The 68,786-nt window shown below is 43.6% G+C and overlaps 1 protein-coding gene and 1 long non-coding RNA gene across 3 annotated transcripts; both read left to right on the plus strand.

Moving 5' to 3' along the window:
* Positions 1-31,946: 31,946 nt before the first annotated feature.
* Positions 31,947-36,141, plus strand: LOC116940272 (uncharacterized). Its single transcript, XR_012941276.1, has 4 exons — positions 31,947-31,999; positions 33,417-33,498; positions 34,536-34,580; positions 36,087-36,141. It is a non-coding gene; the product is annotated as an uncharacterized LOC116940272 (long non-coding RNA).
* A 5,868-nt stretch (positions 36,142-42,009) lies between these two features.
* On the plus strand, positions 42,010-56,073 carry LOC116940273 (uncharacterized). Of its 2 annotated transcripts, XM_032949845.2 has the most exons (8): positions 42,010-42,030; positions 49,897-50,023; positions 50,331-50,423; positions 51,583-51,630; positions 52,365-52,385; positions 52,545-52,580; positions 53,278-53,376; positions 55,328-56,073. In XM_032949845.2, exons 1-8 carry the CDS (start codon positions 42,025-42,027, stop codon positions 55,567-55,569), a joined length of 672 nt encoding a protein of 223 aa, XP_032805736.2. In that variant the 5' UTR covers positions 42,010-42,024; the 3' UTR covers positions 55,570-56,073. The 2 variants fall into 2 exon arrangements, with proteins under 2 accessions (XP_032805736.2, XP_032805738.1); XM_032949847.2 differs by lacking the exon at positions 42,010-42,030 and having other exon boundaries at positions 49,853-50,023; positions 50,348-50,423.
* Positions 56,074-68,786: the final 12,713 nt, after the last annotated feature.

Raw genomic sequence — 68,786 nt, forward strand, 5'->3', positions numbered from 1 at the left:
AGCGTCAAAGATGCGAAAGAATATAAACAGACAAGGCAAGCTCAATTAAAATGCGTGAACAGTCAATAAAAGCTAAATATTATTTAAAAGTTAGGGGTAAATTTTATCGTGATAATCATCAAATAGTAAAAATGAATACTGTATCGTATCATGACAAATTATGATTTAAAGCTTTCGTGAGTGCAGTAATTCATATTATATCACGGCAATCCTATCAGCCCTATTCAGTACGTAACATTACACTTTTAAATAATATTAGCTTATGTTTTTACTCAATACTGTGATGCTGTTCCCTTATCCCGGGAGTTCTCAAACGTTTCAGTTTCACATTTATTTTATCGTGATTGAAAAACTCATGACATGATTGTGGGAGAGGGTGGTATAATGGTGTTAGATAATGAAGTATCCGTTAAATTTTGATTTAAAGCTTTCGTGACTGCAGTAATTCATATTCTTAGCTCTTTCGGTAAAGTCACGTTGAAGGAGCTAAGAATATGAAGTATCCGTTGTCATAGATTAACAAATGCATTCACTATAATGTATGACTTACTCACATTGTGACCCCATCTAATGACAATGGGTGGGCCTGCTTTAATCACTCCGTTTCACGATCAAGGCTCAAACTGCATAGCCTCCCTTCATTCTGATACTACGTAAAAAGGTAAAGTTACAGTCCTGCAATATATTGCTCATGTCACTGCTGGCAGAAGGTCCTCCACTAGAGGGAGCTCTAGACAGCCTGGCCAGACATCTTGGAAGAGGTGTAATTACCCACACTTTACCCCACCACATTCTGACCTGGTGATTGAATAACGGTTGTACCCATTTATACTGCTGGGTAGACAGAGGCGAAGAGATTTAAGCAACGTGTCCATTTTTTTTGGGGGGGGGGGATTATGCTGGAAAAAAAGGACAAGTTAACGGTCGTATGATTTAATGGCAACAAGTTTGAAACCCATCTGGAACAGTAGAAGGTTTTTCTTGTTTTATTTATTTAGCAAATGCTGTTTCACGTGACTTCCCACAGTCAAAACACCAGATACATTTACAACATATATTTTCTTTTACCTATAAATGTCATTTTTTTCTGTCTGTCTGTATGTGTGCGCACACTTGCGAGGGATTTGGCTCTCAAACCGTGGGGTTAATGTAAGAATAAAATAGCCAGGTACCACGCCGTAAGCTCCGTGGTGAGCAAGCTCTATTCCTTTTTCCTATCCGTCAACTTTAAAGTACTAAAATGAGCGATTTAGTGCGATTTTTATTTATTTACGAGCGCTCGACCATACCAACTTACACGCCTTCGTTGGGGGGGACGGCCCCTACCAAGTCACACGCGTTCGATGGACAGAGGGGGACATTTTCTTTTACGCATAAAAATAAATAAAAATACACATAACGCTTAAGGTTAATTCTTCACAGCGTGATGTCCTCTTCTCCCCCCCCCCACCCCGATGCGTGCAGTTACTACTATAGAGTCCGTATATATTAATATTATAGCGTTTTCTTGCTTCTTTCGGTAAAGTCATATTATTTCCATTCTACGTGACTTTACCGAAAGAACCAAGAAGATGAATCCCTGCAGTCACGAAAGCTTTAAATCGAGAAATATGATAGCGCTTAGATAGTATTATTGTAGCGCAGGCGGGGGGATGGTGGGGGGTAGCGGCCCAGCCACCAGCCTGCCAAGGTGCTACCTCGGCCAGCTGGGCAATCTAGGCGAGGCCGGGGGCTCTGCACAAGACTAGCCCTCACCATGGCAATGTTAAGTACAATTTTCTTGCTGCTTTTGCTAAACTCACATTGATAGAAACCTTTTTTTTAAAATAATCACCTTCCAAATATTACATGAATAATGTTTGTGTGCAGACAACTAATATTTCTATTCCTTGTTTCTTTCGCTAAGCTTACGTCCTTAGAAACCTATTATTTGAATCATTACCTTTGAAATATTATAATATGTTTGATTGTGTGCTGATAACTAATATTTCTAAATGTACTTGGTCAATATTAATATATTGATTATTGTGCCTAGTTCCTTGTGTGCGTGAGTTCATGTGCGTGTCTACCACCGTGTGTGTGTGTGTACGTCCGTGTGTGTGTGTATCAGTCAATGTGTGTGCGAGTCGATGTGTGTGTGCGTGAGCTGATATGTCTGTGTGTCAGTCGATATGTGTGTGAGTCGATGTGTGTGTGTAAGTCTATGTGTGTGTGTGAGTCGATGTGTGTGTGTGTAACTCCATGTGTGTGTATCTAAAGTCGATGTCTGTGTGTGTGAGTCCATATGTGTATGTGTGTGTAGGGCCATGTGTGTGTGAGTCTATGTATGTGTTGTGTGTCTAACTAACTACACGGGGACGTCTTCTGGAGGCAACACGTTTATTACAACAGACTCAACAGACAGCGACTGTAACACAAAGGGGTACGACCCCTTCAACCCGATAGCCTAAGGGAGGTACAGCCTCCCTTCTATTGTGTCCTACACACCCCCGGCTACGCTACACCCAGGTCCCTGGCCACGGCCGCTAAGGGAGGCTAGACCGACCCAACCCAGCCAGGGTACGGGTCCCACCACCGGTCTGCTACAACCCGGCTCTGACAAGAGCCTTGGTTGAGGGTCCCAGGGTGCTGGTCCAGTCTTCAGGTCTTCGGACGTCTTCAGGCTTGAGTTGGCGAACACTGCCGGACCCGTTCAGAGGGCCGGCTTTTATCCCCAGGTCGGGGGCTTACCCTTCCCCTAATCACACCCTCTCCAGAACTTTCCAGAAATGTCTGGGAGGTTCTGGAAAGGTCTTAAAGGGTCTTAAATCTTAAAGGGTCTTCAAATCGGCCAGTGGCCCCTATCCCCCTAGCCCCCAGCCCTTGGGGGGTCTGGGGTGTCAACCGCCGGTCACGGGCCACCCAGGGGGGGGGGCTACCTTCGGTCAGTCCCTACACACCTCGTTCTCTCTCTCGGCTGCCCCTGTCGGCCCGTGAGCATGGTGGCAGGTAAAGCGACCTACAGCGCCTTGGTATGGCGCAACATCTGTGTGTGTGTAAGTCGATGTGTATCCGTGGGTCCATGTGTGTGTGTCTTAGTCGATATATGTGTGTGTGTAAGTCCATATGTGTGTGTAGGTCGATGTATGTGTGAGTCGATGTGTGTGTGTGAGTCGCTGTATGTGTGTACGTCGATATGTGTGTATAACTCCATGTGTATGTATCTAAAGTCGCTGTGTGTGTGTGTGTGTGAGTCTGTGTGTGTGTGTGCAAGTCGATGTGTGTGTGTGTGTGGGTCGATGTATGTGTGTGTGTAAGTCGATATGTGTGTGTGGCTCTATGTTCGTGTGTGAGTCGATTGTGTTTGTCTATGTGTGTCAGTCGATGTGTGTGTGTGTGTACATCGATGTGTGTGTGTGAGTCCATGTGTGTGTGTTAGTCCATATGTGTGTGTAAGTCCATATATGTGTGTAAGTCGATGTGTGTGTAGGTCTATGGGTGTGTGTGAGTCCATGTGTGTGTGTAACTCCATGTGTGTATCTAAAGTCGATGTCTGTAAGTGTGTGTAAGTCGATGTGTGTGTCTGTCTTTTTCGCCGGGGCAACGCCGGGTACTTCCCGCTAGTAGGTAAATACCGTGTTTTCCCGCATATAGCCCACATACGCATATAACCCGCAGACGCATACACCCTGCAAAAATTGTGTTTTGTTTAAAACAAATCCCACACAGCCCGCACCTCCAGAGACCCCACATGCATTCATATATTTAACGTCGTTACCGCAGCTTAATTCCATAATATTAATATGAAGTTTACATTTGTAATACATTCCACTATCAATTGTTAACATTAAAATCATAACGTCCACAAAGAAAACAAACTAACCGGAAACGAGTGAACTTAAAACAGTTAATAAGTAACAAAAGTAAATATCCAATAAATAAGTAACACATAACTGCTAATTAAGTACCGTAAGTACAGTTTTAGCACTGGTAGATTGCACACTGCGCAGATAATAGCGGCACTACGGTAATGCCGTTGCCTCGCCCCCAACCCCCCAGCTCTCTCTCCCCCCAGGTCTCCCGTCGCCAGTAAACAGTGCGCGCACTTCAAACATTGTCGTTTAATTGTACAAACAATTCATTAAAAACGTGATAACATGTGCAATTTTAGTGTGAGTGGCTTATTCAGCAGTGCTTTAGTCAAAGGATAGTCCTACCATGAAAAAAATCAAACGAGTTATGACATGTCACACGTGTAAAATATTTTTGTGATAGCCCGCACCTCCATATACCCCGCAGGGTCTTGTTTTGTTTGCCAAAAGTGGTATACCCCGCGGGTTATATGCGGGAAAATACGGTAATTATTCTTTGAGTGGACGTCAACCCAGAGAGCCACTCTGCAGCCTCTTCCTCCAGCATGTGCAGGGCAACCAATCCGCCCGGGACTCCCTGACGACGGTGCGCCATGGACTTCTGGCTCCCCGCATTCACACAGTGGGCTGTCACGTATGCCCCATTGATGTTCGGAAGCAGCACACACTCCATGATCACACCAGTAGCGGTTTAACTGTAACATACACATATAGCTCTTAGCTCTGGCTTGTATACCTTGCTTATGTTACAGTTCGTAATGTGATCTACATTTTATTTTTCAGGTACTATTATCGATTTCATCAAGCAATGTGTGGGAATATTTCCTAATAAGGGTAAGTGAAATCTTAATATTACCAATCGCATTCCTAATTTAAGGTGTACACACATATATTGGTGTATATATGAAATTTATATTAATCTATATCAATGCTTGAATGTAATGACACACTGTTAGTGACAATTGTGTTTTTGTGAGTTAATTATTTGACATGCCATTTAGGAAATAAGTATTAACACGAGAAAATAAATGACTACTGTTTATTAGAAAATCATCACAATATCCAATATAATAAAGTTGTTGTAATTTAGGAATGTTTTTTTTCTTCAAAATACAGTTTAGCATTGCGATCTGTTATATTTACATCATGACAAATAAATATAGAGCATTCTACATAAATTACTAATCATTCAATAACATTAACTTGGTGAGGAATGGAATTTGAACAACTATAATAATGTAACAGACAGTAAAGGTCAGAATCACTGTATAGAAAGAAGTGAACTAAATCACAAACGAGTGATGAACCACGCCAGTGGTAGCATACAGAGAAAACAGGAAAATCGCAGAAGTGTAAAGTGTACTTTGAGGCTCTATATTGTCAAGAAGGAAGCCAGTCAGACTTGACATAGAAGAAGAGGAAAAGGTGGGACTCAGAAGCAAAAGTTCCTATTAGTCTCAAAAGTGAAGGTCATCGCATTAATCAAAGGCATGAAGCCAGCGACGGCAGCAGGATTTGATGGAATGCCTTCAGAAATGATCAAGCATTTACGTGAAGAAACAATGTGTGATTTGACTAGATTTTGTGAACTTTTCGTATGAGAGAAGGAAATTACCAACATATTTTAATGAATAAAATTTCCCCAATTCTAAAGAAACCAAATGCAACTAACGTCTTAGAGTTAAAAAAAAATAATGTGATACCAAATGTCAATGGTTCTGCTAAACATTATTTAATCAAGGATGATCAAAGTCAAAGCAGAGGCATACATTGCAAAGGGCCACTTTGTATCGTATTGGGAACAAGAGAAGCAATTGGAGTGATGAGAATGATCGATAAAAGGTGCTTGGAGTTTATCCTAGAAGTTTATGTTTGTTTACTTCAATCAGAATATCTTTTCAATGTACTCAGAAAAAACAGAGTAGACTGGAAAGATAGACGACTAATTGTGGGCTTGTACATGGGTCAAACAGCAACAGTGCAAATAATAGTACGGTACGATGCGTTTTAAATATATGAAGTCGAATTGTACACGTTTGAAATATTGTTTCGGTAATCATATGATTTATATATTTTTTATTGACAATTAGTTATTTTAGTTTTAAAATTGACGAAAATTGACGCGATGCATCTTGTGATATGGAGGTCACTTAATGTCTCTTTTTAAAAAATATCCTTCAGCAAAAGAGTTTACCTGCCAAGTGGGAATGGATGATACGTTGAGTACAGTACGTTGTCTCCCTGAACAAGAATCCTGTGTCACTGCAAACGTAACTGTTGGTAAGGTGAACCTCACTATTGTGCTGCCTTCATACAAAGCAATAATTTTTTTGTCTTCTCTGTATATTGAGAGGTATATCACTTGTTCTGATTTCCTTAATATATTTTATTCTTTCACGTGTCTGTGTTTTTAAACAGGGGTTTACACATTCATTTACAAGAGCTGTGCTTCGGACCTGGATTGTGTCTTTAAAGAACGCATTCGAAAAATGGTACTCAACGATGTAGTAGATGCGTTTGAGGATTCTCGTGGGTGCATCCTAAATAGCTATGACTGCAACAGCGCCCCACATGGTGGTCCACCTCGTTCCCTGGCTCTGCTTATCCCCCCCATTCTATCCCTCCTTGTATTTTCCAGCTAATTTTCTCGCAGGGCTAGGTACGCACAATAACCCTACCGGTGCTGTTAAGTGTGGGACCAATCTATAAAAAGTACATTTGCTCTTAAAATTTTCACAAGGGGTACTCATCTTATGTACCTCATAAAGATAATATAATGCGTCAACCTGCCAACTAGGATATTAACGCAAGATCTCGGAATTGCTCATCTGGATCTCCACCACACCATCTCCCGACTTTCAAATAGGAGTAATACTTTTAAATGGTATCAATTATGCACGAGGCAAAACAATCTGCTATGTGCAATGCAATACATGGTTAAAGCAATAACGTGACAACAATGTGCAATCGGGTTAGAGTATTCAGTTCACAGCTTAAAGCTTGTAATTTCAAATAGCAGTCGGGGGAACGGCATATTCCATTATCCCTCCTGAATTAGTCAAATTCATACTACTCTGTGGGAGGTCAACAATGGTTGTCTTGTGGGTATAACTGTCCCTGCCATGGCAACGCAGAATATATATGTATGCCTTAAGGCAGCAATTGGAAAACTTGGATTCAAAATCGAGCAGACTGGATGGGCTTAAACCACAACGAACCATGAGGCTGGGGACTATTGTGCAGTGCAGGGAGCTACCAATTACATATACTGTGCTGTACACCATTCTGAAACCTCTTTCGTGTTATGGTGCGCTTTATATTTTTTCAAATTAACACATTAATGGATACGGTGCCCCAGCGATCTCGTGGTTAAACCGGCCATGGTTCATGCAGTGATTTTTTGTGATTTGCTTACCTTTCCTATACTTTGCACTGCTATTGTGTTTTCGTATTGTTGTAACTTTATGATCTGCCCCTACTGGACACACGTGAAAAGAGCTATATAGGTAATCGGATTCCTCCAGGTTAAATAAGGATTCTGATTGCAGCCTAAGATATTGGTTGAATTCGCTGGCAAAGAAAAAAAAGTTTAAAACTTATTTTTGTTTGTAATTAACATCCATCAATGAATGTGTACGTTAATGTTACGTTATTGCATTCACAATGAGTACTTTAATCGGTGTTTATACTAATCAAATTTGCTTTTAATAGTAAACCACCCCCCCCCCCCCCCCATGAACTTATGACCATGATAAGCACTGAACAATAGTGCATAGTAAGAATGGATTGGTATAGAATGGTAGTGCAATAGTTCACACACTGCATGATGAACCTAGAGACCTGGGTCTGATTCCCGTCCACGACTGCAAGGCATCTTTAGTGAGCAGTGGATTTATAAAGGAACGTTCAACAATTGAATCATGAAAAAACATGTAAACGATCTATACTTTCATCAATTTGTAATGCACTTGAACAAATGTAGTTTATGCTGGAGTATATTAAATCTAAAATTGCTTCCACTTCCCGAGTGGAAGGATAAAAAAGCCCTCTCCAGTTCGCCCGCTCTGCTCTGCCACGCCCGTGGTTGCTGCCACTCCCATTGTGCAGCTTCCTTGAACCAGCGATAAGCCCATTCATGAACTATGAGACAGCGTTATGTTTTTTTATATTAAAGTGTGTAACAAGGTGTGGGTTTTTTTATATTATCGCATATTTGGAAAACTATGTTAAGAAATTTACGTAATTTAATCGTTGGGGAGAAAAATGTTGGTTATGGACATGTGTTTTTTTTTTAAATGACATGTGATATTGCTGGAAAATATACAATAAATGTTGCCTTTCAAAATTGTGTGTAAACACTGTTCATGTAGCTTGTAAGTCACCTTCAACCTTTAATTTAAAGCAAATATCGAAATACTAAAGAAACATTGGAAGCAGCCGCGGTTCGTACACTGGAGGTGTTAGGGCGCTGCCCCACCAAGAAGCTGGAGATGAGAAATTACATTTATATAAAAACATTTTTGCAAGTAGTTTTGTTATAACTCGATTTGGTGCTTTCGTGACTGCAGGAATTAATCTTTGTTTTTTTCGGTAAAGTCACGTAGAAATAAGAAAAAATAAAATTACATAATATACGACGTTTCGATTGCAACACAAGCAATCATCATCAGGTAGAGGAAACACATAACCTCATATATATACAGACCTTAAGTAGAGGGAATTAACACAGATATACCAGGGGATACAGAGAGACGGAGCATAATACTAAATCAAACAGGGTTTAGCAAAATTTGGAATCTATATAAAGCAACACAGACGGTCGGTTAAAACACAATTAACGCATGGTCTGGTTGAATACGCTATTTAAAAGATTGTTAAATTGTAAGTTGAGTGTGAAATTTAAGATAGTGATAGAATACATACCGTAGAGAGACCTATGGGGGGAGACACGCACACAGTTAAGAGGTAAAGCAGCTCTGTACCGAGGCCTTAAATAGCCAGAGATGGAGGGGCTGGGACTCAGAGACAATGGGACACAAATTAGCATGATACAAGTTGTCAGGCACACAGAGAGGGCGCCGCAGCGCACACTTAGAGACACCCAGGCACACAACTATAGGCAGAGACAGCACAGCGGCGCCCTCTCTGTGTGCCTGACAACTTGTATCATGCTAATTTGTGTCCCATTGCCTCTGAGTCCCAGCCCCTCCATCTCTGGCTATTTAAGGCCTCGGTACAGAGCTGCTTTACCTCTTAACTGTGTGCGTGTCTCCCCCCATAGGTCTCTCTACGGTATGTATTCTATCACTATCTTAAATTTCACACTCAACTTACAATTTAACAATCTTTTAAATAGCGTATTCAACCAGACCATGCGTTAATTGTGTTTTAACCGACCCTCTGTGTTGCTTTATATAGATTCCAAATGTTGCTAAACCCTGTTTGATTTAGTGTGATGCTCCGTCTCTCTGTATCCCCTGGTATATCTGTGTTAATTCCCTCTACTTAAGGTCTGTATATATATCTGCGGTTATGTGTTTCCTCTACCTGATGATTGCTTGTGTTGCAATCGAAACGTATATTATGTAATTTTATTTTTTCTTATTTCTACGTGACTTTACCGAAAAAGACAAAGATTATTTTTGTTATGTTAAAATAAATAACGATTATTTCAATGTGAATTGCCGAATGAAAATCAAATGTTAAGTTCATATTATAAGGCGTCCGAGTGAGAGATTTCCCTTCGTTCGTTGCGACGATCTTCGCATTGTAGCTACGACGTTTGAGACCCATTCAGGGCGGTGAAAAAGGGTGCCCATGGCTGCACTGAGACGATGTCACGACGCGAGGTTGCACCGTGCAAATGTAGCAGCTCACATGGCCTGCGCACTCAAGGAGGAAACAGCAGCCATGGCGATGGCTGCAGTTGCAGTAAACGAAGAATTAGCAACGGACATTGGAGTCACTCCTAAATATTCCATTTGGTCATGGGAACAGCATTCCAGTGCTTTTCTGTTTGATGTCGTATTGTTTATGAATGCCTACCGTTGGTAAATAAGACAGTTATATCACTTCCACTGGAAGGCCAATAAGATGACGATGTTTTTGTTAATTAGAACACCATATTATTTGGGTCTTTTGGTAAAGTCACGTAGATAGGTTCAAAGAAAAAAAAAACATTGATAATTTTTTGTTATTTTCTTTGTACCTATCTATGTGACGTTACCGAAAGACCCAAAGAATATGAATTCCTGCAGCCACGAAAGCTTTAAGTCAAGATTTACGACACCATATTTTCAGAGTTCAATCTAGATTTGAAGTTTTCGTGACTGCAGGGATCCATAGTCTTTGGTTCTTTCGGTAAAGTCACGTTGGTATAAAATAAATTAAATCACGACGTTTCGGGCGCAACACAAGCATCCGTCATCAGGTTTTTCAGTTTCAGTTTCTTTATTTTGGCATAGCCCTGTGAGCCATTCGGCTCTTGAATCGGGTGCAACCACAACAAACAAAAAAACGAACAAGAAAACATCTTAAAGTGACTGTGACTGTGCAAACAAAAAATCCATGAAAAAACAGCAAAAATATTCCTGAAAAAAAAAGCACCGTACACCAACGCTGTGTGCAAAAAATCCCAGTGGGATGCAAGTCAAACAACAACAACAACAACAACCACAAGAAAACTTAGATTAACGCCATCAGTCTCACTCCGTACTACAATAAAACACACATGTCCAAACCAAAATACGTTTTCGAAATAACCAAAAAATAAAGGCATAATTGCAATGAATGTAACAGTGATCATAGGGACTGTGACCGAATTTTTACAATAAACTACATAAATAACATGTAACACCAAATCCTAGTGCCATAGCTGGCTGCATGAGTTACTCCATAACAACAGAAGCATCAATCGGAGTATCACATTTTTCAATGCACCTTTAAGATCAGCACGCTAAATCAAAATACAGATCATACTTTGCAGCGTCATCCGAAGCGAAAACATTTTATTTTATTTTACACCAATGAATAGCAGTGGCAGCTAGGGGTGTGTACAACTCCTCTAGAACAGTTTTGAGAGAAGATCTCATTGGTAACGATTCAAGTTGCAGTTTATTGGCAATAGCATTCCTAACCCTGGGGGCATCAATAGCAAAGGCCCTTCCTCCAGTTGTTGTACGGCAATAAGGAATGTGAAGCTGGTAAATGAGCGAAGACCTGAGGTCAAATTTGTTCTTTGAAACAGAGAGGAGATCCAGCAGGTAGTCTGCGGATTTTTTTGTAAGCACATCGTGAATAAATAAGATCTGGTGCACAAGCCGTCGAACATTAAGAGATGTTAAATTTGACCCAATGTAGAGATCACAGTGGTGAGTCCTAAATGGGCAGTTCAATGCAAATCTTAAGGTCGAGTGATATATGGAATCAAGCCTCTTCAGTACAGTACTTGGGGCTGATTTATACACGATGTCACAGTAATCAAGTAGAGGCAGTATGGTAGCTTTTATCAATTCCAAACGGAACATTGGGGGGAAGCAGTGCTTGTGTCGATACAGATAACCAATTTTTATTTTTGTCTTTTTACCAATATAATCAATGTGATCTTCAAAATTAAGCTTTGAATCCAGGATGACTCCAAGTTACTTATAGATCTTGACTTGCTCTATTTGATAATTATTTAAGGAATATAATTGGGGAAAAATTACTTCCCGCTTTAGTCCTGGTGAGAAGCAAAGCACCTTGGTTTTGGAGGTGTTCAGGACTAGTTTAAGAGCAACTAGCTGATGTTGTAGTTTGTTGAAATCACCCTGGAGCTTAGCAATCACGTCATCCAGAGAGCAGCCAGCAGTAATCAGTATCGTGTCATCTGCAAAAAGATTTATCCTGGAATGATCCAGGTCAATGCCCAAGTCATTGACATAAAGAGAGAACAAGAGGGGGCCGATGATGGAACCCTGTGGAACCCCTTTTGTTATCTTAACACTGTTTGACCTCCAACCATCTGTGAATACAGTTTGGGTGCGAGAAAAGAGATAATTTTTTAACCATTTTACTGTGTTTTCGGAAAACCTGAGGCAACTTAGTTTACTAAGCAGGGTTTTGTGGTCTACTGTATCAAAAGCTTTGGAAAGGTCAAGAAAAAGACAGGCACAGTACTGCTTATTATCAAGGCTACAGTAAATTTTATTCAGAGAGTCTAATTCAGCAGATGTGGTGCTGTATTTTTTTCGGAACCCAGATTGTTTAGATGTAGTAGATTGTTGGTGGACAGGAAACTGCTAATTTGGTAGGTCAATAATTTTTCAAAAAATTTCATCAACGGGGACAAATTTGAGATAGGTCGGTAGTTATTTGGATCATCTTTAGGGCCCCCTTTGTGGAATGTTTCCATTCTAGAGGAACTGATGCTTCTTTGATGGACAGGTTGAAAATATGGGCTATAGGTTTGTATATTAGGTGACCAACAGTTAGTAGAGCAAAGACGGGAATACCATCTGCTCCGGTAGAGGAGGACCCTTTGAGGTAGGACAGTTGTTTCAGAACATTACTTTTGTGGATTGGCTGGAAACTAAATTTGTTTAATGTTTGGACAGGGGTGTAGGCATTTGCATGAGCAGGGGTGACTCCCAATACATTATCAAAAAGATTACCAGCTGCTGAGACTAGTGCACGACCACCTGCTCGGGGGCCATGACGGGGAACGGCGCACTCGGGAAACCCTGCGCCGCCAGTATCTCTGGCCCAAGTTGGCACAAGACGTGGCCGCCTGGGTGCAGGGCTGCCGCGCATGTCAGCAATGCGGGCCGAAACCAGCGCGATACCAGGTACCACTGAGGCCGTTCCACGTCAGCCGGACGAACCAGCTGGTTGGGATCGAGCTGCAGGGACCATTCCCGCGATCCCACCGAGGCAACCAATATATTCTCGTTGCGGTGGAGTACTTCACACGCTATCCCGTAGCGGTAGCAATCCCCGATAAGACAGCCCTTGTAGCGGCCCGAGCATTCGTGGAACACTACATACTTAAGCACGGGATCCCCGAACGAGTCATTTCTGACCAGGGTAGTGAGTTCGAGGCAGAGCTATTCCAGGCGCTGTGCTGGGAGTTCGGGATCCAGAAGGACCGAACTACGGCGTATCACCCCCAGGCAAATGGGATGGTAGAAAGGATGAACCAGACTCTAGCCGGGAAGCTTAAACGCATGGCAGCCGCGAATCAACGGGACTGGGACGAACACCTCCCCTATGTTCTATTCGCCTACGCCACCACAGTACACACATCCACGGGACAGACCCCGTTCCTAATGATGTTTGGTCGCGAGTCTCGCCTACCCACAGATCTGCTGTTCGGTGTCCCTCCGCCGCAACAGGAGGAAGGGAGCCGCCCCGTAGAGCACTTGATGGAGACCCTACAAGAAGCTAGGGTCCGGGCCTACCTCCAAGGTGAGACCACACACCAGCGGCAGGAGCGGGGCGCCCGACTCTGAATGGAGCCCCCCTTCTACTCGGCGGGCTCTAAGGTGTGGCTGCACACCCCTCGCATCGGGGCCGGACAGGTGGGGAAGTTAACCACCTACTGGCGGGGACCCTGGACGGTGGGGCGACAGATCTCCCCCTGGACGGTACTGATTCAGGGGGGAGAGGGGGGCCGGGAGATGGTAGTCAATGTCCGGCGACTGAAGCCATGGAGGGCGGCCCCACCGAGGGAGAACCCCACCGTTCGAGGACCCCGAAACCCCGGGGTCCCCACACCCCCCATACCCGGGGGCCTCACGCCGTATATGGGCCCCACGGAGCCCCGGGCCCCAGGGGGGTTCTGACCCAAGCCAAGGGAGATGGGGATGACGACCCCTGAACCCTACCGCCCCCGAGTTTGTCTCCCAGCCCGCAGGTACCCAGGACCGGAGAGAACCACTGGAGGGGAGGAGGAGGCCACCGCCAGAACCCACGAGAGATGGAGCCGCCACCGCCGAGACCAGCCACGAGAGCCGGACGAGTCCCGCGGACCCCACGGCGCCACCTCGTAGGGGCCACCCAGGCGAGGTGCTCCAGTCAACCCGGGACGGGGACTGGCACCTCGGCGGGCTGTGTGGTGCCACCGCGGCGGAGTAGCTCCATCGGGGACCGTGCCCACCGCCGTGACACCACCACCGGGGGGTGACAACGCCGACGCGGCGCGCCTCGCCGCCCCCCCCCGCCCGCACAAACGCACACACACCCCACGTAGAGCCGGGAAGGGAGGTCACCTGGCCGACAGGTTTTTATCCAGAAGCCCCTAATGGGATCAAGCTTCATGGTTTCCTGCGGCCGGAAAATTGGGCGATCTCCCCCCGTAGCTGACGCGCACCGCAGTGCCGTGACCTGATATTAAAATTACGTGGTTACGGCGGAGGCCGCAGAGCTGCCGCGGATGAAATCACGCACACACGGCACGGGGCGTGGGAACGGCGGTACGCCTTTGTCATAGGTAGAATTAGGGGACCCCAATAACAATGAGACAGGAACATTCCAACATCTGAAGGGACAGGGCAGGCCGGGGTGTGAGAACAGTGGTACGCCTTTATTATAGATGGAATTAGGGACTCAATAACAATGAGACAAGAATAACTCGGCCTCTGAATGGACGGGGCAGGCACGGGTGCGGAAGCATCTGAATGCCTATTCCAGGTAAGGTCAGGGATCTGAATATGAAGGAGCGCGGGTGGGCGGGCGCGAGAGCAACGGAATGCCTTTAGGGTGGATAAAAACGCGGAGGTTTAGGGTAGGAGCAGACTTCTTCTGAAAATGATCGCGGTCCACGGAGTAGCAGTCAGCCCTTCGAGACGTCCGTGGGACGAGCTCCAGCACAGCCAGACTCAACCCTCTACGGAGACGACTCACAGCCTCGTCCTTCTACAGCGTTCAGCGCAGCAGAGTGGAAGTAAGCACAAGTGAGAGAGAAGTGAGTTTGAGAGATTTATTCGAGAGTGGGGAGCAGAGCGATAGGGTGAATTGAGCCTAGGATTCCCGAAGGATAGGCTGGGGGGGCCTGCTGACTCACACTATCACGCGTAGTTAACGGGTTACTCGCGGTAAATAAAATAACTGGTAGAGAGACAAACTGGGTCGTGTGGTCTTTTGGAGGGTGAAGAGGAGGGTGGAGAGTGTTTTGTGTTCGCGTGCATACGCGGTTGTTTACGTGGGTGTTTAGCGCTCGCGTACCCGTACGACCGTTTATGGCAGTGCTTAGCGTGCGCGTGCCTACGTGGCTGTTTACGGTGGTGTTTAGCGCTCGCGTACCCGTGCGGCTGTCTGCGGCGAATACGGGAGTCTAGCGCTTAGCGCTCGCGTGCCTGTGCGACTGTGTTGCGGTCGTGTGTCTGCGCGATTGCCTATAGCGAGGTAACGAGCTAAGTGCCTGACGTGCACGTATTCGCGCGGCTATTTAAACGGCCTTTTAAATCGGAGTGGAGCGACTCCCCCCAATCCGCAGCACGCGCACAGCAAACGCCCTGCCCTCCCACCCCTCGACCCCAACCCCCTCGCGTGCGATTGGTGTATGGGGCTGGGCAGGAGGTGGCGGTGCTTTGGTTATGGCCGGAGCGCGTAGAGCGTGGGTGTGAGGGAAACGCGCGTCGGCACGCCGCCCCTGTTTGTTTTCGTGCGGGACGGGGTGTTTACTTGCGAGCGCGCGCCCCGCGGCACGCCGCCACTGAACAGCGCAGCGCGCCGCAAGCATAAAGCGTACCGTCCCGCTAATTGAGCCATGCCTACGAAATCAGCAACACAGTCAGGGGCACAGGGGGCAAGGGAGTGGGGGCCGGTAGCCCGGACCTGACAGAGCAGCCAGGGGGTAGTGGGACAAATGTAGCGGGGGAGTCGGGGGCCAACGGCCCCGGCAATTCGGTGATGGCGGGGGACGGTAGCCCCCACACAGTGCCGGATTAAGCTGTGGATGGGGCGGAGTGTGTTTTTGGGTGTAGGGAGATGGGAAGGATGTGTGAGTGATTTGTGTGATGATTGTGATGACGGCATGAAGATGGGATGATACAGCAGGGAAAGACAGATAGGATGGGGGAAGCTAAGGGGTAAGGTCATTTGGGGGGTGTGGCAATGGGTGAGGGTGGTTTAAGCACGAGGTGGGCCGTTTTGAGCCCCAATCGCGCTTCATGTGCACGTTACTGCCGTGCGTGAGCGTGTGTTACACAATGGCAGCGTCCGCACACACGGGTACCACAATCCAGCAATGTGCAAGTACCGCTCCACCATGATGCCATGTTGCCAAATCACAAATAGTTTAGAACACACTCAGCCTGTGTTTTAAAGCCAAAGTTGGGGCTGCAGATTATAGTTGCGTGTCAGTGTGATACCAGATTTGTAATATATTATTGACACCGGGCACACATTTAGGGTGTGTCTTATATTCTGGAGCGTTGTAATCCGGAGAATACGGTATTGGCTGTGGAACCGCACCTAGTTGCAGATGTAGATGCCACTGGTTCTTCACGTTCATGCATATGTAGATGCCACTGGTTCTTCACGTTCATGCAGATGTAGATGCCACTGGTTCGTCACGTTCATGCAGACTAGATGCCACTGGTTCTTCACTTCATGCAGATGCCCACGCTGTGCAAGATGGCGCCGATGATGGCAGCCTCGGCCGGTTGGTGCGCCCTGTTTTGTCCAGTTTTGTCTTGTTTTGTCTTGAGAGGGGCTTTCTGTTCAACACACTCGTGCTGGTGAGAGAGGCCTGCTGTTCATCACACCCGTGCTGGTGAGAGAGGCCTGCTGTTTTGGGGCCTGCTGTTCATCACACCCGTGCTGGTGAGAGAGGCCTGCTGTTCAGTACACCCGTGTTGAGGGGCCTGCTGTTCAGCACACCCTTGCTGGTGAGAGAGGCCTGCTGTTCAACACACCCGTGCTGGTGAGAGGGGCCTGCTTTTCAGCACACCCTTGCTGGTGAGAGAGGCCTGCTGTTCAACACACCCGTGCTGGTGAGAGGGGCCTGCTTTTCAGCACACCCGTGCTGGTGAGAGAGGCCTGCTGTTCAACACACCCGTGCTGGTGAGAGGGGCCTGCTTTTCAGCACACCCGTGCTGGTGAGAGGGGCCTGCTGTTCAGCACACCCGTGCTGGTGAGAGAGGCCTGCTGTTCAGCTCACACGTGTTGAGGGGCCTGCTGTTCAGCACACCCGTGCTGGTGAGAGGGGCCTGCTGTTCATCACATCCGTGTTGGTGAGAGGGGCCTGCTGTTCAGCACACCGGTGCTGGTGAGAGAGGCCTGCTGTTCAGCACACCCGTGTTGAGGGTCCTGCTGTTCAGCACACCCGTGCGGGTGAGAGGGGCCTGCTGTTGAGGGGCCTACTGTTCAGCACACCCGTGTTGGTGAGAGAGGCCTGCTGTTCAGCACACCCGTGTTGAGGGGCCTACTGTTCAGCACACCCGTGCTGGTGAGAGGGGCCTGCTGTTCAACAGACCCGTGCTGGTGAGAGGGGCCTACTGTTCAGCACACCCGTGCTGGTGAGAGGGGCCTGCTGTTCAACACACCCGTGCTGGTGAGAGGGGCCTGCTGTTCAACACACCCGTGCTGGTGAGAGGGGCCTGCTGTTCAACACACCCATGCTGGTGAGAGGGGCCTGCTGTTCATCACACCCGTGCTGGTGAGAGAGGCCTACTATTCATCACACCCGTGCTGGTGTGAGGGGCGTGCTGTTCATCACCCCCGTGTTGGTGAGAGGGGCCTGCTGTTCACTTCCATGCTGGTGAGAGAGGCCTACTGTTCATCACACCCGTGTTGGTGAGAGGGGCCTGCTGTTCACCACTCCCATGCTGGTGAGAGGGGCCTACTGTTCAACACACCAGTGCTGGTGAGGGAGTCCTGCTGTTCAGCACACCCGTGCTGGTGCGAAGATGGCGCTGATGATGGTAGCCTCAGCCGGTCGGTGCGCCCTGTTTTGTCTTGTTTTGTCTGTCAATTCAGTGTTTTGCCAAGATTTTCGGAGTTCTCTAACAAGAGACGAACTTTTAAATATCAGGGAAACAACTCCTGTGGATTTAATTCCTACTTTTCTGCTTCCAGCGGCAGAATTAGTAGGCATTCTAGGCATTCTAGTCAATGCCGCGCTAGGCTTTGCTCAAGCAACGAAACGCCGCCCAAGGGGTAAACGGTCGGGGGCTCTAGTACGGCTACGAAGACGCGGGATCCGAACAGTGCTTCCGAGCTTTTTCCTCTCCAACGTACGTTCACTGTACAACAAAATGGATGAACTTCAGCTACTGATGGTAAAAAACAAAGACTTTCTTTCAGCTTCTGCATTGTGCTTCACGGAAACATGGCTGTGTGATTTGATTCCGGACACTTCGCTACAACTAGCAGGATTCCATCTTGTAAGATCGGATCGTGACATAGCACTCTCCGGCAAGACGAAAGGCGGTGGTATTTGTTTTTACATTAACAGTGGCTGGTGTGTAGATGTCACAGTGATTCTGCAACATTGTTCTCCACTCCTTGAATCAATTTTTATAACCTGTAAACCGTTTTACTCGCCTCGCGAGTTCGCGTCGCTCATTTTGGTCGGAGTTTATTTGCCGCCTTGTCCTCAGGTTAAAGAGGCCCAACGCATGCTCGCCGATCAGATTCTGAGTGTGGAGCGAGCAAATCCAGATTCGTTGGTTATCGTACTTGGCGACTTTAACAAAGGTAATCTCAGCCACGAACTCCCCAAATACATACAATTCATTAAATGCCCAACCAGAGAAGGGAACACTCTGGATCACTGTTACACTACAGTCAGTAGAGCCTACCACGCCGTCCCCCGAGCAGCACTAGGACACTCTGACCATGCCATGGTCCACCTGATTCCTGCATACAGGCAGAAACTAAAACTCTGTAAACCTGCTGTGAGGACATCTAAACAGTGGACCAGTGAGGCTGTGGAAGATTTGCGGGCGTGCTTAGACTGTACTGACTGGGATATGTTCACGACTGCTACCAATAGTCTAGATGAACTCACAGAGGCTGTGACGTCCTACATCAGCTTCTGTGAGGACTGCTGTATCCCAACACGTACCAGGGTGAACTTTAACAACAATAAGCCCTGGTTCTCAGCAAAGCTCAGAAGGTTGAGGTTGGAGAAGGAGGAAGCGTTTAGGAGTGGAGATAGAGACAGATTCAAGGAGTCGAAGAACAGGTTTAGCAAAGCGGTGAGAGAGGCTAAACGACTGTACTCAGAGAGACTAAAACACCAGTTCTCTACAAACGACGCTGCTTCTGTCTGGAGAGGGCTCAGGCAGATCACCAACTACAAACCCAGAGCCCCCCACACCACTAACGACTCCCGCCTAGCCAACGACCTGAACGAGTTCTACTGTAGATTTGAAAGACAATTGGACTGTCCTGAACCACCCCTTCCAACCCAAGAGGCCCCATCCCCCACCAATACTACAGAGACGACTATCTCCTTTCAGGAGGGAGAAGTTAATAGACTTTTCAAGAGGCAGAATCCACGCAAAGCAGCCGGGCCGGACTCTGTCTCTCCAGCCACCCTCAGGCACTGCGCTGACCAGCTGTCTCCGGTGTTCACCAACATCTTTAACACCTCCCTGGAGACATGCCATGTACCAGCCTGTCTCAAGTCCTCCACCATCATCCCTGTGCCCAAAAAGCTAAGGCCAACAGGACTAAATGATTACAGACCGGTCGCCCTTACATCTGTGGTAATGAAGTCTTTTGAGCGCCTGGTCCTGGCACACCTCAAAGCCATCACAGACCCTCTCCTGGACCCCCTTCAATTTGCCTACAGAGCCAACAGGTCTGTGGACGATGCAGTTAACATGGCCCTCCACTTCACCCTACAGCATCTGGACGCCCCAGCATCCTACGCCAGGATCCTGTTTGTGGACTTCAGCTCTGCCTTCAACACCATCATCCCTGCCCTGCTTCAGGACAAGCTCTTCCAGCTGAACGTGCCATACACCACCTGTAAATGGATCACAGACTTCCTGTCTGACAGGAAGCAGTGCGTTAAGCTGGGAACACAAGTCTCTGGCTCCAGGTCCATCAGCACCGGAACTCCTCAGGGCTGCGTCCTTTCCCCTCTGCTCTTCTCCCTGTATACCAACAGCTGCACCTCCAATCATCTGTCCGTCAAACTATTGAAGTTTGCGGATGACACCACCCTCATTGGGCTGATCTCTGGTGGGGATGAGTCTGACTATAGGTGGGAAGCTGACAATCTGGTGACCTGGTGTAGCCAGAACAACTTAGAGCTAAATGCTCTAAAGACAGTTGAGATGGTTGTGGACTTCAGGAAGAATACAGCACCACTCACCCCCATCACCCTGTTAGACTCCCCAGTAAAAATTGTAGAGTCCTTCCGCTTCCTGGGCACTATTCTCTCCCGGGACCTCAAGTGGGAATTGAACATCAGCTCCCTCACCAAGAAAGCTCAACAGAGGATGTACTTTCTACGGCAGCTGAAGAAATTCAACCTGCCAAAGACAATGATGGTGCAATTCTATACAGCGATCATTGAATCCATCCTCACCTCCTCCATAACCGTCTGGTACGCTGCTGCCACTGCCAAGGACAAGAGCAGACTGCAGCGTATCATCCACACTGCTGAGAAGGTAATTGCCTGCAATCTACCGACCCTCGAGGACCTGCACACGACAAGGTCTATGAGGCGAGCGAGGAAGATTATGGCCGATTTCTCCCACCCTGGACACTCTCTGTTTCAGCTACTCCCCTCCGGCAGAAGGCTTCGGTCCATCAGGACCAAAACCTCACGCCATAAAAACAGTTTCTTCCCATCTGCTGCTGGCCTGTTAAACAAGGCCAAGGGCTAACACTGTTTTTAACATTTGATCTACATAACGACACGTTGCTGATATTAACTATGTTTCCCTATTTGTATTTTTAAATTATATCTTAAAGCTATTTTATATTCGATATTTATTTAATTTTATATACTTCAGCCCTTTAGTGTTAGACTTTTAACCCTTATTATAGTAAGACTTGTTTAAAACTTATTTAAGATTTTAGATTCCTATATGTTGAATGTATGCACCATCCTGCCAAAGTAAATTCCGTGTCGGTGTGAACTTACATGGCGAATAAAACCCTTTCTGATTCTCTAAAACCCTTTCTGAGTTGTTCTTCTGGTGGTTTATTGAGACTATTGTTTTGGGAACCTGAATGAAGTAGAGCACAACAACCAGTCTAACACTCGGGGTTTTAGTCACCATTGTTTAAATGTTTGTCTTTCCAGGTTCGAAAAGGGTACTTGGCTTTTCGACCATAACACAAACGGTCGTCATCAGGTGTGTCGGTTTGCATTAATTTATTTATTTGTAAACGGTGTATTTATTTATTTAAAAAAACGTCAGCGCCATGCGCAGCGATTTGGCAGTTTATTTAGAAGGACTAGTCCATCTATGTTCTGAAAAGAGGAGGGGGGAGACGAAAAATTAATGTATGCTGTCTGAAAGCCACTGTAAGCGTGAACAATCAATTAAGACCTGAAATGGTTAATCAAATCTTTCCAATGATTGCTAAGCCAGAATCCATCTTCTCGGTTGAAATTGTCTCTGTGCTTGTATATGTGGATAGCCTCATCAACGAATCTCTCATGGTAGCCAGATGGCTTACAAAGAACCTCTGTCTTGGAAAAGTCAATGTCATGTGAGCCTACTGAATTATAACAATGATCTGCCACGGCCGAGGTGTTGGTCCTACCGTGTTTCAGGTCTGCTTTGTGTTCACGAATGCGGTCCGAGACATGGCGTTTGGTTTCTCCAATGTAACTACTACCACAGAGGCAACTTAGTTTGTAGACACCAGGCTACTGTATGTCCGGAATCACATCTTTTACAGATGGAACCAGATCACGGATTTTATGTAATGTGTTTAAACGGACCTGGATCTTGTGTTTATTCAAGATTTTGGAGATCTTTTTTGTGATCCCCGCAATGTAGGGTAAAGTGATGGTTTTGAAAGGCTCCTCAAGAGGGTCCTTCTTCATGGTTTGAGTGATAGCTTTGTGGATTGTATAGTCGGAGTAACCATTAGCCTTAAGAGCTTGGTGTACGTGCTTGAGTTCACTGCCTATATGTTCCTGGTCGGATATGCATTGGGCTCTATGTTACAGAGTCTTGGTGAGAGAATTCTTCTGTGATGGATGGTGGTGGGAATCCGGTTTCAGATAAGCATCCGTATGGGTAGCTTTCCTGTAGACAGAGTGGCTCATTGAACCATCAGATCTCTTTTTTATTAGGACATCCAAAAAAGGTAGCTTGTCATCTTTTTCGACTTCCATGGTAAATCTGATGGCTGGGTGTATGGAATTGATGTGGTCGAAGAATTGGTCTAGAGCAGACCGGCCATGTGGCCAGATGACAAAAGTGTCATCCACGTACATCTTCCATAAGGTTGGGCGCAGAGTGGCAGTCTGGATGGCGTCAGTCTCAAATTTCTCCATGAAAATGTTAGCTATAACCGGAGATAGGGGGGGAGCCCATTGGGGTGCCCTCAGTTTGTTTGTAGAAAGTTCCATTCCAAGTGAAGTATGTATTGGTTAAACAGTGCCTCACCAGGGGGGGTACCTCAGTGTTTAGTCCTTGATGAACCAAGTCTTCAATGATTGCGATGGTGTCAGGTACAGGAACCTTGGTGAATAAGGAAACTACATCAAAACTGACAAGCAGGTCGTCTGGGGACAGGGAAATACCCTTGATTGTCGATACCAGGTGAGTAGAATTTTGTACCGCAGAGGTGGTTTTTCCAGTGAAAGGACGCAGGATTTCAGACAAAAAACGTGCCAGTTTATAGGTGGGGGAGTTGATAGTAGAGACGATGGGACAAAGGGGTGTATCTACTTTATGTATTTTTGGTAAGCCGTATAATGTTGGTGGCCTGGCAGCAGAAGGTTTCAACGAAAACTGTTTATATTGATCAATTAATGCGGTTGAATCAGAAATTATTTTGTTGGTTTGTGTGACAAGGCTGTTGGTGGGATCTCTTTTTATTTTTGTATAACTACCATCGTCGAGTAATTCTTTAATTTTGTTGTTGTATTCTATTTTATCCATGATGACAGTAGCATTGCCCTTGTCAGCTGAGAGGACTACAATGTCATCCCTCTTTTTTAATTTTATAATTCAAAACGCTCATCTTTGCTGAGGTTGCTAGCGGGTATCTTAGCGTTTTTGAGGGTTGCAGCGATTTCAGATCTTGCTACGTCTGCAGCGATGTGACCCAGACCCCTGAGAGCAACGTCTACTTGGGCAATTATATCTTTAACTGGTATGTGTTTAGGTATGACTGCAAAGTTTAGACCTTTAGCTAAAACGGATTTCAGACCATCGGAAATAGAACTGTTACTGCGATTAATTACGACTTTGTTAACGTCTAACTTTTTGGTGTGTGGGTCCAGTCTTTTGTTGAAGAGGAGGTTAAATTTGGAAATCAGGTTGTCCTTACATTTGGTCGACATAGTAGCAGCTGAAGAGGCAGTCATATTGTCTACACATTCCCAATCCGATGTGGACATTGTTGCCATCAATGATGAAATCTGCACCTATCACTGGAGGAGTGCGATCGCCTTTGGGCACTTTTGAACAAATACGGCGGCGTTTTTAGTTAGGGAAAATTTGATATAGGCCGCACTTCCCTCTTATCTCATCACATCAACACGGGAAATTCGCCCCCCATTCGGTTAAACTCTCACCGGCTAAGTCCTAGAGAGAAAGATCATGTCCGTGTGGCTGTCGATGAGATGTTGGCGCCGGACATCATATCTCCCTCTAATAGCCCGTGGGGGCCCCATTGTTTTGGTTAAAAAGCGGGATCGGGGTCTCCAGTTTTGCGTTGACTTTCGCAAACTTAGTAAAATTTCAGTGGCAGATGCCTACCTGCTTCCCCGCATGGATGACTTTCTGGATGCCCTCTCGGGTGCGCGGTACTTTTCGACCCTGGATTTGTTATCGGGATTTCGGCAGTTACCGTTGGACGATGAATCAAAGCCCAAATTCCTCGTTCCGCACACCCCAGGGTTTGTTCCAATTTAATCAGCTCCTGATGGGCCTCCACTCAGCCGTGGCCACTTTTCAGTGCCTCATGGAGTTAGTCTTAGCGGGCCTACAGTGGCACTCGTGTCTCATATATTTAGATGACATCATCGTTTTCAGCCGCACATTTAGTGAACATTTGCGGCGTCTGGAGTCGGTTTTCATCAAAGTACGTGCTGGCAATGTCAAATTTAAACCTGAAAAGTGCCACTTGCTGCAGTCGTCTGTGAGGTATTTGGGTCATGTGGTGAGCGCATCGGGGGTTGCCACTGACCCTGACAAAACCGCGTGTGTTCGTGCTTGGCCAACCCCCACTTATGTTGCTGAGGTTCGTGGGGTTTGCCTCGTACTACCGCCATTTTGTCTGGGATTTCGCCAAGCCACTCCATGCGCTGTATACTAAGGGCCAGAAATTTCATTGGTGCAAGGCAGAGGAGGCAGCATTTGTCGTGCTTCGAAATTCTCTCGCTGACACGCCTCTCCTGGGTTACCCCGACTTCTCGCTGCCCGTTGTCCTGGATACCGATGCCAGCGACACAGGCATAGGTGCCGTACTTTCCCAGATGGTCGACGGCACTGAACGGGTTGTGGCCTATGACAACTGTGTGTTGTCCTATGCTGAGAAGTGGTATTGTGTAACGCGTAGTGAGCTGCTAGCCACTGTGCACTTCGTACAGTTGTACAGGCCCTACTTGTATGGTCGGCGGCTTATTGTCCGTATGGATAATGCCGCTTAACAATATTCCCTGCGCATAGATCAACCTTCCGGTCAGCTTTCCCGCTGGCTCGAGGTGTTGCAGGAGTATTTCTTTGAGGTCATTCACAGGAAGGGAACCCAGCACGGAAACGGGACGCCTTGTCTCAGTTGGCACCGGACGGGGGTTGTCAATGTACAACGGGCGCCAGTCGCTGTAGGCCTGCAGTGGGGAGCGCGCCGCAGTTGATAGTGACTGCCGGCGTGGCTCCTCCTCAGGAAGTGCCGCAGGTTGTGGACTGGGCCTCACGCACATTGAGTGGTCCTGCCTACAGATGGAGAATACCTCTCTGTTGAAACTAAGACGCCGTATTAAGGTGTTCGACCCTAACGCCTCTCCGGTGGGGTCCTCTGTTGTTGCCCTTCATGACAGCCTCCTCATGCGTTGGGACACTGAGTTTTTGAAGTACTGTGTTGTGGTGCCCACAGTCCTCCGAGGAAAATTGACTCGCGTAATGCACAAGAAATTGATGCACTTGGGTGTTCTGAAAACCCTGTTATCAAGCAGGACTTATTATTAGCCGGGTATGGAAAGCGATGTGGCACTGTTCATTAGGGGCTGTCAGGATTGCACTAGCCGGAAACTTCCAGGGTTGCACGATCAGCCCCCACTCTAATCAATCAAGGTGTCGCACGTTAACGAGCTTGTGGCCCTCGACATTCCAGGCCCATTCCCTACTTCTCAAAGGGGCCACAAATATCTCTTGGTCGGGGTAGAATACCTCACCCGCTGGCCCATGGCATGGCCCTTGACTGATCAGTCGGCTGCGTCCATAGCCGATGCCTTCTTACACGGTAATGTGTTGGACAAGGGGGGCCCTGAGAAAATCCTGATGGATCAGGGTAAAAATTTACCATCTAAATTGTTTAAGGAAGTCTGTGACCTACTGGGCACAAAGAAAGTGAGAACTTCACCCTACCACCCTCAAACCGATGGTATGGTTGAGCGCTTGCATCGCACCCTCATGTTCATGTTGTGCCACCAAGTCAACGCGACCCAGTCGGATTGGGACTCTTATATTCCGGCATCCTTGCCGCATAAAGATTGGCCCCTCACGCTTCAACGGGATTTTCCCCTTTCTATTTAATGTAAGGGGAGGGAGCCCGAACCCCCGATACACATACAATTGGACATGGGCCGATCTAAAAAGGGATACGCTGTGCCCACCTCACAGGTACCCCTAGGGACGTCCCCCAAGTTACACCGCCGTGGCAAGGTTCCGTTGAGGTCATTGAGGTCCGCCACCTACAGTGTGTGCGCATCCGGTTCGGTCGGCGTTGCTGGATTGTTCACCCATCCAGGTTAAAAAGATATGTTTTGCCCTGTTCCAACGAATCATCCCCAGTTCTGGAACGGCCGGTGCATGATGTGTCTGACGAGTCGAGCCACGAAGGCCAGGAAGCGGTGTAGCAAAAGCTTTCTGTCTCCCCGCCCACAGGACCCCTCCGAATAACCCCCGAGGAGTTGCCTGCACTGTCGTCGGGAGAAAAGCTGACATCCGAGGATGCACCGCCCTCGCACAAGCAGGATTCTGCTCATGGGAGCGGTCTGGAATCACGTACATGGCCCAAAGGCGCTCTTTTCCGCTGAGCACCTCCTTCTGGGCCTGTTATCAACAGACATCCGTCATCACCAATGGTGGTCGGCACCACAGACTGAGGGATGGAGGACTCCCTTCACACTTGCCATTCTGCCTTAATACCCTTGTTATTCCTCCTCACTTCCGGCACTGTTGTTATTGTCGTTTCTGTTATCATTGGGTTGTTATTCCTCTGCTGGTTGCCATCACTCCCCCACCGCGATTCTTAACTGATGTTAGCAGCTGGGATGGCTGATTTTTTATGGGGGGGGAGGGGGTGAGGGGGTGATGTAGAGGAGTATTGTGAGTAACCAATGAAAAGGGCAGCAGAGGGAGGTGCGAGCGGGTTGCCAATCGAGAATGATGTAACGTCACGGAACGAGCTTTGGAGAGCACCTTCGTGGACATGGACGGAGCCAAGCTGGGGAGGAGGAGCCGCCCAAAGGATTCTTGAGGGGGGCCCCATGATGGAGGCGAGGTCGTAGGAGGGAGCCAGGGTAAGGATCGGCTGCAGAGGGTCTCTCCCTCCTCATCGCGGAGCGGTGTTGGCTGTACCCCTGCTTCGGCCAGATGAGTGGGAGAGCTGAGGGGATGGCCGAGGGTAGGGTCCTGTAGCATTCAGTAAGGGTCAGCTGGAACAGGGTCTCTTTCCTCATCGCGGAGTGGTGGTGGCTGAACCCCCGCTCTGGGCAGACGAGGGAGAGAGCCCAAATGGTAGCCAAGGGTAGGACCCAAATAGTATTCGGTGTCTGGGGTAAAGGACCAAGATAGAGTGGACCTACACTGGTGTGAACGTAGGATGTTGAGTGTAACAATTTTTTTTTATTAAATGGCAACAGCCCTTATAGAATTCCTCGTCTCCGCGTGGTTTCACTGCACTACACTAGGATGAGGAATTTAAATAGACAGCGGTGATAGACAGGAAGCCAGTGAAGTTGTTGAAGTAGAGGAAAGCAGTGAGATGTGGAGGGAAGGTTGAGTACAGTGTGTGCAGCTGCATTTTGGATGTGTTGGAGAAAGATAAAGGCATAAGCAGGAAGACCAACCAGGAGTGAGTTGCAGTAATCAAGACAATTGAAAAGAAGGGGGTCTACGAGCAGTTTGGCAGCGGTGGTAGTGATGAGGGAGTGGATTTCCCTGATGTTGTACAGATGACAATGGCATGTGCGAGTGGTATTGGCAATATGGGAAGTGAAGGAAAGAGTGGAATCGAAGGTAACACCAAGAGTAAGGGTGGAAGACTTGGGAGGTTTGTAAGGGTTGGGGAAGATGCTGGATAGAGGGAAGAGTTAAAGAGATAAATAGAAAAATAGTGGGGAGAATGGATGGAAGAAAGAAATCAGAAAGGGATCGAGGGAGGAAAAGGTCAGGCGGGTTTTGGAGATTACCGGAGATGATTCCAGAAGGGAAAGCATTTAAGGAAATAGTGGTAGGGTGGAGAGGGGAGGGGTTAGTAGGTGCAGGGATGTCGGGTGGTTGCGCAGTGAGCATGGAGGAGAAGATGTGGTCAATCTTGGTCGTGAAGTCGTTGGAGAGGAACACAGGAGTGGGGGCAGAAGAGGAAGTAACATGTGCAGTAGAAGACAGATGGTGCGGAGAGTTTAAGGTATTGAAGAGTAGAGCAGGGTGTTGAGATAGGGAGGAAATCAGAGAAAGTATGATTGGTGAGCAGCCTCCAGGGCCGAAGTGTAATTTGATAGTAGGAAAGTATATGAGGAACGTGAATCATGAGTTGGTGAGGTCCTCCAGATGCACTCCGCTTTGCGAATGAGCCGGCCCTGTGACTTGAGCGTTGGTGAGGGGATGAGCAGTCCAATGCTGTCACCAGACTTGCTAGAGGGACGTGGTGAATGGAGGAATTGGGTCTGGGGGAGTGGATAATGCGGCGGGGGTAGTGGTGTTCAGTGAGGAGATCCAGGTTTCCCTAAATGCTAGGCTGCGGAGGATTTTTGAAAAGAAAGCATCGAGAGTGGATGGAGGCTTATTGCAAACGGAGCACAAGTTCCATAGGCCAAGGTAGATGGGGGTGATTGGTGAAGGTGGCGGAGGTCTGGAGATGGGGGCGGAGTGCATTTTTTGAGCGTAGGGAGATGGGAAGAATGTGTGAGTGATTTGTGTGATGATTGTGATGACGGCGTGAAGATGGAAAGATACAGCGGGGAAAGACATAGGATGCGGGAAGCTAAGGGGTAAGGAGATTTCGGGAGTGTGGCAATGGGTGAGGGTAGTTTAAGCACAAGGTGGGCCGTTTGGTTCCCAAATTGCGCTTCGTGTGCACGTTAGCGTTGTGCGTGAGCGCGTTTTACACAATGGCATGTGTCCGCACACACGGGCACCACAATCCAGCAATGTGCAAGTAACCCTCCACCATGATGTCATGTTGCAAAATCACAAATATTTTATGACACACTCAGCATGTGTTTTAAAGCCAAATTTGGGGCTGCATATTATTGTTGCGTGTCTGTGTGATACCAGATTTGTAATATATAATTTACACCGGGCACACATTTAGTGTGCGTCTTATATTCGAGAGCGTCGTAATCCTGAGAATACGGTATAGGCTGTGGCACCGCACCTAGTTGTTCTTCCGGTGCTTTATTGAGACTATAGGCTTGTTTTGGGAACCTATATGAATTCGAGCACAACAACCAGTCCGACACGCTGGGTTTAGTCACTATTGTTTAAATCTTCTTTGGTTTTTTCGGTAAAGTCACGTAGAATGAGAATAAAATAATAAATTGATAAAATAAAATAACACAATATTCTCACTGGATATTCTCTCTGGTGAGAATATTATTGTGTTATTTTATTTTATCAATTTATTATTTTATTCTCATTCTACGTGACTTTACCGAAAGAACCAAAGAAGATGAATCATTGCAGTCACGAAAGCTTTAAATCGAAATATTGTTTAAATGTTTGTCGTGCCAGGTTCGAAAAGGTTACTTGGCTTTGTTCTGTTGACTTATCAGCAGACGTGCAGCATAGATCAAAGAGACCATTTATGGAATCTCTCAAGTTGATGGACGTGTCACCTGCACGGTATTCAGGTTTCACAGCCATACACTTGTGTGTAAGTTGCCCGTTAGACTTACTTTTGTATGGTCCGTATCAATCACCGTCTCGTCGTGGACAATGCTACAGAGGCTTGAGAGAGGTGACGTTGAATCTCATCTACAGTGACATTTTGATGAAGGTAACTGCCAAGATGAAGGAAAAGCTGACCGTTTCATAGGTAAATTGCTTTTTATTCATCGTGGAGGTGTAGGGGAGGAGCCATGGGCTGGTTTTAAAAGTACCTGGGTCTTAACAACATTCACATCCAGTCCATACTGGTCATAGGCATTCACAAAGAAATCCAACATTGACATTAGGTCAGGCCTCGCAAGAGCTGGCATAGCAAAATCGTCACCATACTGAGTTTCAGTGATTGGTATTGTTCTGACTATTGATTTGGCCTGTAGATATCAAGGGTTGAAGGGCTTACCATCAGTATGGTACTCTCTATGCACACCATGTGCACATCAGGCCTGGGAATGGAAAGCAGCAAGATGAAGAAACGTGTCAGTGGATGGAATCATTTATCTCACTCTTAGTTCTGACGGCAAAAGATTTAAATTGTTGTCCACATTCACAATCTATCTGCTGAACAGAAAATCACATAGAGGTCTAAGACAAGAACCAGAAAGAAACAACAGCAAGAATATGAGGAGGCCCGGCAAGAGTCATGAGTAGTGAGCGGATCAGGACAGTGTTATGGGAAAAGAACAAAATAAAACGTGGAAAAAAAGAAGAGACTAAATTAAACCATGGGGAGGTTGACAGAGTTAGTGAAAAGTTATATTCGACAGCAGCAACATTAAGCACACAAAAGCCTTCACTAAAGCACTTACACAATTTTGATTTGAAGCTTTCGTGACTCCAGAAATGCATACTCTTTGGTTATTTTGGTAAAGTCACGTAGATAGAAATAAAATAAAATAATTATTTTACTTTACCGAAAGAACCAAAGAGTAAACTTACACAATTGTGAAAGTCCATAATCGTATTGTCACGCAGTTTCATATTTTCAATAATAGAGGTTATTTTGGGTTATTGGTTGCGAAAGCCTACGTGTTAAGTTGCATATTTGGTGAATTTGCAAACTCCAAAGGGTAACCAAAGAATAGATGATCTGATAACATTTGTTTCTGAAATACACAATCATATGGTCAACATGTTTACCATTGTCAGAGGAATGTGCTGTTTGTTACAGGCAAGACCAGTACAAAGTGGAAAAAAGCATACCGAAGTCATTCAAAAAATGAAGGTGCTGTGAATGAGAAGTAACACACGTAGGCTTTCGTGACAAAGCTGGCTGTCTCCTGATGAAGCTAGCTGAAATTACTGGCGAAACGTCGTACTCAGATTGGAAATGTTGTGGCTTGGCTCTCCATCACACCGGCGTGCTGTACTAGTAACGAATTGGCACGTTCTGTTTACGTGACAAAACTTACTAATTTGCTGTGTCGGGTGGTGGCGGGTTTAACGACACAATCATATATTCACACGATCTAACCCAAAAAAACTGTATAATGGAAAGCAACACGTTTATTGTTTGAAATATATAGCGGGTTTTGAGTGTAGAACCCCAATAGGTTGCAAACATTTGCAGATTAAATCGTTGGCCACATTCGTTATTATTAGCCATTGTCTACCAAATGCTGATTGGAGCCCTCCTCACACTGTCACCATTCCACAGTCAAGTGCCACCTTCCATCTCACTCCTGCACATCATGCCGTCTCCACTCTGAATATTCTCTAGAATGTATTCAACAGTCCAATCAGTGAACACTCAATGTTCACATTCACCAGGCATGGACAAAATTCCTGACCCTAAGTGAAAGTCGAAAATCGTGTTGTTACACAGTTGCATATTTGGTGAATTTGCAAACTCCAAAGGGTAACCAGAAAATGGATGATCTAATAACATTTGTTTCTGAAATACACAATCATATGGTGAATATGTTGACCATTTTCATAGGAATGTGCTGGTTGTTACAGACAAGACCAGTAAATAATGGAATAAAGCACACCAAAGTAATTTTTAAAAAGATAATTGCTGTGAATGGAAAGAAACACGTTTATTGTTTGAAATAAAGATGCCTTTTAGTTGTGGGAAAATAACAAAAGAAAACGTGGGAAAAAATAGACTAAATTAAACCATGGGGAGGTGGACAAAAGAGTTAGTGCAAAGTTGTGTTTGACACCACCAACATTCAGCAATCGATGCAGCCACATCGTCAAGTAAATACTATGGAAATTATAAAGCACTTACTTGTAGTTTTCCCCTCTTCCAATATTGTGCGATATGTTCTTCCATAATACGCTTGGTATATGTTTCTCAGAGGTTACAATCCTACCAATACTTGAGTATATAAATGAATAATAACTGAGTACTGTATATCAAATATTTGCGTTGTCATGTTAACTATGGCACATGTTCAAACTACTGACCCATGAAAGATTTACGAATGAAGCTTTTATAAAGAAAGCACCTGAAAAACAGTCATAACATATCATGGTAGAGTCACTCACACGTAAGACTGTAAAAACTCCTCCCACACATTGGGCAAGGCTTGGGGAAATGTCAGTCACTGATAAAAAATGGCTCTGAGCCCGCCCACATGACATGGATGTACCCTTATAACTACGAGTGAATTTGACCGTTTGGATCAGGCACGACAAGACTCCCCTCAAAACATCTACTCGACAGAGCTCCTTCATCTGGTATCAGCAGTGTAACAGATGCCTCGCAACTAAATTGTTCAAATTCTTCTAAATTGTTTAGTCAATTATACCAATAGAGTCTGTAAAAAGCAAAATAGATAATATCCATATGTAGAAGCTGTTTTGAAAAAAACTAGCTAAAGATATTTAGGATTGTGTTTATATGCTACATTTATTAAGAGTCTGCAACATTATTCTTAATTGCCTGCTTTTGAATATTTTATCGCGTGCCACAGTGGTGAGACGTTAACTACCTCGCCTGTTATACATGAGGTCGTGGGCTCGATCCCGACCGTAATGTATGTATATTTGGAGTTTGCATGTTTTCCCCATGGTCGTGTGGAATTTTCTCCAGGTCTTTAAGTTTTTCCCTCCACGTTGAGAAGCACGCGTTTAGAGTATTTGGCTGCTATACCTTTCAACGTCATGATAAGCCACTTTGTTGAGCTATTATTTATGGCAAGGTTGTTTCTGAAAAGAGCTATATAGCTCAGTGGGCTTTACCTGGTTAAAAAGAAAAATAGTTATGTTTAGTTTTAGTTAATATGTGCATCGAGAAGTTTGTACCAGTAACCACGGATGGAAAGATAAGAGTCTTCGGGTTTGCCATTACTTAAGTGTCAAAGTGTAAAACGGCAGTTTTAAAATGTGATAATACACATATTTTTAGCTAAAAAAATCTGATAAAAATACAGATTCTAAATATATTTTAAGGGACATAAAGTAAATTCGAACGTCAATCATTTAAACACAGTAACGACCAATTACATGGAGACCAAAGAAAAAGATTCTGGTATCAAGAGCAGTTTTTATTTAAGTTATGACGTTTGAAAGAAGATGACCAAATCAAGTGGAATGTGCCTGATATCCTCAGATCTGAGAAATAAAGTAGGTTTGAGCCTGGGTATTATTTGGATGGGTGACAACATGCGTACAACAAATATTAGACACTCATGTGGGGCCACATTGTGGCCAAGCAGAGGGCAGTGCAGCAAAATAAATTGTCGTACTTTATTGTGCTCCCACGTCTATGATCCCTGGCTTCACCAACCAACACTGACCAGTGTGGTGAAGGTTGGTCAAGCCACATCCATGGCCTGCACGGCGTGGGGAGGACCTTATCCAGCAGTAGATTAACAAAGGGCTGCATATGTCATTGTACGGTAATTTATTTAGTTTTAAATGCATATTTGTCAAAACAGTGCACATGGTAACTTTTGTAAACTTTAGTGAGAAACTTTAGGTGGGACACAGTATGACAGAATTTGGCTTTATCTACGTGTTGGTTGCATATTTTGATATTTTACAGCCGTGCTAATTTGTCAGCATCACCTGTATCACGGTTAACAGGTGTAGGAGTTCTACCACAGGTGAATGTTGGAATGTTTTAACATTTTTGTGCTTTACTTTTTTTCAGGTAAGATAGCTTCAACAACATCAAGTCATGAATATTGCAATGAGCACGCTGTGCCTGATGCTGTTCATCGTTCACGCACAAGGTGAGTTTCTCAGCTGGACATGAATTCTGACAAAATGGGTTTTGTACTTGTTGCTTATGTATGTTGAACTTGTTTGTTGAACTTCTTCCGCACCATACGTAGCCAACCTTGCTAATTGGAGGTGAGGGGGAAGGAAATATATATACGCTGTAGAATATATATAGCACACTACCAAAATAAATAACTTGGTTATTGCAGGAACATTTCAAGTCGAGCTTCTGAGTCGCAACTGGAAATAGTTGTTTGCCTTTTCATAAATATGTGCGCGTTATAAATAGTTGTATTATTTACATAGTATTGTTTTCATACATTTATTCTTGAGTCACGATTTCAGTTGTAAACGTCACTTTGCGTGATCATTAGCCATAATCTATCCACTGCTGGATGAAAACATATCCAAGCTGTTGCCATCTCTTATGGCCTCATGATGTAACAATCCACGTAGATCCTGTACACGAGTTTATTGTATCCATCTCTGTCTGCATTGGCAAACCCCTTGGATGTTCTCCCTCATTAGGCTGCCATTCCATCTTTAGTCCCATTCCTTAGAGTAATGTCTCCTGTCCTAGCCCATTTACTTCCTAAAAAGTTAATGTTCTCTTATCTATGTGTTGTTGTTCCTTTTGCTTTCTCTAAGTGTAAAACTGCAAGCATGCGTCTCCCCATGCTTCTTTGTACTTTTCAGCACTTGTTCCATTTTGTTTGTCAATGTCCATGTGACACAATCATTTGTCATAGCAGATAATGTACACTGATTAAAAACTTGCTTCTTTAGCACAATGATTTGGTTTCCAAAAGCACTTCAACCTGTTTTCGTCCATTATAGATGAGGCTGCTTACAAAAAATTCACCGATTATTAATTCACTGTTCAAAGAAGGCTTCTCCCAATCAATATTAGTCAGAGGGGTTGTTTGACCATAATTCACCATGCTGATCAGCACAGGGGTTGGGGGTGTAGAACTGGTTTATCTCTAGCTCCACCCTGCGTGTAATAATACATCAGTAAAATGTGTGTCTGTGTTTTTATATTTTACAGCACAGGATTCAGACAAGCCTCCGCAAAAAGAAAGAATTGAACCGAGTAATACTCACACAGCTTGTGTTTTGCTTAGATTTGAAGTTTTCGTGACTGCAGGGATCCATACCTACGTGACTTTACCGAAATAACCAAAGAGTATAGTTTGTGTTTGGTTATTCTTGCCACATTGTAAAGGCAGTAGGAGTAGTTTAACTCAACGTAAAGCGTAGGGTTGCCGTGATACGACTATAACGATATACGATCCACAATAATTGCACTTTCTATTTTGTAAAGTACAGCAATGACCATAAACATTTGTTAAAACGTTTGCGATGCACACACTTTCAAAAGTAGAAAATTGCTTCTTTTGACCCCAGAATTAATCATTTGATGTGCTGAATGAAAGTTGGTGGTTTCCTTTCGATGTCTTTTATTTGCTTTATGCAAGCCACCCACTTTTATTCAGCATATCAAATTGTATTAATTCTGTGGTCCAAAAAAAATTCTACTTTTGAGTGCAAATAAAAGTGTATGCATTGAAAAACGTGTTTTTCACCATTTTGTTTTATTTTAGTCCCATTGTCATTAACTTAATTCAGACTTGAACGTAATTCCTGGTCATTTGCATACAGTAAGCTTATGTAATGTTAAAGTCAAACCAAGAAATGGAAGTAGCATGTGTCTCTCTGTGTATGCATTACCAAATATTATATCAGATTTACAGGGGGAGAACATGCAAACGCCAAATATGCAGGCGTCAGGGTTAGGACCTCCTGTATACCAGGCAAGGTAGTTGACATCTCGCCACTGCGAGGTGTCATCTATTAAGAACAGCAGGACGATAACCCTCAATGCCTATGAACAAATCACCCGGACTTGGAATGTGGCTGATCTGTTTGGACCTCGAAATCCAAGCAGATCTGAGCATAGACAGTGGCTGGAGGGGTGCTCACCATGCACAAACAGGTTGTTATAGGGCTGCGGGGCCAGGTTGTGTTTATATGCAGTTGTACTCTATACGTCTATGCTGCCCGCACTGACCAGCCGGGGGTGCAGTATGATCAAACGGCCTCCACAACAAGCTGGCCAGACATCTTGGAAGAGGTGTAATTACCCACACTTCACTCCACCACTTTGTGACCTGGATATTGAATAACTGTGGCGTACCCATTTATACTGCTGGGTAGACAGAGGCAGTCGAAGGTTTTCCTTAGTTTTATTTATTTAGCTAATGCTGTTTCACGCGACTTCCCACAGTCAAAACACCGGATACATTTACACAATATATAGGTAAATAAATGTTCATTGAGTGGACGTCAGCCCAGAGAGCCACTTTGCAGCCTCTTCCTCCAGCACGTGCAGGGCAACCAATCCGCCCGGGACTCCCTGACGACGCCATGGACGTCTGGCTCCCCGCATTCACACAGTGGGCTGTCACGTAGGCCCCATCGATGTTCGGAAGCAGCACACGCTCCATTATTACACCAGCAGCGGTTTAACTGTAACATACATAGAAAGCTATACCTTGCTTGTTACCGTTCGTAAAGTGATCTACATTTTGTTTTTCAGCTACTTTTATATCAATCATCAATGCATGTGTGGGAGTTATTCCGATTATAAAGGGTAAGTGAAATCTTAATTTTATCAATCGTATTCCTAATTTAAGGTGCACACAAATATGTTGGCGTATATATAAAATTAATATAAATCCTACATCGCTGCTTGAATGTAATGACACACTGTTAGTGACAAATGTGTTTTTGTGAGTTAATTATTTGACCTGACTTTTAGGAAATAAGTATTAACACGAGAAAATAAATTACTTTTTACTAGAAAATCATTACAATATGCAATATCATAATAAAGTTGTTGTAATTTAGGAATGTGTTTTAAAAGCAAAATACAGTTCAGTATTGCGATCTGTTATATTAACATCATGACAAATAAATATTGAGCATTCTACATAAATTACTAATCATGCAGTAACAGATATATCTAATACTTTGTTTTTTTCCCTCGCAGGCTTCACGAAAAGTAAGTACTTTGTTTGCACCTCACCTAGCTTACTATGCAGTGGCCATGTACCTTCCCTGAGTCAGTTTTTCCCACACCTCTGATTAGCACGGTTGGCTATGTACAGTGCGAAAGAAGTTCAACATATATACATACTGTATAGTAAAAAGACCACAGCAAGTAGGGAAAGATAGTGATAGGGCTGCCACCAGTTCTAGAGTATGTGACTGATGTAACTATCCACGTGACACGCCACTTTGTTGAGCTATTATTTGTGGCAAGGTCGCTTTTGAGAAAGAGCTATATAGCTCAGTGGGTCTTACCTGTTTAAGTAAACAATTATTTAGGTTTTTGTTTTAGTTTTCCAAGGATTGTCCTCTTTTTGAGGTAACTGTCCTGGGAAATCTGTAATGATTTGCCAGTCATCGTTGAGATTCAGTAAACACAAAAACAAAGTGAAATAAAGCAAGAGACACAAACTGAGTAAGGAAGACCCCCCAAGAAGGGAATACAAGAAAACAAGAAACACGGAAATTAAGTAAACCGTTCCGGGTAGGAGAAGGCGTTAAAATTCCAGATTATGATAAAACTGACAAAGCAAGATAAACTTGGTGAGAAATGGGATTTGAACAACTAGAAGAATGAAACAGACAGTGAAGGTCAGAATCACTGTAGAAAGATGTGAACCAAATCACAAACGAGTGATGAACCACGTCAGTGGTAGAATACAGAGAAAACAGGAAAATCGCAGAAGTGTAAAGTGTACTTTGAGGCTCTATATTGTCAAGAGGGAAGCCAGTCAGACTTGACATAGAAGAAGAGGAAAAGGTGGGACTCAGAAGCTAAGGTTCCTATTAGTCCCAAAAGTTAAAGTCGTCACAGTAATTAAAGGCACGAAGCCAGCGACGGCAGCAGGGTTTGACGGAATGCATTCAGAAATTGAAAAACATTTAGGTGCGGAAACAATGTGTGATTTTACTAGATTTTGTAAACTATCCGTATGAGAGAAGAAAATTACCAACATATTTTAATGAATTGAATTCATACCAATTCCAAAGAAACCAAATGCAACTAACGTCTCAAAGTTCAAAGCAATTAGTGTGATACCAGACGTCAATGGCTATGCTAAACATTTATTTAATAAAGGATCAAAATCAAGGCAGAGACATACATTGCAAAGGGCCAATTTGTATAGGGAACAATAGAAGCAATTGGAGTGATGAGAATGATCTATATAAGGTGCTTGGAGTTTATCCAAGAAGTTTATGTTTGTTTACTTCAAGCAGAATATATTTTTCAATGTAATCAGTAAAATCAGAGTAGACTGGAAAAATAGACTGCTAATTGTGGGCTTGTACATGGGTCAAACAGCAACAGTGCAAGTAGTAGTACGGTACGATGCGTTTTAAATATATGAAGTCGAATTGTGCACGTTTGAAATATTGTTTCGGTATTTATTAGGATTTGCATATATTTTTTAATTGGCAATTAGTTATTTTACTTTTTAAATTGATGAAAATTGATGCGATGCACCTTGTGGTATGGAGGTCACTTAATGTCTCTTTTAAAAATATCTTTCAGCAAAAGAGTTTACCTGCCAAGCGGGAATGAATGATACGTTGAGTACAGTACGTTGTCTCCCTGAACAAAAATTCTGTGTCACTGCAAACGTAACTGTTGGTAAGGTGAACCTCACTATTGTGCTGCCTTCATACAAAGCAATTATTTTTGTCTTCTCTGTATATTGAAAGGTATATCACTTGTTCTGATTTCCTTAATATATTGTATTCTTTCACGTGTCTGTGATTTTAAACAGGGAATTACACATTCACTTACAAGAGCTGTGCTTCGGACCTGGATTGTGTCTTTAAAGAACGCATTCGAAAAATGGTACTCAACGATGTAGTAGATGCGTATGAAGATTCTCGTGGGTGCATCCTAAATAGCTATGACTGCAACAGCGGCCCACATGGTGGTCCACCTCGTTCCCTGGCTCTGCTTATCCCCCCCATTCTATCCCTCCTTGTATTTTCCAGCTAACTTTCTCGCAGGGCTAGGTACGCACAATAACCCTACCGTTGCTGTTAAGTGTGGGACTAATCTATTCAGACAGTTGCTCTTAACTTTTTCACAAGGGGTACTCATTTTATGTTTGTAATTAACAACCATGAATGAATGTGTACGTTAATGTTACGTTATTGCAATCACAACGAGTACTTTACTCGGTGTTTATAATAATCAAATTTGCTTTTAATTGTAACCCCCCCCTCATAAACTTATGACCATGATAAGCACTGAACACTAGTGTCACACGTTCCTTTCTACCTCTACCAAAGCGTCTCTCTACTGAGGAATGCTTTTGTTTTTACTTAACAGGAAGCTAATAAGAATGGATTGGTGTAGAATGGTGATGCAAAAGTTGGTACACTCCATGATGAATCCAGAGACCTGGGTCTGATTCCCGGCCATGGCTAACACCAGTGGTCAAGTGAACCGGTTCTGGGCCCGCCTTCACCATTCCACACTGCCCACTCGTGGTGAAGCGTGAAACCGTTCATGACTGCAAGGCATGGGGAGGTCTTTAGTGAGCAGTGGCGTTTATAAAGGAACGTTCAACAATTGAATCATGAAAAAACATGTAAACGATATATACTTTCATCAATTTGTAATGCGCTTGAACAAATGTAGTTTATTCTGGAGTATGTTAAAACTAAATTAGCTTCCACTTCCCGAGTGGAAGGATAAAAAAGCCCTCTCCAGTTCGCCCGCTCTGCTCTGCCACGCTCGTGGTTGTTGCCACTCCCATTGTGCAGCTTCCTTGAACCAGCGATAAGCCCATTCATGAACTATGAGACAGCGTTATGTGTTTTTTATATATTAAAGTGTGTAACAAGGTGTGTTTTTTCTTATATTATCGCAGATTGGGAAAACTACATTATAAAAAAATTACGCAATTTAATCGTTCGAGAAAATAATGGTGATTATGGACGCCTTTTCTTTAATGACATGTGATATTGCTGGAAAATATATAATAAATGTTGCCTATCAATATTGTGCGTAAACAGTGTTCATGTAGCTTGTAGGAAGCCTTCAACCTTTTTTTCAAAGCACCAACATTCTCTCCCGCAAATATCAAAACACGAAATATTGGAACCAGGCGGGGTTCGTTCACTAGAGGTGTTGGGGCGCCGCCCCACCAAGGAGCTGGAGATGAGAAATTATATTTCTAATTTTAAAAAAAGTTTCAATAAATAGTTTTATTGTGTTAAAAAAATGATTATTTCAATGTGAATTGCCGAATGAAGAGCAAATGTTAAGTTCACATGAGAAACCGCTGGAACACCACAGTCTGATTTGTGCCCTCGGGGAGGTCTCGGGTCGGCTGTGAAGGCGTCCGAGTGAGAGATTTCCCTTTGTTCGTTGCGACGAGCTTCGCATTTTAGCTACGACGTTTGAGACCAATTCAGAGTGGTGAAAAAGGGTGCCCGTGGCTGCACTGAGACGATGTCACGACGCGAGGTTGCACCGTGCAAATGTAGCAGCTCACACGGCCTGCGCACTCAAGGGGGAAACAGCAGCCATGGGGATGGCTGCAGGCGCAGCAAACGAAGAATTAGCAACGGACATTGGAGTCACTCCTAAATATTCCATTTGGTCATGGGAACAGCATTCGAGTGCTTTGCTGTTCTTTTTCCTATCGTTTATGAATGCCTACCTTTGGTAAATAAGACAGTTATATCACTTTCACGGGAAGGCCAATAAAATGACGATGTCTTGGCCTCCTGTGCGCTGCGTTGCATCACTATCCGTGTAGTTAACCTCGCATTCAATAAACTTTCAGAGTCAGGGTGAACATCTGACTCCAACGGATTTAATGAATAGTACGAGGTAAAACTGATGGAAAAACAGCACAAAATACAGCATCTGTTAATACTTGCAATATCAATACAATGAATGAACACTGTAGCATCATAACATTGTCTTAGATAACATTAATCTGAATAGGTCCTGGATGGACCAGGCACCTACATTAGTACGGAATAGCTATACAAGAGAATAAGCTACTGTGTTAAATAAGGTCACTTTGTGTAATCACCATACTGCAGCACAAATGTACAGCGCTGCACATAACACTGAACAGTGGATGAGATACTTCATCCTTGCTCTCAAGAATGCATTAAAGTTACATGGGCACAAGTCTGGCTTGACTTATCCAACTACAAATAACATTCATAATAATACAAGTGGCAGGCTTCGTTGTTAACTAGGCCTCATATTTATCATAACAATTTTACAGCATTTGAAAGGCATTTACAGCATTATAACGGCAATCCTAACATAACAGCATTCCCAGTATTATAAGAACATAAACGAACTTACAGACAATGCTTCTTAAAGTCCCACAATGAACAGATACATCCGCCTTCACTGAGACACTAATTGTGCCTCTATTTTGTACTCTTTGTAATGGCTGACACCCCTGTCTTGCCTCGTGACTTAGAGATCCTTAACTCATAACTTTCTGGTCACGTGACCAAACTCAACACCATAATATCTGGAAGTTATTGTGTAAGCACACCCCAATATCTGCCGTGGGGCAGAACAGACGATGTTTTGTTGGTTTAGAACACCATATTTTCAGAGGTCACTTACAACAGCCCCACCTAGTTGAAATGTCACGAGCCACCACTGATTGGCGTAAGGCAGATTTCTTTATTGCAAGGCCCCGCGGGGCCCCTGGTGGCCTTTAGTTGCGGGCCTTTGCGTGCGGCCTCCGACAACACACAACACGTGGGAACACTCCCTTTGCAGGCGGTGTGGTGGCCCTCAACATTGATGATGTCTCACCGGCGAAAGTGGGCCACTCTCTGAAAATTAGTGAAGAACACTGGTATAGAGAGAGAGAGCCATCGCTTTCACAATAATGCACTATTCTGTCAGTGCCGGATTAAGCTAGTGCGGGCCTGTAGCATATGTTAAAAGGGGCCCTAAATTTAAAAAATACACAAATAGGAACAACACATTTTACTTGAATAGTAGAGTAGTTGTATTTTTTTCATTTGCTATACAGCCAGATAATACGACAAATCGCTAACCTTAAACACCCCGTCGTTCATAAAAGTTGAAGGCAGTATAGTACTATAGTAATAGAGCAAGTGCAGAATCACTGAACTGAAAGTTTGAACGCATTTAGCGCGGGGCCCTTAAAAGTGCGGGGCCCGTAGCATATGTAGCTACTTTTGCTACTCAGATAATCCGGCACTATTCTGTGCCCAATGACCCGTTGAGAAGGGAACGCGTGGTAGAGCCCTTAAGGCTGGACATAGCGCCACTCTGTGGCCACATACAGAACAGCAAATTACCGAGGCACTGGAGTGGCAAACCAGCTTAATGGACCGAGGGAATGACCTGAAGCCAGGCGGTGCGGAACTCCACTTGGATCCGGGTGCGGTAGCAATGGCGAGGTGCGGCAGTGTTACTGGGCTTGGCTGCAATGACAGTGAGTTGTAAATAACATCGACATTTAATTTGACAGTAACTAGATGTGCTTTGCTATGGATCACGTCATAGCCACCGAAGGGCAAAAGCAGCCGCCGCATTGCGACTGTGACCATCTAAGCCAGGGGTCACCAAACTACCGCCCGACGGTACTTGAATTTGGTTGATAACACGTATGGAACACGAGACGTTGTGATACAATTTAAATATTATGTTTAGAATACTAGGAGATCTTCACGCGTGCGGAGACCTCCTGACTGCTATGTTCCTTAAATTTACTATTTTAAATGTTAAATTATTGTATCTAGATTTTCTTGTTTATTGTAATGTTTGCTTATTTCGCGCCATCCCAAGTACTTCCTCGGCTCGTGGTAGCTCCGCCTACGCTCTGACGTTAACATGGTTTCCATGGCAACGTCATGGCAACATGTTACCATGGTTTCCATGGCAACACACACAAACACGCATCTTTCCCGCCCCCCCAGATTTTCCAGCTGTCAACACAGGTCCGACGCTCCAGAAATATTTATTTATTATGCGGCCCGCGCTCGTCATTCTTTCAGTTATCCGGCCCACTGTGAAAACAGTTTGGTGACCCCTGATCTAAGCCAAAGCAGGGAGACCATCGTCCAGCAGTGGCTGGCAGCATCTCAGTCATTCAAACCGACCTCTGTTAGGCCTAAGCTGGCTGATAAACATCGACATCAAAATCACATTGTTCAACACCCCGGCCACGCAAAAGAGAATATGAACTAGAGGTGTTACCATCAGTTCTGCTCACATGTACTGGGCCACAGAGCTTCCCAAAGGGGGTTACTCGCCTTCATCCAGACACAGTCGTGAGAGTCAAACAAACTGCCACTGCAAGAGATCGAACCTTCAACATCTGGATTACCAGTAAAGTGGGCTAACCATTACGCCACAGCAAGAGTGAATACTGCCTCATCAACTACAGTGAGGGAAAAAAGTATTTGATCCCCTGCTGATTTTGTACGTTTGCCCACTGACAAATAAATGATCAATCTATAATTTAAATGGTAGGTTTTTTTTAACAGTGAGAGACAGAATAACAACAACAAAATCCAGAAAAACACATGTCAAAAATGTTATAAATTGATTTGCATTTTAATGAGGGAAATAAGTATTTAACCCCTCTGCAAAACATGACTTAGTACTTGGTGGCAAAACCCTTATTGGCAATCACAGAAGTCAGACGTTTCTTGTAGTTGGCCACCAGGTTTGCACACATCTCAGGAGGGATTTTGTCCCACTCCTCTTTGCAGATCTTCTCCAAGTCATTAAGGTTTCGAGGCTGACGTTTGGCAACTCGAACCTTCAGCTCCCTCCACAGATGTTCTACGGGATTAAGGTCTGGAGACTGGCTAGGCCACTCCAGGACCTTAATGTGCTTCTTCTTGAGCCACTCCTTTGTTGCCTTGGCCGTGTGTTTTGGGTCATTGTCATGCTGGAATACCCAACACGACCCATTTTCAATGCCCTGGCTGAGGGAACGAGGTTCTCACTCAAGATTTGACGGTACATGGCCCCGTCCATCGTCCCTTTGATGCGGTGAAGTTTTCCTGTCCCCTTAGAAAAACACACCCAAAGCATAATTTTTCCACCTCCATGTTTGACGGTGGGGATGGTGTTCTTGGGGTCATAGGCAGCATTCCTCCTCCTCCAAACACGGCGAGTTGAGTTGATGTCAAAGAGCTCCATTTTGGTCTCATGTGACCACAACACTTTCACCCAGTTGTCCTCTGAATCATTCAGATGTTTTGATTTAAAGCTTTCGTGACTGCAGTAATTCATATTCTTAGTTCTTTCGGTAAAGTCACGTTGAAGGGAAACAATAAAATAATAAAAAATATATAAAAACAATAAAAATTCTCACGACGTTTCGACCATAACACAAACGGTCGTCTTCAGGTGTGTCGGTTTGCATAAATTAATTTATTTTTAAACGGTGTGTTTATTTATTTATTTAAAAAAAAAACGTTAGCCCCACGCGCAGCGATTTGGCAGTTTATTTAGAAGGACTAGTCCATCTATGTTCTGAAAAGAGGAGGGGGGAGACGAAATTTTTTTAATGTATGCTGTCTGAAAGCCACTGTAAGCGTGAACAATCAATTAAGACCTGAAATGGTTTATCAAATCTTTCCAATGATTGCTAAGCCAGAATCCATCTTCTCGGTTGAAATTGTCTCGGACCGCATTCGTGAACACAAAGCAGACCTTAAACACGGTAGGACCAACACCTCAGCCGTGGCAGATCATTGTTATAATTCAGTAGGCTCACATGACATTGACTTTTCCTAGACAGAGGTTCTTTGTAAGCCTTCTGGCTACCATGAGAGATTCGTTCATGAGGCTATCCACATATACAAGCACAGAGACAATTTCAACCAAGAAGATGGATTCTGGCTTAGCAATCATTGGAAAGATTTTATAAACCATTTCAGGTCTTAATTGATTGTTCACGCTTACAGTGGCTTTCAGACAGCATACATTAAAAAATTTTCGTCTCCCCCCTCCTCTTTTCAGAACATAGATGGACTAGTCCTTCTAAATAAACTGTCAAATCGCTGCGCGTGGCGCTAACGTTTTTTTTAAATAAATAAATACGCCGTTTATAAATAAATAAATTTATGCAAACCGACACACCTGAAGACGACCGTTTGTGTTATGGTCGAAACGTCGTGAGAATTTTTATTGTTTTATATATATATTATTATTTTATTGTTTCCCTTCAACGTAACTTTACCGAAAGAACTAAGCATATACATTCAGATGTTCATTGGCAAACTTCAGACAGGCATGTGCTTTCTTGAACAGGGGGACCTTGCGGGCGCTGCAGGATTTCAGTCCTTCACGGCGTAGTGTGTTACCAATTGTTTTCTTGGTAACTATGGTCCCAGCTGCCTTGAGATCATTGACAAGATCCTCCTGTGTAGTTCTGGGCTGATTCCTCACGGTTCTCGTGATCATTACAACTCCACGAGGTGAGATCTTGCATGGAGCCCCAGGCCGAGGGCAGATTGACAGTTCTTTTTGTGTTCCTTCCATTTGCGAATAATCGCACCAACTGTTGTCACCTTCTCATCAAGCTGCTTGGCAATGGTCTTGTCACCCATTCCAGCCTTGTTTAGGTCTACAATCTTGTCCCTGACATCCTTGGAGAGCTCTTTGGTCTTGGCCATGGTGGAGAGTTTGGAATCTGATTGATTGATTGCTTCTGTGGACGGTGTCTTTTATACAGGTAACAAGCTGAGATTAGGAGCTCCTAATCTCACCTCGTTACCCGTATAAAAGACACCTGGGAGCCAGAGATCTTTCTGATTGAGAGGGGTTAAATACTTATTTCCCTCATTAAAATGCAAATCAATTTATAACTTTTTTGACATGCGTTTTTCTGGATTTTTTGTTGTTATTCTGTCTCTCACTGTTCCAATAAACCTACCATTAAAGTTATAGACTGATCATTTCTTTGTGAGTGGGCAAACGTACAAAATCAGCAGGGGATCAAATACTTTTTTCCCTCACTGTATTTTCAAATACATTATAACATTTCGATTTAAAGCTTTCGTGACTGCAGGGATTCATGTTCTTGGTTCTTTCGGTAAAGTCACGTAGAAGGGAAATAATAAAATAATTAAAATAAACATTATAAAATAAAATTCTCACGACGTTTCGGCCACAACGCAAGCAGCCGTCCTCAGGTGAAGAAACAGCTCTGTTTCTGCCTTTCCAACAGCTCTGTTTCTTCTAATCAGTACTTGCAAATCGACTTGTAAATAAGAACAATGAGAATTGTATTTGAAATGTCGTGTTTTTCCCCATGTGGTCGGGACTGGCTACAAATGCATCCAAATAAAACAAAACTTTCCATTTTAATAAAATGGACAAGTGTGTGAGACAGGTGCAGTGGATATTGTGAGGGACCTCTGATGTTCAATACAATTTTAACTCCATGTAAAAGAAAGGGTAGCATACGCGAACCACTACAGATGCAATGAATAATGGATGATGTCTGTAAAATATTAATGACCTAGCTTGTCGGTACATTTGTGTAATTTGCTGCTGTAGTTTACCAGCACTTGTTAAGTGCAATTATTGCCTTTAATAGGGAAATCATGAAATCCAGTTTAACCTCACCAAAGTACTAAATTTAAAATAATAACAAATAACTACCTCTGGACGAATCATACCAAATCATGTTTAACATGTGTAATGCTGCAAATTGACAAGGGTAAATTGGTAACATTGTGGTTAGTTCATTGTGCTGTGAACCCAGTGACCTGAGTTATATTCCTTGCCATGGCTAACATCAGGGGCATGTGATATCTGAAATTATCCTAGCCCCCACCCCGGTTAACATCATGCATTTCTTCTTCGTAAGGCTGATGTTCATGTAGAGCAATCATAATTTTACACTGACATGGTTGAGCCAGATAATTGCGTCAGGAGTAGTGGAGTGGTGTATCACTGTGATGCCTCCGTATTTATGAGTCGGGTATTGAGCCGTTATCTGCTCCATGGTCTGTTCTGGATGACCACAGTTGTGCACTGGAGAGTTCTTAATGTGTGCATAAATAATCTGTATGCGGTTTAGGGCTGCCCATAAGCTTCGTGGCAGATCGAAACCAGGGATCTGCATCCTGTCTTTTGTGAGGTGTGTATAACTTCTTGTGAACTCCATTGGGCTTTCCGAGCATCATCAGGGTTCAATTTGCATTTTGTTGATGGTAAGAGCATGAGTATACAAAGGGCTTGCGTGATTTCAAGCGGTGGTGAGGGACGTTTTTTTGAGATGCTGATGGGTGAGGAGATGTACGTTTTCCACGAATCTCTTGACTTCCCGGAAGATTGCGGCATCGACTATAATGCCGTCAACCTGGCGACCGGACCTCAATCAATGCTCTCTCAGTCCTTAGAGCAACATCTCAAGCACCATGCGCTGACCAGAATGATGTTTGGGTTGTTTATGCATTGACCACGAAGGGCAAACAACCCTCACGAAACGGCTTGGTAAGTACATAAATACAATATCCAAGTGGCTGGAACAACTGTTGAAGAAATGGAGCTGATAGGTGATTTGGCGGTCATAAACCTTAATGGGCCATCGATACAAAAATAATCACTTCCAGTACACGTTTGCAAAAAGGTACAGAGGTATGCAACATAATAAGCGACTGCCTTGTCAGGACAACAAAATAGGATAAATGTCTTCTTCTTGGTTCTTTCGGTAAAGTCACGTAGAATGAGAATAAAACAATAAAACAAAATAAGACAATACAATTCTCACGACGTTTCTGCCACAACACAAGTAGCCTTCTTCAGGTGAAGGAACAGAACTGTCGGGACGACAGCGCTTCAATGAAACGTCGTGAGAATTTTATTGTCTTATTTTGTTTTATTGTTTTATTCTCATTCTACGTGACTTTACCGAAAGAACCAAGAAGATGAATCCTTGCAGTCACGAAAGCTTTAAATCGAAATTTAAGGATAAATGTCTTCCTTAAGTTCGTGAAAACTTTCATGATTAAGGTTAACGTGTATTATTCCGTCAAAAGCTCTTTTAATTATTTACCACTGTTACACTACTGAAACAATTTCACCATGTAGAGTCTAATGCATTCATTGTCCTGTAGAGGTGCACATTCATTGTATAGGCGCACTTAAATGCGCTTTCATGTTTGCCCCGAGGGAGAAAGTTTGACAGTGGCGTGTCTTACAAATACAAAGGTAAAATATTCCCACATGTTGGTTAACATAAGTCTACATAAGTAGAGGCGAGAGATATAAAACATTTCATGTGGATATGCATAATAGAAGTCGTATTTCATAACCCAAAACCCACCACTTTCCACTGATCTTCTTAGCCATGTCGAGGAATTGAACTCTGGTCGCTCAGTTCGTAGTGCAATCTGCTAACCACCTCATCACCAATGGGATTCCCAGCTTTCCCCCTGAACTTTTTCAGGGCACTTAAAAGGTAGCCGAGGCACTGAGATGCCAGCATAATTGAGCTTTTGAGTTCAAGTACGAGTGCACCAAACATGACCACTGGTTTCTCACACTGCAATGGTTCTCGAGTGTTCCACATGTCATCGCCCCATTGAATGAAATACGTAGTTGATGAGTATACTTGTAAAGAGTGTGAAGTATGTTGTGACCCCCATGTTTATTGTGCTGTACTTGTTTAAAGACAAGGCGTTAGGTCGAGTCAAAAAATTAAACCACAAGTTGCATGACATGCACTAAGTCAAGCTAGTTATTAAGTATTCAAATACTTAAAGAAAGCTTTGTAAATAATTTTCTCTCATGTGTTAGAGTCCACTTTTTTACACAAGAAGAAACATGTATTTTTTGTAAACACTTCCACCTTTAGCTATCTGTGGATAGCGCATTTTTAACGGTGACATGTTGGCTATTTTTTCCATCCGTCAAAAATTATCAACGAAATCTGGCACGCTTTAAATACATTACTGTACAGCTTATTAAATATACACCACGTTATGTCACGCAAAATTCACATTTGTTATTTTCAAGGTCATGCCACTTTTCTCGTATTCACTTGCTTGTTCGACCGAAACACTGCACGTTCAGACACAATCCCTCAATATCCACTGGTTGCTCAATGGAGTTGAAACATGCATCACAATCATTACACGCAGTCACGGTGCAGAGAAATAAGACGGCGAGGGGATCTTCTGAAAGCTGAACATTTGAACAGATTAGAATGCGATTTTTAGCAATTGACATTTGCTCAAACAGTAACAAATTGATCTGGTGCGATCCAAGAAAACTGAAATATTCACTTTCAGAATGAGTTACAAAATGGTGAAACTTGTCCACAATTTGCGAGCTTAAATAAATGATTGCTGACTAATATAAGTCCGGCAGTCTGCATCGTCCAATCCATATTAATATGGGGATAAGGGTTACAAGTAATTATTTTTTTACTAAAATGCTTTCATTCCAAAGCACTGTTTGGAACGATAATTGCACGAAATATTAAACATTTTCAAAAATAATGGTTACTTAATATATAGCAAGTAAAATAAGCTTAAATAGATGGTATAGGTGATGTTAGATGTTTGTTTGGACACTTGTCTGTTAAACCAGTATTGTTTCATCAATAGGCCGATGTGCGCATTTGTTTGTCTGAGGAAATATAAAAAAAAACTCATTAAAAGCGACTCAAGCAACTGCCTTGCGATGCTCTTACGCATATTTCGAAAGCTGCTGCTCACAATCCAAAGATTAACAAAGTATTTCTGGCGAAATTAAAATCCACGTGCACATTTAACGATAACGCAGAGCCGTTGCTTTACAATAATTAAAATAATTTTACTAAAAAAACAATTAGCATTCATTTATGGACTCAAGCCTTTTTTCCATTACACTCATGTGAGTGGTCCCGCATTTAGTTCAACGATTTATCGGACACGGTACAGTGTGTGCATACATACTTAAATTCTAATTTAAAGCTTTCGTGACTGCAGGGATTCATATTCTTGGTTCTTTCGGTAAAGTCACGTAGAAGGGAAACAATACAAAAATTCTCACGACGTTTCGACTGCAACACAAGCAATCATCATCATCAGGTGGTTATTTGATTGTTTCCCTTCTACGTGACTTTACCGAAAGAACCAACAATATACTTAAATTCGTTGATATCGTAACAGAAGTTCCGTTAATACCGCAATTAAATTAAACATTTCACGAACCATTTTTAAACTCCCGAGCGTTTCGTAGGCATTTTGAGCCTGTGCGGTTCGTATTACCGCAATCAACCCTGCCAAAATATGTACACTGCCATCAAAGCCAGGGGCATGAACGAACACGCCTGTGCTCTGCCCAGATCGTACGTCGAAGAGACGCGCGTCACTCGATCTACGACGGGCAGGGTGACCCTGCAGGGGCACAGCAGCAGCTGCATTGGAACAGGGCGCAACGCACGCGCGCTCTCTTCACATCACGACGCCGCGGTAAGGCGCAGCGGTTTTGCGTTTACGGACGCAGCTCGAATTCTCTCGCCGATTCGCATCACACACATCGTGGGTTGCGTTAAGTGCGTTGTCACATAGGAGCGTTATTTTGTTTTTTGTTTTTTTGTGTGCTTATCAATAAAGACTAAACGCTAGAACAACAATGGAAGCTCGAGATAGTCTGTAATCTTAACCCGCACGTGTGAGACTGTGTAAATGAACGTGCTGGTGGACTCCCTTCCATTCGACGCGGGAGAGTGGGTGTGTAGTTAAGCTGGCGAGTTTACATCTTGTTCTTTTTGTGGAGACCCTGTATTTTTTCAGACGACACGGAGAGGAGTCATCATGGGGCCCCACGCCACCGCCTTCCTTCTGATTCTCTTGGCAGGCCAAGTGTCCGGTAAGTGGGAAAGTTACGTCTCGTCTTTCTTCAACTTGACCGTGCATTTCGCCTTATTTGTTGACATGATATTCTTGGCCCTTATAATTTCTCCAAATTTGATCGTGTATTTTGTCGATGTCTTGGATCGTATTATTATTATGGACTTGGAAAATGGAAGTTTATTTTGCTTATTAAAAACAAATGAAGGGGTTTTTTTCCTCCTACCCCCCCCCCCCCCACAATGTGTCGGTCATAGCCATGTTTCACCAAGCTAATCAGTGGGTTTGTGAAGGGTGTGGTGATGCCCAGGACCGATTGAGTTACCACTCGCCACTAATGTTAGCCACGTTAATGGAATTAATTTCGGGTGACCGGGTTCGTAAAGCAACGTGTCAATTGGCAGAAACACGCTACAGTATATTCACTTTGTGAATATCTCCCATGCTTATTTACAAAAGCTTTTCTGCGAAATACTGAACAGTATTGTGTTTTTGTCTCAATATATATTTACCCGGCCGAAAATGTTCATATCCTACAGAGTTCAAAGAATCGTTCACTGCAGGAATGCATATAGATTGTTCTTGCAGACAATCGTAGGATATTTTATTGCACAAATGTGTTTAACATTTTAACTTACCATGGGAAGACCTCGAGGCAGTTCGCAGCGATAGCATTTCTCGAATATTTATGTGCCACGCCCTAAGCACACATACCTGGCTTTAAAGTGGCGCTTTCTTGAGTTTTATAGCATTAAACACCTCGAAATACGAATATGTATTGTTTTACAATTATCCGTTTGTGATTGTATTTTGTTTAACTTGCAGTATATCTCAAGAACAAACGTCATCTTCTTGGTTCTTTCGGTAAAGTCACGTAGAATGGAAATAAAATAATAAAAATAAAACATAATAGTGAGAATTTTATTTTATTATGTTTTATTTTTATTATTTTATTTCCCTTCTACGTGACTTTACCGAAATAACCAAGAAGATGAATCCCTGCAGTCGCGAAAGCTTTAAATCGAAACAAACGTCATCTTTTAACGCTTAAATATACCTTGAAATACAGTGCAGTGGCAAAGTAACGTTAAAAGCAGTCACCTGACGTACATTTTTATATCCTGTTGGAAAAATAAGAATTGGCCCAATGAAGTGTGCTTTATTTTTTTTGTTTACAGCAACTGACAAAAACGGTACAACCATTATGAACGTGCAAGATCTGTTTCGTAAGTGTTTTTTTTACCATCTTATATCCATGTGAAAGGCATCACCATTATCATTACCATTTATTTGTTTCCGTAAAACGCATATGCAGCATGAATTTCCACGTTGACCATTCTTTAATGTAAACATTGGCGCTAATTTAAGACAGCCGTTTTCCTCTACACTCACTATAACCATCTCCACTCCTGCATATACAGGAATGTGTTGCTTATTACAGTTCCACGAACACAGTATCCCCTTTAATTCATGCATATACGCATACATTGTTAATGTCGATGATAATTCATAAGACATTGTCAATCTATCGCTTGATGAATGCCGCCCTATGCCGTGTCAGTCATGGGTGTTTGGTTGGTTGACCATACTTCACGCTGGTCGGTGCGGTGTTGGTGAAATAGGAACGAAGGACTGGTTCAATATATCCCTCGCCACTGATGCTGGCTGTTGCTGGGCATGAAACCCAGGTCATTGAGTTTATGTACCTCTGCCCAACAAAAACGGTTACCCCGTATCTTTGACCGTCTGGAACGCTCTTCCTTCCGATATTAGGAAGCCACTGGAGCTATGCACTTTTAAATCATCTAGATTGAAAACTCGTTTCTTTATAATTGCTTTTCGTGTTACGTTTCTTGTCCTTCGCCGCACTCCGATTAGCACGGTTGGCTACGTACGGTGCAAAAGAAGGTATACATACAATAGATATTACTTACAATTACAATGTTTTTTCCCTTTATAGATGCTGTTGAATCTGCTTTTGGTAAGTATTTTACCAATACAAATGAGGCCTTCATGAGCATAATTTGATACATAAGTCTTAAAAGTATTTGCTTCGTGTATGTTTTATGGACTGATGATACCTTGCATATAAAAAAAAAGATTATACTTTAATTGTAATCCATTATATCTTTTTTTACAGACAAAATTGGGAACACCATCTCAAGTTTTTTCGATAGTGAGTGTGCATGTATGTGTGTAATTGTGACTGCATATATAGAATATCCTACTAAGCTTCGTTGGAGTAGCATGTCACTTTCCCACAGTATGTCTCTGCATTGTGCAATTGTTGCCAATCATAGTTTAACTTTTTTACTCCTCAGGGCTGACGTGTTATGCTATCACCAAGTCAAAGAGCTGCTTTGTCTCAGCATGTTTCTCCTTGCTTCATGCCTGAACCTGTTGATGCAGAGTGTGTAATTTATACACAGTACTATTGCTAAATGCCCAGAGCAGGGGTTGCTGTTCTCAAGTTGTCACCAATGGTGTTATTCTCAATCCACTTAGCTCGTGGTAATGCCCCTGGCTGCTTGGTTTGTATGACGTCAAATTGCCTTAAATACTGTGGCTTACCAGAGAGGTGCGCTGGTAAAGAACCTTATTGTGTCATGTATCAGACTTACATTATAGCACGATTAGAATTAACGACATCCATCTCCATAGGCTAAACCATTGTAGCCTGCACTCCTTCAATGGAGAAATAGCAAAACTACAAAAACTCTCTCCTCAAGCCCTTTTGTGGTGAGCAGACCTTCACAATGGCACTTAGCTCTTGAACATACTACCATAAACGCAATACTAGAATAACACAATTTCATGTTTTGTTTGTGCGGAGTGAATTATACAGTTTATTTACATATTGCATTTGTATTTAGGCAAGACATTTTCATGCAGTTTTGGGATCTCCCCAAAATACTACAAGAAAAGCTGTGCTGATTCAGAAAAAGCCTGCCTGACTGCAAACATCACCATTGGTGAGTCTTTGCTGTGTACTTACCCGGCGGATCACATTGCGACCAACACAATTGAAGTGTGCAATGCAAATACCGTGCTAGAGTTGAATCCAGGGGTATCACATTTATTTTAGATCACAAAGGAATACGACCCACTAAATAGGCTCCCATGTTTGAATTCCACTTGTGTTACCACCCATGTCACTCGTACAATTGAAATCCACAACGACTACTTTATTGAAATTGTGGGGAAGGATTACTCAACAGTGGATAAACATTTAAACTTTATGGCACAATGGTTTAGTATTTATATGCAGACATACGTTAATGTGACTGGAAAAAGTGTTTTAGCATATATGGCAGAGAAGGGATTTAACGAAAGAGAGGGCAAGAGTAGGGCTTGACTTATAAAGAGAATACAGAAACTCACAACTAAGTTAATTACCTTCAGACTGCAGAGAAAGCGTCGTCAATATCAGTCAATAACCTCTTATTTTATGTATTATTTCGCTTGCAAATAATGATGTGGGACATCTATGTTTCACAGCTGTGATGATAATACACTACATTAACAAGTACCATATATATGTGTGAGCGTACACAATGGTGGAGCCAGGATTTTCAGGTAGGGGGGACAACCCACCCAGCAAGAGAAAAATGATAGGAGTTGTTTGTAAGGACTTGTCCCTTGCTTTTTATTCGACGAGTGTGCTGCGATGGCGCAGCCATCGATGTGTGATCGGCATCGCGCTCGCTGAAGGTGAATGCCTTCAGAGATGTCGTGTACTGTATACGCAACTGCGCACAATTATGTGAGTCACTTATAAGTGCTTTGCCGTTACTTATTGCCAATTATGGACCCAGATTATTGTCCTATCATCTCATAGAGTCCCTGGCACGTAATAATATGCTACACAGTGGCAATGGGGGTCGCAAAATGCCGATTTATTACGAATAAACCCCAATTATCTGATCGAAATTAGGGATTTCGATCAGATCATTCGAGGGGGGCACGTGCCACCTAGGCCTCGGCAAGGTAAGGTAAAAGGTAAAAACAACGAGCCTACCTTTACCCTACCTTTTACCTTACCACAATACAATCACTCTACCCTACCTTTTACCCTTCAGCAGGTAAGGTAAAAGGTTAAAAGCAACGAGCCTACCTTTACCCTACCTATTACCCTTACCCCATACAAATTACCCGATTACAGGGTAATTACTGGGGTACTACACATGAAAAAGGATTTATAACAGGTAAGTGCTAGGTAGAGCGCTTTATTCATCTAGAATACTCTTGATTATTCCAATTTTACACGCTTTCTTTTAACTCACTCTGTCTGTTGTTGTTGTCGTTGTTGTATCCTAAAATCTTGTAACTCAATTTTAACCCACTTCCCAATGTGGTTTCGACTGCAAACTTGGTATACTTATGTCATACTGATGACAATACTATATTCTATCATTAAAAATAAAAAAAATAAAAAATTTTTACATTATTTTGTATATGTTATGTTTCGGCTTGGGCCTAATTGTCCACTGTCAACTGACGTTGGCTGTAATTGCCCACGGCCCCTTACGTTGTGGCAAGCTTCGGGGCCACTTCCTGGAGTCGTGGAGTTCTGCCATTACTCGCACATTTCATTAAAACGTGTTTTCAAAAAAAAGTTTTGTTTAAAATATTACTTATTAAATGGAGGCCACGGACTGTGCCACGGAGCTTTTAGCAGTAAACAAGGCACCACATTTACCGGGTAATACTTCACGCTACCTTTACCCTACCGGGTAATTCTTCCGAGCTACCTTTACCCTACCCTTTACCTTACCCCTTGGCATGTCGACACCTTTACCTTTACCCTTTTACCCGGTAAAAAAGGTAAATTACCTTTCCTTGCCGAGGCCTAGTGCCACCCCCCCCCCCCCCCCCCACTGGCTCCGCCAGTGAGCATACACGTGTGTGTGTGTGCGCGTGCAGGGCAAGCCAACATTCTGTTTAAGGACTGTGTCAAAGAGAACGTCTGCAACTCCACGGAGATTCTTGCTGCCACCATCGCCAACATTTCCTCCTTCCAGATGTACAAAGATCAGAATCTGACCGTGAAAAGTTCTGAGTGTTGCAAAACCAGCCGCTGCAACGCTGCTCCTCATAGCAGACCTGTCCTGCCCTTAGCCTTGCTATTTGCCCCTGTCTTACCACTCCTCATGCACTCTGGTTGATCCTCTGGCTAGGCATTATCATTGCCACCAGGGGTCCAAGGGGTTACATGGCCTCCTTACTTTTTCAAGTAGAGGGACCAGAATAGGATTTAGACTTGCTAACCTAATCCCGATGTTCCTTGCTCCAACTATCTCTTGCAATTCAAAATGTGTTTGAACCTGACAATGCGTGCCTCTGCATTTATCAAAAACGGAAGCTTAAAGTGTGCATGTGTGAACACTTGCATTATCAAGCAGATTTTTCGCATGAGCATGCAAATTATAAATGTGTGTGCACATTCGTGCTAAAGTGCGTGTGCACGTCTGTACTAAAACGTAAGTCGGCATAAATGTCCATGCGTGTATTAGCACGGTAGTGTGAATGTTCAAATATGCACTCTCACTTTTACCTACTGAATGGGTGTCGTATTGAAAATTACAAATAAGACACGTTCCTGGGTTGAATCATGCGTATCGAGAATTCAATAAGGTTTTTTTTACACATAACAGTTGAAATTCCCACTTAGTTTCCATCCACACATTGCATATGCATCGGTTCTCGAGGGCATTTTACCAATGAATTCCGAGTGATGTCCCTCCACACAGTGGCAACACTATCAGAGGCAGTACCAAAATGCTTGCGCAGATGCCTTGCAATCTTGTGGTTAAAATTCAGATATTTCAACATTGACATATTGTAGAGGAGGGTGTTTATAAAAGTATCATCCATTATAATTGGCAGTTCGAACTGTTTGAGCTTTTGTACATAAGCTGTTTCAAAATGGAAAAGCTTTTTTGTGAACCTCGGCAGATGACACAAGCGGTCAACGCAATCACACTCCCCGGGACGATTGAGAGCACCTGGGACTATGTCGAATGTCAATACAAGGTGTCTTGCAAACACCATACGCGAGAGATGGTGAAACTCACGTAAAAAAAAGTCTTCACAACATCAAATGTGTATGCAGTTGTGTTGAACCGAACGCAAACTACACTCTCGGCATTCTGTAATAACAGTCGATATCTTTTGATTTAAAGCTTTCGTGACTGCAGTGATTCATATTCTTGGTTCTTTCGGTAAAGTCACGTTGAAGGGAAACAATATATATTTTATTGTTTCCCTTCAACGTGACTTTACCGAAAGAACCAATAATATAGTCGATATCTTTATGGACACCACGTATTTACATTTTGTGTATATGTCCACGCTTTATCCACTACTAGCTTGGGACCTTGAATCCTGTTGCGTGTATGTTGGCAAACACTATGGAATGCAGCTTTGGTATCGTTTCGGTAACTAGTTTAGTGATTTTGGCTCAACCTTCTGTTGTATTTAGCTACACTTGACTCTGTGAAAAGAATTTCAGCAGGTTTTTCGCTGTTTATACAATTTAAACAGTGGCTAGTACGTTGGTGGTACGTGGGATATAATGGTTCTTTACTTGATAAAACATTTTTTCAATTATTTTAATGAGGTTATATACTGTGTTAGTAATTGTGGTTTGGTGACGTGATAAACAAGGAAACAGTGGGACATTTTGCTTTAGTATTAAAGGGCATTAATCTGAGGTGATTATTTGTGATTTTGTTTTCTGTAAGATAAAAGTGATTTAAATTAGATAAGAATTTGATTAATATTTTATATTGCAAACTAATTCATCGTTTGGAAACTGAGTCAGAAAATGTGAGATGCAGTACAAGTTGAAAATACATGTGGGGGAAGAAAACCCTTAATTTCCTCAGGTCTAAAACCTTAATATTCCTTTGCCAAAAATGATTTCACTATAAAAGCCATTACAGTGTGAGGTCACATTGAGTGCGTAAGCAAAGCGGCAGCAGATTAAACATAAATGTCCATGTGATGCAGCTACTTTTAAAATCCTTCATCGGTGTCAAAACTTCAAGGTTGGCCACTCATTCTATATGTGAGGTGTTTGTCACAGTTTTATTTAAATCTTAAGCTGGACTACACCGAGAATTATCCTGTGGGTTTCAGTGACCTCCCAATTACCTCTTCCCGTGGTGTGAACATAGCGTCATGGTAAAAACAAATGGTCATGCATTGGTACATAGTAGGGTTGTCAAATAACTACTGGCTGACTGGCAACAGTCTGCACCTCCGATCAGCATGATTGGCTACGTACGGTGTGAAGTCAGAAAAACGGGGTAACCAGCTTGTGTGGAATGTTAGGAATTAATTGAACAATGTTTTAACTATTATTTTGTTTTACCCACTGAGCTGTATAAACCCTTGGGCTACATCTATATTAAACCTTTAAAATAGTCTGCCTCAACAGCTTTTCCCCTCTTTTTTCCTCCTGATGACGATCGCTTGTGTTGTGATCGAAACGTCATAGTTTTTTGTTATTTTTTTGTAATTTTCTTTGAACCTATCTACGTGACTTTACCGAAAGACCCAAAGAATATGAGCAATAAAGCTCTTTTTCAGAAGCGACCTGCCCACAAATTATTGCTGAACGAAGTGGCTTATCATGTGGACATTTATAGCAGCCAAATACGCTAAGCGCATTATTCTAAATGTGGAGGGGAAAAATCAGAGGACCTGGAGAGAGACACGCAAACTCCAAATACACAGGCATCAGGGTCGGGATCGGGGTCGAACCCATGACTCCCTGAAGTTGGGAGCTTGCACGTGCGAGCGTGCAAACGACACGTTGCGTGCGACTCTGATCGGCGCCTACGGCACGGTCAAGTCTCAGTTGAAGGTGCAGCCCTGCAATTTGCTCACACCACTGGTGGTGGAAAGGCATCACACGAGAGAGAGAGAGCTCTCGAGAAGAATCTCTTTAATCCTTGCACGCTCACCAGACGCGTTGGAAGAGGTGACCGTACCCACAATTTTTACCCCCCCCCCCCCCCCCACAGACGCAACCTAACAATCTACCAGCTGTGGAGTACCTATTACATTGCTTCATCCTCCACCCCGGGAGACTGCATCAAACCACTCCCTCTAGATCGCAAGTCCAGTCCGCATGCTATAACTATTATTGTTAGACCATGGTAGCTCCCTTGGTTTCTCATAAAAAAGGTAAAAGTCAACTAGACATTTTTAGACGTGCGGTAAACCGGCAACCTGGCTTCAAAAAAGAATCACCAGGTTACCAGAAATTAAAAAACGACCATAACACGACACTTGACATCGTTTGAAAAATGCTCCATTAAGTGCTATCAATTGCATGCAATTAAAATACCCAACGCAGAATATCCCTGGTTTTGGTCTTCCGCGAAGCTCATGGTCCACCCTAAACGGCATTCTCACAAGCCATGGCAGATGCGGATACCGGATGCACAAATTGAAAATTAAAAACTCTTCGAGTGTGCGACTGCGATCCGTACAACGTATAACGACGCGATTTGCCGATTCACGAATACGAAGAAGACATCGTGGCGATGACACATTCCGCTGCTCCTGACGCGGTTGTCTGGCTTGACCACCTGCATGTGAAATTGTCGTAGTTGCTCTGCAACCACATCAGCTGTACGACAGAAGAAGAATTTCAAGCATGGTCTCGTGTCAACCCATGTTCTCCGCATTCTGATATTCAAAGTGGGGGATGTACATGTACAGCCCTTTCGCCACGTGGGTAATGGGGGTTATTTGACATACTTTACCATGCTGATCCACATGGGTTTGTGAATGTGAGTAGCATATACATGACGGGGGGGGGGGCATGGTACATTGTCATAACATTTTCTGCACCGCTCTCTGCAGACTATGATGAAGCAACCTCGGTTATATAAAGCGACCTGCGTGTGTATGGTGGTCGCCCATGCAAGCACGATCAAAGCTTAACTTTGTTTAGCTGTCGAGATCTGTGACAAGGTCGGGTGCATTCTGGGCAATTTGGTCATAGGCCAGAGTGGGAAATATTGTTGTGCTCCTGATTCATTACTGGATAAAAATACAAATAACCACAATGTAGAGGACACCATTTGTACCTACTTTATGCACATCACACAGTGGTAATTCAACTGCCTATTTGTGCAAATACATCGCGATCCTGTTTCAGAGTTCCTCTCTGCCGCAGGTCCTCCTCTAAAACCACGTGTGTTTCTGAAAAAAAAAGACAAACCTCCCGGGTTTACCGATCTGCCTATGCAAGTATTGATCGATCTTGATTTGATGCTTTCGTGACTGCAGGAATCCATACTCTTCGGTTCTTTCGGTAAAGTCACGTGGGCATAAAAATAATAGATCACGACGTTTCGATCGCAACACAAGCAACCGTCATCAGGTGTGAAACAAACAGCAGGTGGACTGCTGACGTAGGAGTACCTGATGACGGTTGCTTGTGTTGCGATCGAAACGTCGTGATCTATTATTATTTGTATGCCCACGTGACTTTACCGAAGAGTATTGATAGATCACCTGCATTCTGCTGAGACACCACGAGGGGTCTACAAACCACAGGCATGAGAGCACTGCCGTGGGGTTCGTTCCACGGACGTGCCGTTGCATGATTCTCTCCAGCTCCACGTGTGTTGTTTTGTACGTTAGTCTGCCAGGCAAATTGGGATGTTTAGGCTAACCCACTTGGCATTCCCCCCCCCCACCAACTCACTGTTACCCCCTTTCAAAGATGAATACTTTATGCTACTGCAGGGCTTCATTTCAGCAGGCGCTTCCTGGGGCATGGGGGGCATGAGGACGACAGAAAATATTCCCTCCGAAATTAAGCCTTGATCTTATTGTATATATCTGAGTATAAAGCAGTACTTTGTAAATGATTAAATTATAGTTGCTCAATACAGGCACAGAGATCCAAAATTCCAAGATGTAAGCAACAAACAACGATTTGAGTGATCGATAATAATTCAACTAAATCCTATATGCTGCTACTCATCATGCGGAAGCAGTGTGCAGGATTTATTCGGTTTACGTAGAAACTAACAAAAAAAACAGTGCTCCCTACCTTCAGCAAAGGAGGCATTGGAACTGAATGTTAGAAGAGGCCACTTGCAAGTCTCAACAGTGTTTGGAAAAGGGCCACAGAGCCCAGTTCACCCATCCTAGATGTATGGATGGATGAGACACAAGACAACACTGCGACCAGTGTTGGTTGCACCTTTGAAAACTTCAAATCGTCATTGTTCATGCGCATTCACAACATAACCATGTGCTATGTTCTGTTTGCTGTGAAGCTGGAAACATCTGGTGCAGTGAATGGCACGAAAACTGTGCCCGTGTCATTGGAATATGTTTTTGGTTTAACTTCCCTATAACCTTTTTCAATCCAAGAAAAGGATGAACTCTTATCGATTATACCTTCAATAGTGCTGTGTGTTGCTGAACGCTTGGAATTGTGGGCCTGCGCTCGAAAAAAAAATGAAGTGGTAACGGAGAGTAATTTTGTAAATTGTGGGCCAAGTTTGCAGGGTATACAACATGAAAGCTCGAGTCAACATTTGAAATAATATCCATTTTTCACAATTTAAATTTGCTTCTGAAAGGCTGTACTGCAGGGGAACCGTGACTCATGTACCAACTCCTTTCCCCCTTTTATATTTAACTTGTACGTTACACTGGGGCTATGCACTTTTAAATCCATATTGAAAACTAATTTCTTTAGAACTGCTTTTGGTGTTAAGTTTGTTGTCCTTTCCCCACGTGTACCGTCACGACCTCTACGATCCGCTAATTTACATCTGCTCCATGTGCCGAGAACTAGACTCTGTATCTGGGATGACCGAGGCTCATGCATACGCTGCACCAAGACTATGGAACGCCCTGCCACCTGTGGTCAGACAGACGAGGTCACTCATCTTCTTTCTGTCTTCTCTAAAGACTCACCTGTTTCGCCCGGCCTACACTTCCGATGTATGACCAGTGGACTCTGCAATATTTATATTTCCCTACTTCGTACATGGCGCACTGAGATCCTTGGATAAATTGCGCCTTACAAATGTAAATTATTATTATTATGAGCACGGTTGGCTACGTCCGGTGCGTACGAAGTTCGACAAACAATACATGACCCCCTTGCAGTGATCACCTCACTGCTTTGCTCTATTGAACCTGCAGGGGGCAACCTACACTACCGCAGCTTAATCACAAAACGAGTCACGAGTCAGCCTCTGACGGTTCAATTATTGTCACGATTCAAATGGTGAGCAACGACCCTGAAAACTGATGTTTGTTATTGATAGTTACAAGATAAATTACATTGAATGTTTTATTTATTGACTTAAAGCTTTCGTGACTGCAGGAATTCATACTCTTTGGGTCTTTCGGTAAAGTCACGCAGATAAAAAAAATATAAAAAATCACGACGTTTCGATTGCAACACAAGCAATCGTCTTCAGGTGAAAAAATATAGCAGGCGGACTGCTGAGGCAGGAAGAAATATGAAGACGATTGCTTGTGTTGCGATCGAAACGTCGTGATTTTTTTTGTTATTTTTCTATCTACGTGACTTTACCGAAAGACCAAAAGAGTATAGTTTTATTTATTGTTATTACCATGCAGGGCCCGAGTTGAACAGCTTGAAATGTCAAGACCGCTATCCCCCCTACCCTTGGGAAGTTTCTAAATTCGCCTCTTCACTCCGCTGGCTCAGTGAGAGGGGACATTTGCAGAGATCAATTTCCACAGATGTTAGCCGTGGCCCCGAATCAAATTCAGGTCGCTGGGGTAATAGGGCAGTGTAAAAAAAACACTCCTTTAAGTAATTTAAGTCCATTAGAGATAAGCGATTACATGTTTAATTCCCAATCATCCACCATGGATAATTTCTGTAGGAATCACCATTGTTCTTTGAGTTATTGAGTGATTCCCATATTGAAATCTGCATATCTGCATGCCTATACAGGAGCTTATGTGTGTGAGAGTTTGTGTATATAAACTGCGTACATTACAAATGCGAGTGTGTATGTTGAACTTCTTTCGGACCGCACATGGCCAACCGTGCTAACTGGAGGTGCGGAGGAAGGACGAGTGAGTGAGCAGTCATGTGATAGTCCTGGTCGTCCAAGTCCCAGTAATCATCACATCAACTCAAACTTTACTTATATAGCACAATTCGTGCAAATAATGAAATGCAATCAATGTACACAAAAATAAGAATGATACATAAAAAATAACACGCATTATAATGAACTAAACGTATAATAAAATGCATAATTAACACGTACTTAAAGCATCATAATTAAAAGCAAATCTAAAAAGGTACGTTTTAAGATTTCGTTGATTTTTCTGGTTGTCCGAGTGGTAGTCGAGGTGTTCCTGGTGGTAATTTTGGTGACCTCCCAGTGGCAGTTCTGGTGATCCAGAATCGTTGCACCCTTGCCGTGGATTCTGGTGAAATAATTCCGCTCGTATCATGCATATACATTTTTCTATGGTTACAACACAATATTATAGAGTACAAACCGATATGCATGTAAAGCAGGATGTATTTTATGATTAAGTATCTACCATAAAAACAAAAGTAACAAGTTATGTTTCAAAACCCCACAATTTCTGATTGCTTGGCACGGCTTAAATGCATTTGTATTGGAAGAGCATAGACACTACTTGAGTTGAGTTTTAGTGGCAATGTCCCTAATCAATTATGCATTCATTCAGCCCACTTTAGCACCATTAGTTTTACTGTGTATACCTCAACATAATGTGGGTATAAAGCATTATGAAAAAATGATGAGATTAGACAGAAACTTGAGTGCAGGCCGGAAACAAATGAGAGCACTAATAATACAAAAGGTGATTTTTAGACAGCAAATGGCACGCTCGGATATTCTTCTTCTCGCGTATGGCAAGTATGTGTAAAGTATACGTACAAGTTTTTTTTTCGTTTGTGTGCCGTGTGTGATAAGCTTCGTGAATAGCGCGACCAATACCGTCCAGTCCGCCGGAGAGCGGGCGTTGAATGGTGCCGCTGTTTGCGATGCGGTCCCATCGTTTGGTGCGGGTTGGTCGCAGTGGCTGCGCGATGAGTCGTCACCTTTAGTGTCACTCTTGTGGAAGAGGCGTGCACAGCGACCAAGTTGCTCTTGCTGCTGACTGTGAGATGGCAGTAACCTTCACGTGGCCCACCTGTGAAGTGTCTCTTTGCACGACGATTTCCGCCGCCGTCACCATCGATCCTCCCATTATGTTTTGTCAATTTGGTATATTATGCAGTGTCACTTTGCCAACATAATTGTTATGTAAAACCGGTTGCACGCTGTATATATGATGCCTTATATTGTCAAGACTTTCAGCACTCATTTTCATATTATACTTTTGTTTAAAACCAAACCAAATATTTGTCCGTGTTCTCCCGTGGGTTGCCACGTTTGTCTAGTTACTCCTTAGCTACTGCACTTCGTTTTTCTACATTTACCTGTGTGTGGAAATTCCAGTTTTCGTTGTCATTCCCATCCGGTGGAGAGTCAAATGTATGAAGCCAGACGAATCCCATAGAAGCAGCCAAGAAATACTTTTCCCTCTCCTTCAAATGATCAGTATAAATAAATATCATTATTCTGATCTACAAATTCCATTTTGCCTCAACAGAGGACAGTCTTTTCACGAGCTCCTCAAACGTGAGTCTTCGCACAAGAGCCAATTTGGAAGACCCGGATGGTGTAAATTAATTTACGTCTATTCAAAATGTAAGAGTCGATAAGCACTCTGTTTTATGCTAAATAAACCTCATTGTTTCCTTTGTGGCACATTGCAGAGCAACACTGGAGCAGGGAGCTCGACATGAAAGCGACAAGAGTCCACTTTGTAATGCAGAGCGTTATCCTTTGTGTAAGAACCAGAATGTGGGATGGCACGCTCCTATCTGCGGCATCGCTTTCAAACAACCACGACCATTAACGTTTCCACTCATTTACCAATGGCCTCCCAAAGAGGGCTCATTTATAGAGACATTTTCGATATTTTCCCGTACACTCAGTGGCTTATCTTTCTGCTACCGTCTCCTCCTTCTTTCGTATGGCTGATATAGATGCATTTCAACAACTACAATTTCACATTCAGGTGGTCAAGCCCAGATCACCGCGTCACGAACAACGGAGTGTATCTCCTTCGTATGATACCTCCTTCGCATCTGCTGCCGTGATGTAGTGGTTATTTATCACACCGGACCTGCAAGCCATTAAACACCAGTTCCATCTCCCCCTTGTTGCGATTCAACCAAGCGCCAAAGATGGGTATACCGGTCTGTAGATTGGCAGGTCACTTTTGGTGGAGTTAAGTGTGTACGCCCACCTCTTCCAGGATGCCTAGCCAGCATGGAAGAGTAGGCCAAATATCATTCAAGATGGGCTCTCTAGGGCTCCCTCTAGTGGAGGCCCTCCCTCCAGCAGTGGTGTAAGCAAGCGATTGCAGGGCTGCCTCTTTACATTTTTCCAATTTCTGCAACACTTTTTCTGATACAGTTTACACTGTATACATGGTATGTTTACACTGTAACTGTCAATAACCAAACCATCCAGAATGTGCCCAATCTTGTCAGATCTTGGAAGCTCAGCAGATTTTGAGCCTAGATAGTGCTTGGATAGGAGATCGCCATGCACAACTGGGGGCTACATGCTGGGCAACAGAAGACAATGCAGTAAATCCATTGTTGTAATCTACGTTTAGTCTCCTTGTCTACGCTTTGTGCCTTCACGAGCTTTCCCCTGTCCAGCGTGGTGAAGTATGGTGAAATAACTCTCACGACGTGCATAGTAGGGTACATCTCATGACTGTATATAACATCGTACAAATATATTTGTCATCTTGATAGGAATATGTTATTTATTGTTGGTAGAGTTGGTTTTACCGTGGCTGTTTGACAATGCCATCCTCTTTTTGGAAATATGTTGTTGTTGTTGTAGGGGCTTTAAATTCAAAACTCGTAGGCAGACAACACGACGCGCATAACATCACGTGTGAAGGACAGCATGGAACGACATATACAAGGCACGGGTGTATAAAGGGAACATCGTTTGTCAATGTCTAAGAAAAAAAAACACAGACACAAAAACTCGAAAAAGCATTAACTTTAGTCAACAAAGTTTCTGACAAATCCTTTGTATAAAATAATTAACGCTTCCACTTTAGCTTTTCAGTTCAAGAAAAAAAACAGCCTTTGGTTTAAGTTAATATTTGCTGTGGATTTCTATTGGACATTCGTGTGAACGACTCTCTGTTGGTATATGGTCACTGCTGGAAGCAAGAGGGACTGGCACCCTTTAGTAGTCGCACATCAGCCAGCTGTTCAACTGTTCAGTTTTGTTTCTGTTGGCCTTAATCTGTCCTTACATCAGTCAGCGTGTTGTCTTTTATACACACATGTGTTCTGTTCTGTCACATCTTCAATAAGTGGACTGCTTATGGCAAACGCAAATTGGAAAGCTTGTGAGTCTTCTTATCTTATCTTAACGGAGTGTGCACAATCAAGGCGCTTGACAAAGAATTAACAACGGTACAACGTGTGAATGTAAAGGTGCGGATGAGGTTAATGGAATAGATGCCAGGAGGCAATGGGGGCGACTCTGTGATGACGATGCATGAATTGGGTGAAAGCGAAATTGATGACAGCAAATGATGATGAATGGATTGAATTAATGGGGTTAATGGGGTTAATGAGTGACAGCCATATGATGAGAATATGAAGAGGGCACAGGAACGGCGGAGGTTATGAGGGATGGAGATTAAGGGGGGTCGTCGGAATGAGCTCGAGACAATTCGTGAGTTTTTAAATGGGTGTCTCCACGTGGTGGGGCAACAGTTTATCCATACTCGGCCACGCTCTCGGCGTACAATAACAGCACGTCCAATTGCTGTGCGTAGACAATTGCCTTGCGAAAGAAAATGTGCGTCTAATGCAAACAAACCTCAATTAAAACGAAGCACCGTGGCGCGCATTTACTCCGTGTGCTTGGCAGCGATAGAATACTTTGTTTTATATCCACACAATGGAGCTTACGTTGGTCAGGGAACTTTGCGTTAATGACTTAGGGGCCGTCCATAAATGACGTGACGCACATAGAGGGGGGAGGGGGGTCAGACATTTGTGACGATGTGTGACGAGGGGGGGGGGTTGAGAAATGTGACGTCACAGCAAAATGCGCAACTTTAAATAAATATAGACAACACGTTCTACTTAATTAAATAGACTTTTTAATAAATGTTTTCTCCTACAACATCAGAGTGCACCGCCACATTAAATACGCACTACAATGATAATAGTTTAAAGCGATTTGAAGCATGTTTTATATATATTTTGGGGGGGGGGGGGTGCAGAGCTTTGTGACGTCATATTTGAGGGGGGGTCTGACTTTTTGTGACACCGCGTGACGATGGGGGGGGGGGGGCAAAAATCGTCCAAAATCGCGTGACGTCATTTATGGACGGCCCCTTACCGAATAATGTCGCACTGGGTGAGCGGTGGTTCAATGCACTTTGAACCTGTCACACCCGAGTTGGATTCACATTCAGGGCTAACATCAGTGGTGATTGACATCCGAAAATGCCCTGGACGTGACCCTTTCACAAAGCCGGACTGACCAGCACGGTGAAGTATAATTAAACAACCCTCTCGGCTGATACAACATGAAGAGGCCTTCATCCAGCAGTTGATTGAAAATGGCTTATAAATTAGCATTCATTAAAAGTTGCATTGTAAGCCTGCGTCTGTATTACGGACCCAAGTTATCAAACAAAAGCAAATGGCTGTGAGCCCACACTGAAATGCTAATAGAATGTTACACTAATAGAATGTAAAATATAAATGCTGACAGTTTTCCTAGAACTCTCCAGGAACCTTGGAGAATTTACTCTATTTTGCAAACACTGCAGGTTATACATTTGACAATTTTGTTAATCAGATTTCGTTTTAAATGGGCAGACCACCGAGCGATTAGTTTACTTACCTCTGGGTTTAATAATATCAAGTTACAGTACACATGAACACCATCCACTTCTATACTCTCCGTCTCCGTTTTTATCTTACATTCACACTGACAGATTTTGTTTCGGCGTATGTATTTGCGTCTGTTTGCGTCTGTATCTGGTGCTAGGTGGATTAATTACATCGCAGTATCATGAGATATGTTGATGGTGCCTTGAGTAAGCCTTCAACCTGCAGTGGAATGACCGTGACTGATGATGATAAACTACTATGAATTAATCAGGCACCTATCCCATGTTGATTATATTTTACCATTTGGTATGTCCTCAAATTTTCTGAACTTCCATTGAATCCAGTGGCGTCCTTATGTATGTGCAAAATGTGTATGTGCTCTTCGAACATAACTTGCCCCAACAGTATGTTAAGTTTACATGGGGAATTTTGTCTTTGTGTACAAGGGCCCACATTTTATACGGAACCTCAGCACCGTCTCTCCCTCTCCCTGCCTATCCCGCACATCCGAATAAGTTCAACATGCATACAGACACAATGTGTCTCTTTCCGTGTCTCACTGTTCGTCTGGCTTCACCGTGCCTCCGTGCGTGTGCGCGTGTCTCTATTTCTTTCTGCGATTATCTCTGACGGTGTCTATCTTCCTCGGTCGTCTACAGCCCCAGCTAGGGGTCTCCCTCTGCCCGTCCGCACAGAACTCTGTTCGTGCAGAGTGGCACAGACGAATGCTTTACTTTAAGGAAAATACTTGCGGTAATATATTGCTGCCTAATAGTATATTGCATAAGTATGATGCAGCACGTGTGCTGTGACCTCTGGAATATTTAGCCTTTCTCTGGTAATTTAGTATTTCAGTCACAGAGACCACCTGTGTAAGTCCAGGCTTGCCATTAATCTGTTACATATCCACACATAAACGGTACGCAGCCGAACTACGTGAGTTACCCTATGTAAGTGGACCTTGTTTTTTGTATCCAAGGCATAGCCCCGGCTTAATGTATCGTCATTTAAAAAATGGGCTGCCACAACAGTATTGTGGTATGCAGTAAAGGCACAGGTGGAGGCGTTTACAATGGCTGTTATATCGTAAATGTGGAATGTTTCTACTTGATAATCTTAGAAGCCTGTGTGTCTCTATACACGTATATATGTATACCAGCCATATGATGACATTTAAATTGCCCTTCAGAAAAGACACTTAAGATCAAATAACCCTCATTTCCTAAAAACAAAGTTAGATTGTCTTACAGCAGTGTGGGATAATATATCCCATCTGTTGAAATATAGCTCCACCGCCCGTACTCTAAGACTGGTTTATTGAATATTGTATTGGGTATATGTGTTTAAAGGTCGTACCTTCTCTAGATCGTTCATTTATTG

Source organism: Petromyzon marinus, chromosome 8 (genome assembly GCF_048934315.1).
Source record: "Petromyzon marinus isolate PM22_M1 ecotype Great Lakes invasive population chromosome 8, UKy_Petmar_22M1.pri1.0, whole genome shotgun sequence".
NCBI classification, from domain to species: Eukaryota; Metazoa; Chordata; class Hyperoartia; order Petromyzontiformes; family Petromyzontidae; genus Petromyzon; species Petromyzon marinus.

What these genes read in the sequence shown, in the direction of transcription:
- LOC116940273 (XM_032949847.2), top strand. Translation starts at nt 49,868, where the DNA reads ATGAACGAACACGCCTGTGCTCTGCCCAGATCGTACGTCGAAGAGACG. An exon ending in CTTCACATCACGACGCCGCG is followed by an intron (nt 50,024 to 50,347) that starts GTAAGGCGCAGC and finishes GTATTTTTTCAG; the next exon opens with ACGACACGGAGAGGAGTCAT. An exon ending in TGCTGTTGAATCTGCTTTTG is followed by an intron (nt 52,386 to 52,544) that starts GTAAGTATTTTA and finishes CTTTTTTTACAG; the next exon opens with ACAAAATTGGGAACACCATC.